Raw genomic sequence first — 72,089 nt, 5'->3', positions numbered from 1 at the left:
TTATGCAAGTCAACAATTCTTAATCGTAGGTCTTCTGAGAGCTCTTTTCTGCGAGGCATCATTCACATCAGGCAATGCTTCTTGTGAAAAGCAAACCCAGAACTGGTGTGTGTTTTTTTTTATAGGGCAGGGTAGCTGTAATCAACACCTCCAATCTCATCTCATTGATTGGACTCCAGTTGGCTGACACCTCACTCCAATTAGCACTTGGAGATGTCATTAGTGTAGGGGTTCACATACTTTTTCCACCTGCACTGTGAATGTTTGCATGGTGTGTTCAATAAAAACATGGTAACATTTAATTCTTTGTGTGTTATTAGTTTAAGCAGACTGTGAGTGTCTATTGTTGGGACTTAGATGAAGATCAGATCACAATTTATGACCAATTTGTGCAGAAATCCATATCATTCCAAAGGGTTCACATACTTTTTCTTGCAACTGTATACTGTGGTGCTATCCCCATCTAGTGGTGAAATGTATGTAGTGCACCTAACAGCCTGTTAACAGGGATTCTACATAAGACTGAAATACAGCATGATACAACATATGACATAACAAGCTTCTGCAGTGCCCACATACACTAGTGAGACGCTGCATCCCTGCACTCAGAACGCTGGAAAATGTCTGAATCTAAGATGGCTGCCGTATTTATAGGGCTCTAACATCACAGGGCTGGCTGGCTGCTGATTGGCTGCATGCATGCCAGTCAATCTGGGTGATCCCGCCTTCCCAGACTTCCTTTCTCCATGTCCTTACATTTGCAGCCGCCATTTTAGGAAAAATGTGATTCGTTACCACGAAGCGCAAGAAAATTTGCATTCGTTGCAAATCGAATTTTTCCTGAAATTCAAATCGAATTCCACTACTCCATCTTCGATTCGCTTATCTCTAATCATATATAAGATCTATATACTCACTGGCGTACATACAGGGGTCGCAGTTGCGACCGGGCCTGGCACTCCAGGGGGCCCGGCCGCCTGTGGACCGCTCCCCCAGTCCGCCCTAAAGCATGTTAAAAACAGGTGCTGGCAGGGGCCCCGCTGTACTCACATGTAATGGAGCGCTCTGATGGGGCCCGGCATGAAGTACAGTGGCAATTTCAGGCCCCATCAGAGCGCTCCATGCCTCCATTACATGTATAATATGGGGGGAAGGCGCGCACTCACACACACTCCCCCTGCTGGCCCCACATCGCGCTGCTGGCTGTGGGAGGAGAGCTGAAAGCCCGGAAATCTGCCTTCAGCACAGCCAGCAGCGCGATGAGTGTGGGAGCCTGTCATTAGGGAAGAAGGTAAGTATGTGGTTTTTTTTTTCTAACGCTGCAGACTGGGGGCAAGGGGGTGAGAGTGAGGGGGGCACAAAAGTGGGCATCTCTACTGAGGGGCACCTAATCTGCCATAACTAATTTGAGGGGACACCTAATTTAGCATAACTACTGTGAGGGGGGCACATATGAAGGCATAACTATGAGTATGAGGGGGCACGTAATCTGGCATAACCACTGTGAGGGGCACATATGTGGGCATATCTAATGTGAGGGGCACATAATCTGGCATAACCACTCTGAGGGGGCACATATCTGGGCATATCTACTTTGAGGGGGCACATAACCAGGCATAAATACTGTGAAGGGGTACATAATCTGGCATTACTACTGTGAGGGGACACATAATCTGGCATAACTACTTTGAGGGGGCACATAACTGGGCAGAAATACTGTGAAGGGGCACATAATCTGGCATTACTACTGTGAGGGGACACATAATCTGGCATTACTACTGTGAGGGGCACATAGTGGGCATTACTACTGTGAGGAAACACATAATCTGGCATTACTACTGTGAGGGGGCACATAATCTGGCATTACTACTGTGAGGGGGCACATATCTGGGCATTGCTGCTGTGAGGGGGCACATAATCTGGCATTACTTCTGTGAGGCAGGCACATATCTGGGCATAACTACTGTGACAGGAACAAAGGTGGGCATAACTACTGTGAGGGGCCACAAGGTGGGCATTAGTACTGTGTGGTTGCACTTAGGGGAAATGTCCTAGATTACCCTGCTATACATTGGCATGGCTCAGTCTTACAGGCCAGCACAGCGCCCCCTGCTGGTGATTTCACAGGGGCAGTCACCATCCCTTTCTTATGTGATTATTATTTTTTTCTCACCACAGGGACCTTGTTCTGGATCCACATCACGCCGACGCCAGTGACACCCTGGATGAGGTAGGACCAGATTTTATTAGCACTGGGTGAGTATAGCCATGCATTGGGCTTACGGCTCTTTAACACAAGCGGGTAATCCGCTCCGTGAAAGAGAGCCAAGCCCCGTTCCGGACAGCAGAGACACTGAGCATTAACATGATTGATAATGCTCCGTGCCTCCCTGTGATCTTTTTACTACAAAATCACAGTGAGATAAAGTTGTCACCAGGATTTTGTTGTAAAAAGATCACAGTCAATCATGTTATTGCTGCGTGTCTCTGCTGTCCAGAATGGGGTTTGGCACTCATTCACGCAGCGGATTAGCCACACGGAAAGAGCCCTTAGTAAGAAAATCTGCTGCTTCTTTGTAAAAATGGGGGGGGGGCCAATCCAAAGTTTGCACTGCGGCCCATAATACTATAGTTACGCCACTGGCCGCTGGGCAGTGTTCCCTCTAAGCTGCGCGGGTGAGTGGTCGCGCAGCAATTATTGTGCCTCCACTCACAAGTTTACTATGTCCGCTCAGCGCGCCCGCTCACCCGCCTTGCAAAATGCCCACACTATTGATGAGTTCTTCCAAACTTCCTCCTGTGTGTGAGGTAAGTGGGGCGCCGCCTACCACATATTCCCCGCACCGCTGCTGCCGTCTTCTCCTTCTTTTTCTGACTGAAGAGGAGGAGCGGCATTGCACAGAGAGAGGTAATGTGGAGGCGGCGTTGTCTCCAACGTAGAAGCTAGACTCCCTCCTGAGACTGAGAGCTGCCTGCTGCACCTGCTACATACTGTAAGTATGCTGGGAGTGGGGACAGACCTGGAGGGCATGCTGCTGCAGAACACAAGGGGTGAAGCCACTGTCAGGGACACACCATCCTATCCCAGTGATAGTCTATCACTGGGATGGTGTGTTCCTGCCAGTGGTTTCACCCCTTGTGTTCTGCAGCAGCATGCCCTGCACTTATATACAGCCTTTACCTATGTACAGCCTATACCTATGTACAGCCTATACCTATGTACAGCCTATACCTATATACAGCCTATATCTATATACAGTCTACACCTATGTACTGCAATATATAGTTGTAGGCCGTATATAGGTATAGGCTGTACATAAGTGCAGGGCATGCTGCTGCAGAACACAAGGGGTGAAGCCACTGTCAGGGACACACCATCCTATCCCAGTGATAGTCTATATAGGCATATCTATCTAGCTACCTATCTCATATCTATCTATCCCACAGGGGTTATATTGTTCGGCATGGTGTAACCTCCAAACATTTGCTGTACAGTATACATTATAATCCCTGTAACATGTTGTACAGTATACATTATAATCCCTGCACAATGCTATACAATATACATTATAATCCATACACCATGCCGTTCAATATACAGTATAACACTGCCTTCCCTGCGATAATCACTCATGAAGCAGCCGCCGGAAGTTGAAGCACTGTGTGCAGTGAGCGCTTACTTCCAGCAGCTGCTTCATGAGTGATTATCGCAGGGAAGGCAGGTTAGTAAGTGCACCGGAGCATTAGATTTAATAGAAATGGTGAATATACATATTATTTTAACTCCTAAGACGCCTGTGGCCAACGGGGGAGCACGGGAGGCAAAAGCACAGCACCCGCACAGCCCGTCTCCCCTTTTCAAATAGAAGACGGATGGCCCATAGCAACGCTCATTTCTGAGAGTGCTGCTAAGGGCCATTTCAGCCCCAGTTTACTACTAAAATTAAACGTTTTGGCTAAATAAAGTATATTACAAAAATGTTACCTATCACTTGCCCTACACTTTAGCAAAAAAAAAAAAATTTAAAATGGCAGTTACACTTTAAGCTTTGCATAAATATGGTATACTTTACAGCTGTGTGCGGTTATGTACATGTACATACCTCCCAACTCTTGCCCCTGGCAAATTATGCAGAGGTAGAGCTTGGCAGGACAGCAGGATTGTGTATATCTACAGTGAATATGCTTTCCTCCACAAGTCTGGCGGGGAGGGCCTGCCCAAAAGTGTTTGAAAACTGGACAAGCCCTTTAAGTTGCATGTACCTATCTTTGATGTTGATAAACGTGATGGTTGATGAACAAAAATTATTTTGGTTAGTAGGAAAAGCATCCGTAGAATCTAATAGGAAAACGTATACCAAAAGTGTGTCTGGATCCCATAGCTCCAACTGCATTCGAAAATGCAGAATATGTTTTTTTGTAGAGGGGCTATTTTGTAGCATACGGAGAACTTACAGGTCAATCGTTAGGCCTCGTTCACATTTCGGTTTTTCACTGACATGTGCTGTCCGCATTTTCTACGGACAGCACATGTACCCATTGATGTAAATGTGTCTGTTCACATTTTAGTATTTTTTTTATTGACCATGGGTCAGTAAAAAAAATCACGGGGTCATGCACTACTTTGATCCGTGATGCGGACCAAGCACGCCCATTGAAGTCTATGGGTCCTTGAAAATCACTGACACATATCCGTGTTGTGTCCGTTTTTCACTGAAGACTAATAGGAGATTCTTTAGAAATTAATTTTTAGCTGAGCAACGTCAGAAAATTTCGGATGACACACGGATGGTAAAAACGGACACATGGACCAACCATGGATCCTTCACTGACATCTTCACGGATGAAACACTTATGCTTTTTTTTTCACGGACGTGACACTGAGACGGAAATGGGATTGAGGCCTTACTATGAACCATAGGGATACTGATGTACAGGCTTCATGCACATGACAATTGCTGAACATGTATCTCATGAGCTGTGCTAACAGAGAAGAGAAATGCATACCATAGGGTGAGTATGCTCATTGAACGTGAATAACGGCAAGGGAAACCGGAAGCTCCCCTTGTGAGTTATGCTAGTATGCATCAAGTCTATTCTTCTGGTCCAGGAGTTGCCTGTGTCTGTATGTGCAGCGGGCCGCCCCCTGGGGCCCTATTAGAGTTTGGGGGAGTACCCAGGTATAGGAATTGCCCAGTGGTATCCTTTTATGTGTGTGAGTGCCATGGTGCTCCTACCTGGATACGTCTGGACCCCAGGTGTTGGCTCTGAAGCAGACAAATAGGGGTGAATAATTGAGGGATAAAAGAATAACTTGAGTCCCGAACTTAAGATGCAGTTGAAAAGCAGCTGGAGGGTACTTTCCCACTTGCGTTGCTGGATTCCGGCAGGCAGTTCCGGCAATCTGTATGCAAACGGATCCCATTTGTAGACAAATCCGTCTCACAAATGCATTGCAATACCAGATCCGTCTCTCCGGTGTCATCCGGAAAAACGGATCCGGTATTTATTATTTTCACATTTTTAAAGGTCTGCGCATGTGCAGACTGGAAGAACAGATCCGTCAGTGCGGCAATTTTAATGCCGGATCAGGCACTAATACATTTCAATGGAAATGGATGCCGGAACGGCAAGTGTTCCGGAATTTTGGACGAAGAGAAAAATGCAGCATGCTCCAGTTTTTTCTTCGTCCAAATACTGTGAAAGGACTGAACTGAAGACATCCTGATGCATACTGAATGGAATGCTTTCCATTCAGAATGCATTAGGATAAAACTAGGACGGAACTCAATACCGCCCCTAGGACGGAACTCAATACCGGAAAACTTTGACGCAAGTGTGGTAAACTTTCATCAGGCACAATGTTTCAACTTTGTCTTGGACCCAGCAGGCTTTAGCATTAAACTTGGCAGGCAAACTCGTCTCTGCTACATCTGTTGCTCTCTGACTATGCTGTACTGACATGCTGGCTGTATAACTTTGCTTCTTCTTTATGCTGCACAACACTTGGTAGTCCTACTCTAAGTGTGGCCAGGGAACACTCCTTCTAGCTGCTGAGGCTTTAAGCTTTGGTCTCCATGTCCAGTAGAGCTGAGGGTGCTCTGGCTGGCTTGGCTTAGCTTGGGCACATCCAGCGGAGATGTACCCAGCACACCCTCCCTTGGCAGGGGGTAAGCTGGAACTAACTAGAACCTGGGACCCGCCCTTCCTACAGGAAGTGGGACTAGCCCACCTCTCCACAGAGAGGGGGTTAGAATGGAATGGAAGGTTCCATTCTAAGTACAGTTCTGCCAAGTTTGCTGCCACCTGCTGGTGAACCAGGCACATTACATTTGAACAATTACACAACAAAATAGAAATGCACAGTGTTGAGGACCTGGAATAAATACACAAGATTACATATTGTTAGACCAATAAAGACAGTAGCCGGGTGCAGTAGTGGTAACACCACTCTGGGTTCGTTACATATGCCCTAGCAGACAAGTGCTCGTTTCACGGGAGATAATAGTAGCACCTGCCTCCATGAGCAGATGTGGCTGCAATTCACCAGCGAAGTTGTTCTTTGGGTCCACCGAAGGAAAAGATTCTGAGGACACCACCTTCAATTTCACTGGTGCAAGTCCACATGATCTTTGCTTCCATCACTGCACAATGATCTAAGGGTATGTTAACATTAGCGTTAGAAATCCGGCATAGCTAGATACTGCTGTTCACCGCCGTATCCCCATTGACTATAATAGGATCTGGTGGTGATCCAGACGTCTTCCAAAATAAAACACTGTATGCAGCAGTTTTTGCCCGGCAACTAGCCAGCATCTATGCTGGAAAAGGTCACTGGCTCTCCTTATGCTAGTGTCAACCTATCGTGAGTTTAAAGGGGTTGTGCAGCGTCATAATATTGATGAAATATCCTCAGGATAGGTCATCAATATTAGATGAAATATCCTCAATATTAGATCATCAACATCAATATTAGATCAGTGGTGGTCCGACTCCCGAGATCCCCACTGATCAGCTGTTTGAAGGTGGCCACTGCACTCGTGTGAGAGCTGCTTCCTCTGTGTATCTGCATGTCATCTCCTTTGTAGCAGCAGCAGTGTATAATTTCAGATAATGCAGATTTCCTGTTTGACAGTCAGTGATGGCCAGTTCGCAGTGTTCGCCGACAAACACATGCGATCTGCCATCTTTATTCCCAAGCCCGGCGATGCAGAGGTAAGTCCTTACCTGTGCCTGCGCCGCAAGCCGCTCTGAAACACATGCGGTCACCGGGAGCAGGCAGTTCCGAGAACAGCCTTCATCGGGCTGTTCTCGGAACTGCCTGCTCCCGGTGACCGCATGTGTTTCAGAGCGGCTCGCGGCGCAGGCACAGGTAAGGACTTACCTCTGCATCGCCGGGCTTGGGAATAAAGATGGCACATCGCATGTGTTCGTCGGCGAACACTGCGAACTGGCCATCACTGACTGTCATACAGGAAATCTGCATTATCTGCAATTATACACCGCTGCTGCTACAAAGGAGATGACATGCAGATGTCTACGTGGATTTTGTTGTGGATTTTTCTGTAGTGTTTTGTCCTGCTGAATTAGATTGCCATTGAATAACATAATGTCACGGATGGTGTTGCAGAAAGCTGGAACTTATAAATAAACATCAGACTGGCTTGATCACAAACTAAGGAGCATATGGGTGAGCCCTATAAAACCCCTAGAGCTCTCCCTGACTGCTATGCCCATGCAAAGGTCTTTATGGTAGACGATTGCCTGCCCACGTACCTTATACTGTGTGACACCTGAAAACCCTATAATAGTGAGGGGACACGACCACCGGCTCCCTGCACTTAATACGGACGGAGTCAGGGTCACCTAGAATCAAGAAAGCAAGGAAACACAAATAAAGGAAAAGGACTTATCTGAGGAATCAGCAGTAGCAGCCTCCAGCAGTGAACAACTCATCCAGGAAGAAGTATAAACCGCAAAGTGAGGCAGTATGGGAGGGGATATAAAGGGAGACAATTAGTGTAAATAGGTGACAGCTGGGAGAAGGAAAGGAGATGACAAAATGAAACCAAAACAAAGAACCTCATGCAAGAGGTAGAGAAGAACGTCTAACAGACCTTCTCACAGAACTGGCGGTGACACATAAAGAAAGTCTTGATGTTGCAGATTTTCTGGCACAATTTTGTGTGAAGTGACCTTAAGGCCCCTTTCACACGGGCGAGTTTTCCGCGCGGGTAAAATTGCGTGAGATGAACGCATTGCACCCGCACTGAATCTGGACCCATTAATTTCTATGGGGCTGTGCACATTAGCAGTGATTTTCACTCATCACTTGTGCGTTGCGTGAAAATCGCAGCAAGCTCTATTTTGTCATTTTTCACGCAACGCAGGCCCCATAGAAGTGAATGGGGCTGCGTGAAAATTGCAAGCATCCGCAAGCAAGTGCGAATGCGGTGCGATTTTCACGCACGGTTTCTAGGAGATGATCGGGATGGGGACCCGATTATTATTATTTTCCCTTATAACATGGTTATAAGGGAAAATAATAGCATTCTTAAAGGGAACCTGTCACCAGTTTTATGGTATCCTAACTAAGGGCAACATAAATAAGTGACTGATTCTCTTAGCAAAATGCTGGGTCACTTTCTTTAATTAACCCAGTCAATCTGCCAACATCTTGTATTGAAAAGCTCCAGCTGATAATGATGAGTCCTGACTATTCATGAGCTCCTGACTCTCCCCGCCCACCTGCTGCTGATTGACAGTTTTTTTCCATATGAATCAGCAGCAGGTGGGCAGGGGAGTGGCTATAGCTCTGAATTAAAAAAAAAACGCTGGACTCACTGACATCACGCTGGACTCAAATCAGCTCATTAGCATGCGGCATGTGGCATCTTTGTGTGTATATTATGAGGTAACCATCTGTCACACCAGTAAGTGAATACATCTAAGGCACTTTTTAGTAGTTAATGATTGTATATAATTAGTTAGATTATAATCAAATATCCACATGACAGGTTCCCTTTAATACAGAATGTTTAGTAAATTAGGGCTGGAGGGGTTAAACAAATATAAAAAATAATTTAACTCCTCTTAATCCACTTGTTCGCGCAGCCCGGCATCTCTTCTGTCTTTATCTTTGATGTGCAGTAGGAAAAGGACCTGTAATGCTATGTACCTCTGCTTGACCTTACTTCTACAGGATCATAGTTGCATAAACCTGTATAAGGCTAGGTCTACACAATTTTTATAATGATAGTCTATGGTGTCGCACTGCAACATGCGACATGCTGCAACTGCGACAGTCGCAAAAAATCCATTCAAGATGGATTTTTCTATGACTGTCGCTTCGCAATTGCAGCATGTCGCATGTTGCAGTGCGACACCATAGACTACCATTATAAAAAAAATTGCGCAACAAATGTTGCAGCGTAGTTGTGCCCTATCTGTCACGCGAAAAAAAATGTTTGTAGCCTAAGACTACATGCACACGACCGTATGTGTTTTGCGGTCCGCAAATTGCGGATCCGCAAAAAAAAAAGATGATTGTTTTTTTGCGGATCCATTGAAATAATGACTGTAATAAGGACATGCACAATTTTTTTTGTGGAGCTACAGAATGGACATACTGATGCGGACAGCACAACGTGTGCTGTCCGCATTTTTTGCGGACCCATTGAAATGAATGGGTCTGCATCCTATCCGCAAAAAAAAAACGGAACGGACACGGAAACAAATACGGCAACGGGGCGCACACGTTCATGTGCAGGAGGCCTTAGTCTTTTGGCTGGAGGCAGGGGCGTACATAGAAATCATTGGGCCCTATAGCAAGAGTCTGAATCGGGCCCCCCTAGCTTCGGCCACTACCCACTTTTGGCCCATCCCACTAACTGCCTTGGCTCCTCCCCTGCCACCCCCCTCCTTTTTCTGTGGATAGGGGATAACTTTAAACAACCAGAATACCCCTTTAAAGTGGGAATATGCAGCTATTGCAACTACAAGACAGCTCATGCGAAGAAGTTTAGTTTTGCACCAGCCTGAGGTTGGGCATCCCTGACAAAGTGCATCTAAACTTTTAAATAAAGTTTATTAAAACCTATTGTAAGTACCTTAAACTACATTTCTCTATGAGAAATAGACGCTGAATTCAGGTGTGTATAACGCTTTATAATCCGTACTCTCATAAACCACGGATATTACAGTGGTGTATGGGAGTAAGGATCTCACTGGGGCTGCAGTGAGCCATGTACTGCACACATCACTGCTCCTGCCTGTCTGCTTTGGTAGAGCTGGGCATAGATGGGCTATGTCAGGTTTTAGCAGAGTGGGCACAGGGCGCCATATGCATGAGAGCACAGCTGAGCGAGTGCAGGTCAGGGGCCCGCATATACATCACTCCTCCTGCCTGTGCCCACTGTGCTAAAGCCTGACATAGCCCATCCCCCTACATCTGAGGTCTTTTTTCCGCTGATACTTAGTGTACACTAGGCCCCCACCCCCCCACAGTTCATGGTGAGGGGAGACTGCCCTATGGCACACTGTCCTCCATATGTGTATGAAGAGCAAGCAGAGTTCATGGTGGGAGGGGGGAGGGATGCACTGTTCTCTATATGATAAGCCTTATATACAGAACAGTGTGACACCCCATCCCCGCTCAGGAACTCTACTTGCTTCTGCCCCAGAAGACCCCCCTATTCCCCCCACTAACCAGCCATCCATTAACTTTTTTTTAAAACCTACAGATGTAGTATCGCTAGCGCTCCCATCAGAATCACGTGAGCGCAGAGCGATATCCAATTCCTTTGCAAACCCGAAGCGCGTAAATAGACTATTGAGAAAAATCTGGGTACAATTTTGGTTTATGAACACCAGATGGCGCATGGAACACCAGTCAGTATTGGTGATGGAGCCACTTCATCCCATTGCTATACTGAGTGCTATAGTGATTCTTATAGTGATTCTTATAGTGAGTCTTATAGTGATTCTTATAGTGAGTCTTAACATCAGACAAAGATTTATATACTACCGGCACATACTGCACCGCAGTGTCCGGCTCCACGTCTCACTCTGCCGATTTGGCTGTATGCAGAGCAGTAGTTATGATTGCGATATTATGTCCCAGCTGTATATTCAGATTGTTACACCAGGGTGGAGGGGGGGGGAGCTTGGACATAATATCGTTATCATAACTACTGCTCTGCACGCAACTAAAGCTGCGCAGTGAGACGTGGAGCCGGACACTGCGGTACAGTATGTGCCAGTAATTCCTATAGCAACAAGTGGGAGAGCGGCAGAAGTTCCTGTGGTGTTACCTTACAGGGGGAAGTCATAAGGAATATGTGGACACTACTCAGCCTCCCCTCCCTGGCCCTGGTGTCGGGGGAGATGATGGTGGACACTACTGTACATTAGACAAAGACTTGTATAACCACTATTTATCTGGGTCCGGCTCAGGGCTTGTAGACACTGATGACCAAGAACTTGCAGCATGGCTGGCCATGGTCCAGCTTCCTTCTGTAAATATTATTTCTTTTTTAAATAACAGGAGGACAATAATAATTGTTAATTAAAGGCTCTTTACATATATAAATCAATAATGAATACATATAAACTTGATAAAAACATATAAGAAAAAAATATATAAAAATATAAAAAAAATAGCCCAAAGGAATCCGTTTTTATAATGTCCTTATTTACTGTAGTTTTGCCTAAATTGATATTATCACTACTACTGCAAATAATCATTTTTTTCCATGATCATAGGGATATATTCGTCACTCCAGTGATTTGTGAAACATTTTAGTGAAAACAGGGGAAAAAAGAAAGCATGGAAAAAGATAAAAAAAATAAATAAATAAAAATATTTAAAAATGAAATTTTTTTTATTCATGTGGAAATAGTAATGCGTTATACAGAATATATAGTTTATATTCAATTGTAGATATGTCATTAAATATCCTTTACTTTGCTTAGTGCAAAATAATAAAAAATGATAAAAAATAAAATGAGTGATAGTGTCTATATTATCTTTAGTTTTCTTTGCTCTATTATTTGTTTCTATGTTGTTCCTTTGTTCGCTTATAGTACAATATTTATACTGAGCTTAGTATCCACATAAACCTATGTATATTTAGATTGTTATCGCTGCTATGCAGCTTAATTACCACGCGGTTGTTTTCACCAAGAGTAGCAGCGATATCAATCTGAATATACAAATGTTTGTGGATACTCTCAGCTCCCACTCCCAGGGTGGGGGGAAAAGAGAGCTGCCACATAATATTGTAATCATAACTACTGCTCTGCACACAGCCAAAGCAGCAGAGTGAGGTCTGGAGCCGGACACTGCGGTACAGTATGTGCAGGTGATTCCTACAGTAACAAGTGGGAGAGCGGCAGAAGTTCCTGTGGTGTCACCGTGCAGCCTTACACGGGGAAGTCATGAGGAATATGTGGATACTACTCAGCCTCCCCTCGCTGGCCTCCTTGGTGCCGATATATATATATATCGGCAGACATATAAAATAAATGTATATATCATTTGGGCAGAACATGCAATGTTGATCCCGCTCCATTCCCAGTGACTGACCGGCTATCAATGGCAAGAAAATACAGAAGGTTTCCTTTCAGCCTGGAAGGGGTTAAATAAATAAAAATATATTTCATAATATATAGAGCTATAGATTTATTGTACATATATCAAATAAAAATACACATACAAGTAAAATAGAAATGGACATAAAAATAAAAATTAGAAATAAAAAAATATATTGCAAACGCAATGTGTGAGATTCTGCATTGAATAATTCATACTTCCTAGAAATGGAATATATAGTCCAAGTGTCTAGCAGCCTTATATAGCTTATTATAATAGACTTGTATGTATAGTTCCAATATAGTGTCCAATATCCAAATCTGCCAAGTCTGTATGTACAGTAGTTTATTGAGTCCCATACAGAAATACATTCCATGGATGTTCTGTACATGAAGATATAATTGCGCATGGTCTCTAGTTAGTCCGTATAAATAGATCTCACAGCCACAACTCCAGATCTTTCAACAGCAAGTTAGATAATGCTGTAGTAGGTAATAAACACTTACTTGGAGTGAGCCGGCGGTCGAGGTGTATGGGGTTTGTGCACTTACCCCTCCCCCTCTTACTGCAGCGCTGAACCAACCGATCCGAGTAGAGGCTTTGAGTGTAGCTGATGTGTATGGCTACTTTCACACCTGCGTTAGGTGCGGATCCGTCTGGTTAGTATCTGCACAGACGGATCCGCACCTATAATGCAAACGATTGTATCCGTTCAGAACGGATCCGTTTGCATTATGAAGAACAAAGTCAAAACGGATCCTTCCTGACTTACATTGAAAGTCAACGGGGGACGGATCCGTTTACAATTGCACCATATTGTATCAGTGAAAACGGATCTGCTCCCATTGACTTACATTGTAAGTCAGGACGGATCCGTTTGGCTCCGCATCGCCAGGCAGACACCAAAACGCTGCAAGCTGCGTTTTTGGTGTCCGCCTCCAGAGCGGAATGGAGGCGGAACGGAGCCAAACTGATGCATTCTGAACGGATCCTTATCCATTCAGAATGCATTGGGGCTGAACTGATCCGTTTTGAACCGTTTGTGAGATCCCTGAAACGGCAGTGTGAAAGTAGCCTATGCTGCGATAACGCTGCTTCTTTCTCTGATCCAGTAGCAGCCTCTTAGTTTTTCTTCCACACTCAGAAGCCGTGCTGGATCTACATATAAATGGGTCATATATAAGACCCTTTTATGGATCTGTCTCCATACATATTGGAGATTTTATTCCAAGTACTTCTTCACTTACTGTAGTATGATCTCAGATCTTAGATGGCACCATCTTCTTGTCTTAATTAATATTAATAAGGATTAATATTTAGCAATATATTTTTTATTGCTAATTTTTATTTTTATATTCCCTCCTATTTTACTTGTACCGTATGTGTATTTTTATCTGTATTTTTATATTATATGGTATATGTCCAATAAATCTATCGCTCTATATGCAAAACCAGAAGGAGGAGTGCATACCTATTTTTATTAATTTTTTTCTTTCAAAGTAAGGTGTTGAACCCTCAATATTCATTGAGCTTTTAATTCTGACGCAATCTAAAAATAAATATTTACTTAGGAAAGAGCCCTACGGGTAGAACATGGCTCAAACTGGTCTTCTCTGCATCTTATTTGTATATAGTAGAAGAGGATGAATTACCTAGTTTAGGTTAACACTGCCATCTACTGGCTTTGTTGTGTATTGCAGTTACAGTGGTTGTTTCGTCCACAGCGAAGGATGAGCACTCGAGCTTCAGTTGTAACGTTATGTGAAAAAAAGGAGCGCTAGCGATGACACCTCTGTAGAGGCACTCACTTCTGTCACTTTGTCTGTGGCACGCAGTGGCAAGTCTCAGAAGCATGCCGGTGATGCTGGGGGCTGGAGTCCAGTGGCTTCACTGAGCAAGGCAGTGCAGTATCACACTGAAGAGTGCCGCGTCCCGCCTGCTCAGTTCTGTCTGCTCCTGTCATACACTAGCCAATCAGCAGCAGGAGCTTAGCACTGCTAAATGCTGATTGGCCAGTGCATCGCCCAGCAGACAAAGGAGAGCGAGAGCTTCCCTGGCTGCAGTGCTGGCTGTCAGGGTCAGGGACATCGCCACCTGTGCACACAATGTATGAAAGGGAGGAGGGGGGCCCCAGCAGAGTGGAAGCATGGACGTCCGAGCCCCAGATAGGACTGTGGCAATGGCAATAGAATAATACACAAATGGAGACATTGTAGGGGGGAGGCCTTCTATCCACTCTGGGGTCCCCCCCTGCCACGGGCCCCATAGCAGCTGCGTGGTCTGCCTATATTGGCAGTATGCCACTGGCTGGAGGGAAGGGGTTAGGTCAAGAATTTGGCATATGGGAGGGGGGGAGGGTTGCTGTTAAAATTTTTGCCTCAGGCAGCAGAAAAACTATGTGCTGCCCTGACCCTGGCCACAGTAGTTTTTCCTCCAGGCACACGGGGCACATTTAGGCTAGGGCCACACGACGACATGTGTTGCATCCATGTCGCGCTACAATTTTTCTAATGATAGTCTATGGTGTCGCACTGCGACATGCGACATGCTGCGACTGTGACCCGACAGTAGCAAAAAGATGGATTTTTCTGCGACATGTCGTCGTGTAGCCCTAGCCTTACTGTTGTGTTTGCGCCTGTTTTTAGATGTAAAAAAGGCTGTTTAAGACAGTCGAATTTTTTTTTATTCACATTAACTACTAAAATTGTGCCTGTTTTGAGGCTTTTGCACCTCATTGGACTAATTCAAAAGTTTTCTAACTTTGACGACTTTTTTCCAATCTATTTATGCACCTTTTTTTTTAACCTGAATGTGTTGAAAATATAGTCGAAATTCTACTCCACTCCAGGGCTGGCATACTTTTCTTCATCAGTTTTAGAGGTGAAGTGCAACTTTTTTCATTAAAAGTCACACTTTTAGGGAGACTTTTCACGACTCATTTGCGCCTTTTTTCATGTGCATACTAATTAGACCAGTCTAAGTGAATATGAAACTAACTGGAAAACAACCACCATTGGTCAGACTAATAACAATATGCCTAGTATAATTCATGACGTGCTGTGCGACTTTTAGTAAATACTAGACAAAAGACTGACAGACAAATGACATAAGCCTGTCTAATTTTACACCTAAAAACAAGCGAACTTTATAAATGTGCCCCAATTTAGGCTGTGCACCTAAATTTATTTGCGTCATAAATTAGGCGCATCTATAGCAGTCCTTGCGCCTAGCGATAAAACTATGCCAGCCCGATACGCCACTAAACGAAATATTGTCGCATGGCCAGTTAAAAGGGAACTATTTTGCGACAAAAATAGTCGCAAGTCCCATAATAAATGTGCCCCATAAAGTGTGCCTGCTCCGATGAGGTGTGAGCCCAATGGGAATTAAATTAGGGGTCTGATCTGGATTTTGTCCAGTCTGGAATCTGAATGTATTTTTTATGTGGTCTGGTCTGAGATCTGATGCCTCTCTTGCTGCATTTTTTATGTATAGTATATTATTGTTATTGCAGCATGCTTTGATCATTTGTTGTACTTGTGGGTAGTTCTGTCTGGTTCTGGTAAATACTCATTTGGGGGGGGGGGGGGGGAGCTGGCCATTCAAAAGTTTTTGTTTTTTTTCCCCCAGTTCCTCTAACCTCACTCCCACCTGTCCCTGTGTTATGTAGATAGGTGTAACATTTCAGAAGCAGAAGGGATGGGTGCACCCCTACTGTTCTGTGTTTTGAACCCATTTCAGTTTTTTGTTATCAAATACTAATGCAAACTACTGGCCAAAATATGCAAGTGAAAGTGACCTAAGGGTGGATTCACACATGGGGGTAAAATGCCGGACTTTGTAAATGACCCCGTGTGTCTGTTTTATGCATTCTACAGTATGTACTCTGTTTGCTTGACTTTGTCACGGATTGTATGTGCTCTGATAGAGTCTGTATGGATAGTATGAGGCTCTTGTGCTTCGTTCCTCCGACTCTTGACCACTGCCGTCCAGTGTCCACCATCTTAGTGTGGGTTCCTAAAGTTCATGTTTCCAAGTTCCTGGAGTCTATGCCTGGCTCTTGATTAAAATAATGTTCTTGGCGAGACTTTTGATTGCTAGGGTTTGGTTTTCTCAAAATACTCCAAGTATTACTTCATGGGTTAATCTGGTTAATAAGATTAAGGCCTCATGCACACGACCGTTGTTGTGTTCCGTTCCGCAAAATGGGGTTCCGTTGTTCCGTGATCCGTTTCCATTTTTGTTTCTGTGTGTCTGCCTTTATTTTTGGAGGATCACCAGACATGAAGGAAAGTAAAAAAAAGTCTAAGTCAAGTTTGCCATGCAATTGATAGGAAAAAAACGGACACGGACGCGCGGACGCTGATGACAATCTTGTGTGCCTCCGCGTTTTTTCACGGTCCCATTGACTTGAATGGGTCCGCGAACCGTTCAAGTCAATGGGACCGGTTATATTTTTTGGACGGACTGGAACCACAGATCACGGACGCGGATGACAAACGGTGCATTAGCCGAGTTTTCAACGGACCCATTGAAAGTCAATGGGTCCTCAGAAAATCACGAAAAACGGAACAACGGACACGGAATAAAACAACGGTCGTGTGCATGAGGCCTAAGAGATAAGAAAACATTCTATATAAGCAGAGAAAGGCCTCATGCACACGACCGTATTTTTTTGCGGTCCGCAAAAACGGGTTCCGTTTTGCGGTGATCCGTGACCGTTTTTTCGTCCGTGGGTCTTCCTTGATTTTTGGAGGATCCACGGACATGAAAAAAAAGTCGTTTTGGTGTCCGCCTGGCCGTGCGGAGCCAAACGGATCCGTCCTGAATTACAATGCAAGTCAATGGGGACGGATCCGTTTGACGTTGACACAATATGGTGCAATTTCAAACGGATCCGTCCCCCATTGACTTTCAATGTAAAGTCAGGAGTTAATATACCATCGGATCGGAGTTTTCTCCAATCCGATGGTATATTTTAACTTGAAGCGTCCCCATCACCATGGGAACGCCTCTATGTTAGAATATACCGTCGGATTTGAGTTACATCGTGAAACTCAAATCCGACAATATATTCTAACACAGAGGCGTTCCCATGGTGATGGGGACGCTTCAGGTTAGAATATACTAAAAGAACTGTGTACATGACTGCCCCCTGCTGCCTGGCAGGTGCTGCCAGGCAGCAGGGGGCAGCCCCCTTCCCCCTGTAGTTAACACGTTGGTGGCCAGTGTGGCCAGCCCCCCCCTCCCTCCCCTGTAGTTAACTCATTGGTGGCCAGTGCGGCCGCCCCCCCCCCCTCCCCTGTAGTTAACTCATTGGTGGCCAGTGGGCCCCCCCTCCCCTGTAGTTAACTCATTGGTGGCCAGTGCGGCCGCCCCCCCCCTCCCCTGTAGTTAACTCATTGGTGGCCAGTGCGGCCGCCCCCCCCTCCCCTGTAGTTAACTCATTGGTGGCCAGTGCGGCCGCCCCCCCCCTCCCCTGTAGTTAACTCATTGGTGGCCAATGGGCCCCCCTCCCCTGTAGTTAACTCGTTGGTGGCCAGTGGGCCTTCTCCCCTCCCTCCCCCTCCTAATTAAAATCTCCCCCCTATCATTGGTGGCAGCGGAGTGTACCGATCGGAGTCCCAGTTTAATCGCTGGGGCTCCGATCGGTAACCATGGCAACCAGGACGCTACTGCAGTCCCGGTTGCCATGGTTATTTAGCAATTTGTAGAACCATTATACTTACCTGCGAGCTGCGATGTTTGCGTCCGGCCGGGAGCTCCTCCTACTGGTAAGTGACAGGTCCGGCCGGGAGCTCCTCCTACTGGTAAGTGACATGACCTGTCACTTACCAGTAGGAGGAGCTCCTGGCCGGTCCTGTCACTTACCAGTAGGAGGAGCTCCCGGCCGGACGCAAACATCGCAGCTCGCAGGTAAGTATAATGGTTCTACAAATTGCTAAGTAACCATGGCAACCGAGGCTGCAGTAGCGTCCTGGTTGCCATGGTTACCGATCGGAGCCCCAGCGATTAAACTGGGACTCCGATCGGTACACTCCGCTGCCACCAATGATAGGGGGGAGATTTTAATTAGGAGGGGGAGGGAGGGGAGAAGGCCCACTGGCCACCAACGAGTTAACTACAGGGGAGGGGGGGGCCCACTGGCCACCAATGAGTTAACTACAGGGGAGGGGGGGGCCGGCCGCACTGGCCACCAATGAGTTAACTACAGGGGAGGGGGGGCCCACTGGCCACCAATGAGTTAACTACAGGGGAGGGGGGGGCCGGCCGCACTGGCCACCAATGAGTTAACTACAGGGGAGGGAGGGGGGGGGGGGCCGGCCAGTGTACACAGTTCTTTTAGTATATTCTAACCTGAAGTGTCCCCATCACCATGGGAACGCCTCTGTGTTAGAATATACTGTCGGTTCTGAGTTTTCACGAAGTGAAAACTCAGCTATGAAAAAGCTTTTATGCAGACGGATCTTCGGATCCGTCTGTATAAAAACTAACCTACGACCACGGATCACGGACACGGATGCCAATCTTGTGTGCATCCGTGTTCTTTCACGGACCCATTGACTTGAATGGGTCCGTGAACCGTTGGCCGTGAAAAAAATAGGACAGGTCATATTTTTTTCACGGCCAGGAAACACGGATCACGGATGCGGCTGCAAAACGGTGCATTTTCCGATTTTTCCACGGACCTATTGAAAGTCAATGGGTCCGCGAAAAAGAACGGAAAACGGCACAACGGCCACGGGTGCACACAACGGTCGTGTGCAGCAGGCCAAATACTGAGGAAAAATCAACAAAAATTTGGAAGTTTTAAGGTTTTCCTGCCTACACTCCCTCATCATCCCCCCCCCTTTTTTCCTTTTTCGGTTATTGGGGGGGCACATCTCAAAGGAGAGGGTGGGGTAGGGTTTATTAGGGGAAAAAGAATATAATAATATTTTGTTTTTGGTGCATTGTATTGATGGAATTTCTAATGAAAAAAAATGAAAAAAAGATGAGTAGCATATCACACGCTGAGAGTGAAAGGAGCAGGATTCCTCAGCAGTGCAGAGTATTTCAGGAGAGGAGTGTGCTGATCTTGTTGAAGATTGTGGACTAAGAGTTACAAGGTAAAATTAGCAGGGTCCCCAGCAGCACAGAGTATTTCAGGAGTGTGTTGGTTGTGTTGGAAAGGACAGACAGGATTACTGGTTCTCAAAAAGCTTAGAATCAACGTTGAAAAATATATGGCATCAGAGGTGTGTGAGGACGCCATCACTATAAGATGGGTACGCCATCCAGGGCAGATTGTATATGTGGGCGACATACAGAATATAAACAGATTGAAGAATGGGGATAATTCGATCTGATAATTAGCGGCAGTCCTTGTAATGACTTATCTGTGGCTTATCTGTTGGTAACCCGCACCGGAAAGGCCTTTATGGGGGCAACTCTTTTTTTACTTTCCACAATTACTCAATAAAGTGTTGCCTAAGACAGGAGAGAATCGGACAGTCTTCTGGTTATTCGAGAATGTGGTTACGATGGAGAAAGCATTCCAAAAAACTATTTATCGACACCTGGAGACGAATCCTGTCAAGATTGATGCAAGTGCGGTATTGGCTGCTCAGCGAGACAGATACTTCTGGTGGAACCTGCCTGGCATGAACAGGCCTCTAGTAGCTGCAAACAATGGGATGACAAAGCTGCAAGATTCGCGAAGTTCATCAAGATTCAAACTATAATTACCAGCCCCTGGTCTCTTCATCAGGGAAAACATGACGAGTTCACAGTCATCATGGATGGGAAGGAGGACATCCTGTGGTGCACGGAGATGGAGAGGGTGTTCGTATTCCCTCCGCACTATACGGACGTCTCAGAAATGAACCGCTGCTCCCGACAGAAGCTCCTGGGAAGGTCATGGAGCGTCCCGGTCACCCGGCATATATTCACCCTGCTGAAGGATTATTTTGAAAGTGTGTAGAAGCCACACGGGGCCCCTACACTGCAGATTTATAATGTAGACACCAGATTTTATAATATTACATTATTATATAAAGGAAAAAAATAAATTAAGCCCCTTTGTCACCCGGCTCCCAAGTGCGATCAGCTACATCATCATCATCGAGTACTGTCTGCACGTCACTGATGTCTTCCTCAACTATCTGGCCGCTTGCAACACCAGCTCCCACGCCACTCCCCTCATTATTACTTGCCCGCCTAGTGGAGGAAGCGGCGGATGTCTCCTCCACATCTTGTCTTGCCAGTAGCTGCTGACTGTCTTCTAGTAGCTCGTTCTCACTGTAAAGTGGAGCTTAGCCCACAGCATACAATACTTCTCTGGCAGAGGGAACAGAAAAGGACAGAGGCAGGTTGAGAAAAGGCGAGGGCACAGGGCCTGCTCCCAGGCCATGCCAACTAAGGGTTGTGTCTGACGAACCCACCGACTCTTGGCTGGGGGTGTCTGATGTCACTTGTGACGCTGGGTTGCTGATCAAGACATGACCGCTAGCTGACCCTGGGAGCTCAGGCCTCTCGAAGTGAACCCTGCTGCCACGACCCCTTACTCTGCTGTGACCTGTGCCTGTGTAATGTCCCGGAGTACCATTACCACTCCTTTTTGGCACCTTGCTACTGTTTCCTACGTGCTAAGGTATATCATCTAATGTACCTCATGTCATCTCCTAATAATGTGCATATTTATGTGTATTACATATAATGTGCCTGGTCTACCAGCAGCTGGCAGCAAGCATTGGCAGAGATAGTTTCCTGGAGAGGAACCATCTAGTTCCTTCCAGACCTCTCTAGAGAGGGAGGAGTTTAGTCAGTAGGTCAGTCTAGCTAGCCTACCCTCCTTAGTGAGAGGTTGTGTGCTGGCTAGCAGAGCATTGCCTGCTCTGCTAGGCCCAGAGGCCTAGCCTCTAAAGTCTATATGGTTGCTTGACCCCTCCTGGGTTAGTATTGCCTCCATCCAAGCTGAAGTAAAGCTTGAGGTACTCCAAAGCAGGACAAGAAGTTCTTAGGATAAAGTAAGAGACAGACTACAGCTAACCTAAGTTCCAGCAGAAGAGGAACGTTCCTATCTAAACCAGCCTAGCATAGCAGAGCCGAGAGAGTTGCCGCATATAAGAGCTGAGATTGTTGCAGAAGTGTTTGCCTGCCAAAGTAAAGCTAATACCTGCTGATGACCAAGAAACCTCTTGGAAACTGTTTGGATTACGATTTATGCCAAGTAAAAACATTTGTTCAACGTTACTACAAGTCTGGACTTCATTTATTCCACCTTCTACACTATCCAAGTTCAACTACCCTTTTTGCACTGCTTCGGACTACACCACGTCTGGGATCCACCGATTTCCAGGTAGGAGCACTGTGACACATGCATACAACATCTACATAGACACTGTAGGCCACTCTAAACCACTCTGGCAATCCTACCCTGGGTACCGCTAATACCATCTACAAAGTGGACTCTATGTTCCCGTTGCTTAACTGCAACTCGCGTCACGTTTACTTGCTCTATATGAGTGGCATATTTCATAGAAACCTCCTAAGGGGCAAGGGATCCCCCAGACGCTGGTATTGGGTCCGTTGCACCTGCACCAGAAACATTTAGGCCTCTGCCACTCCCCTGTGCAGGGCCTGCCACTTCTCTGTCTGTCATACTGTTAGATCAAATAAATAAATAAAAAGGAAATTAAAACACCCCCAAAAAGTCTGTAATTTTCTCACTTCACCACACAACTGCTAATAAGCCCTTTTTCCCCCCACTAATACAAGCCAAAAAATGCTTTAGAACATGTAACTGCACCGCACAAGGGCAAATAAAACGTAGAAATATTTCCTTGTAATAAACCCTGTTAATGGCTGTATCAAACAGCACTTGCACCCCAATAACAAGAACGGTTTGCTGGAATTACAGAGCTGTATAATGGCAATTTCGAAATTCTGCTTCGATGCAAATCAAATTTTTCATGAAATTCGGATCGAATTCCACTTTGTCAACTTCGATTCGCTCATCTCTACTTATACCTTATGTCTGTGGAGGCTCCACTCCTGGTTTTGGCTCACAATCACTGATGGAAATCACTGACCAAACACTGACGTGTCAATGAGGCTTAAGTTAATATGAACCTGTCTAAACTAAAAACAACCACCAGAGGTCAGTCTAATAAAAATACACCAAGTCTAATTCTTGAACTGCTGTGCCACTTTTCATAAATGCTCGGCAAAAGAAAGACAGCAGAATGAAATACAACTGTTTAATTTTATGGCCAAAAATAGGCGAGCTTGATAAATGTGCCCCAAGCAGTTTTTGTTTTGAATCCGTTATGCACATTTTGCATCCATTTTAGCCATTTCCCTCTGAGATACATGCAGGACTCTTTTTCCCGAAAAAAAAAAAGAGTAAGGCCTCTTTCACATGGGCGTTGCGGGAAAATGTGCGGGTGCGTTGCGGGAACACGCGCGATTTTTCCGCGCGAGTGCAAAACATTGTAATGTGTTTTGCACTCGCTTGAGAAAAATCGCGCATGTTTGGTACCCAAACCCGAACTTCTTCACAGAAGTTTGGGCTTGGGATCGGTGTTCTGTAGATTGTATTATTTTCCCTTATAACATGGTTATAAGGGAAAATAATAGCATTCTGAATACAGAATGCATAGTAAAATAGCGCTGGAGGGGTTAAAAATAAATAAAAAAATATTTAACTCACCTTAATCCACTTGATCACGGAGTCGGCATCTCCTTCTGTCTTCATCTTAGCTGTGTGAAGCAATAGGACCTGTGGTGACGTCACTCCGGTCATCACATGATCCATCACATGATCCTTTACCATGGTGATGGATCATGTGATGACCGGAGTGACGTCACCACAGGTCCTGTTGCTCCATACAGCTAAGATGAAGACAGAAGGAGATGCCGGCTCCGCGATCAAGTGGATTAAGGTGAGTTAAATTATTATTATTATTTTTTTAACCCCTCCAGCGCTATTTTACTATGCATTCTGTATTCAGAATGCTATTATTTTCCCTTATAACCATGTTATAAGGGAAAATAATAATGATCGGGTCTCCATCCCGATCGTCTCCTAGCAACCGTGCGTGAAAATCGCACCGCATCCGCACTTGCTTGCGGATGCTTGCGATTTTCACGCAACCCCATTCACTTCTATGGGGCCTGCGTTGCGTGAAAAACGCAGAATATATAGCATGCTGCAATTTTCACGCAACGCACGAGTGATGCGTGAAAATCACCGCTCATGTGAACAGCCCCATAGAAATGAATGGGTCGGGATTCAGTGCGGGTGCAATGCGTTCAACTCACGCATCGCATCCGCGCGGAATACTCGCCCGTGTGAAAGGGGCCTAAAGCTACCTGCTCACAGGTACAGGCTGTCATGCAGAAATTCCTGCAGAAATTAGGCGCTTCTTTCGGCAACGCAGGGGCTATCAAAACATAAAAGACCCCTCTGTGTAAACCTGCCCTTACACAAGAAAATGTAATGCTATTTTTAACTCTCTTCTCTTATGCAAACTCAATTGCTAATTCCCAGTTAACACCTGACTAACCTGTTTGATTGCCTGCCTCCAAGTAGTTAGTGTTACAAAACCATATGAAAGAAGGCTTTGGGTCACTCTAGTTCCTACTTTGCTTGATCCTCCATGAGAATGTTAAGTCCCTGCAGAGGATGACGAATAATGTGGAGCCCTGGACGTTAACTGAGTATCTTTGCTTCTTATGTGTGTGATTTACCAGTATGTATCTGCACAGAAAGCTGTAGGATTAGTATACTGTGGTGGTACAAGGGGAAAGGAGGACAGGTAGGTAAGTGTTTCATTTCTGACTGCATGTCTCTTCTTATTCCACAGCAGAGCCCATGGGTATGAAGGACTGGTTGTGTGCCTTTTGTTGCCTTAGACTCGGATGTATTGATTACCCTAAACATGAGAAGCAGCCACTAGTAAAGTAAGTACAACGTATTTCTTTTATTTTTTAGTAGATACTTTATTATACGCACTTGCACTAGTAGCATACACCCTTTACTTGATTTATTGTATTCAGTGAGTTGTCTCCTGCAGAGACCTGCATGCTAGGAAGGCCTGAGGATAGTTTGAAATGTATTTTCTAATTTATTATAACTGCCAATGATCCCATGACAACTAATACAGACCCAACAGCAAAATTTTTTTTTTTTTTTACTAAATGTTAGGTTTATATGGGCAAGACCTGCTCAGTTCAAGACTTCAGACATTAGGCTCTGGTGACCTCACAGCCAGAAACCAACCACATTCAGCATATCCCCTTAATGACTGTTCCGATTTTCATTTTTTTTGTTTACTTTTCTTCCTTTCCGTCTTCCAAGAGCCATACATCTTGATAGTGTAGATGGTATAAATTTAGACTAGCCCCTTAGCTATGCACCAAATTAATCGCATTGGGGAGATTTTATCAAAACTGATGTAAAGTATAACTGGCTTGGTTGCCCATAGGTGCTCTGGAAAATGAAAGGTTGAATCTGATTGGTTGCTACGGGCAACTAAGCCAGTTTGCCTTTACACCAGTTTTGATAAATCTCCCCCATTGCCTCAGACTAGATGATAAATTAGGTGCATGACTAGACACTTTTGTTTAACTTTACACCATCTATTGGTTGGCTCAACTTTCCGACAGAATTTTGCAATATTGATGCAAAATGTTGAGTCTTAAGCCGTGTCCCCTTTCCCACTAAGCCAAGCGCCCTTGGCAAGTTATGCATGGTGGAGTTTTCCACAGCTAGATGTACCATCAGGTCTATGTCCCTCCTTCCCCTCCCAGCTCAAACATCACAGAGGAGGCAGCCTCATTAGTATTCACTTCAATGTAGTGAATACTAATGAAGTCATGTTGGGGAGAGGCCCTCTTCCAGCACATAGGGGCGGATTTATAATGCAAGTACAATTTGACACCATTTTTTGCACCAGTTTTTCATTGGTTCTTATGTATCTGTTTCTTCTATTCATTATGTGTTTCTATTTGTGTTGATAAATCAGTTAGTTACCATTCTTTTGCGATTGTTTTAACCTCTTGGATGCAGAATTTTTTTTTTTTCATTTTTGCTTTTTCATTTTTCTTCCTGGAGTCATATTTTTCATTCACTTATCCATATGAGGGCATGTTTTTTGTGGGACAAGTTGTAGTTTCTAATGCCACCATTTAATATGGCATACAATGTAATTGGAAGCGGGAAAAAAATTCCAAATGGGGTAGAATTAGAAAAAACGCAATTCCTTCACCATTTAATGGGTTTTGTCCCTACAGAGTTCCTTATGCAGAAAAACTGACTTGTGCCCTTCATTCTCTCAGTCAGTATGATTACATCACATGTATAATGTTTTTGTGCCCAAATAGTATAAAAATTAATTAAAATTTGAAAAAAAAATGTCACATCACCATATTACTATATTCTATAGAGAAGCATGGTAATATTGTAAAATATCGTAAAATATTGGTAAATGGTATGAAAAAAAAAATGGGAGGTACACACAGTTTGCCTGCATGGAGTGAAGTATCTGGCTGAAGCCCTGCCGGAAAAACCATAAGACACAGCATGATTGCTGACATAAAATCTACAGGGCAGGGTCCAGAAGAAAGAGCAGACCACCACCATGAGAGGAAAGGTCACTGATGTTCTGTCTACAAGGTGGAGCCTAACAATCCTTGCCACAATTCAGATGTAGACGTGATGTCATTCAGATAGTGAACCAACACAGTGGAGAATGATGGAGTGCAGGAAAATGGGGCATTGCAGATAAACAATCCCTATTAGATAGTGATAGTATAGGATGTTTCTTGTTAACTGATGCTGAAAATTGCAAAACTGGGACACCCCTTTAATGTGTCAGATGGTTATACCTAGTTTTGAGTGAAACAAAGCATCCAAAGTGGAATTTGATCCAAAGTTTAGGATAAATTAGATTTGCAACAGATACGAATTTCCTCGTGCTCGTGCAAATTTTTTCCATTCCATCCACCATGATGGCCACAATGAGAGATGACCTCTGTAGGGGCAGGAATATACAGAGAGCGTTTAAATTGCCCCACCCCTCTTCCCTCAGTGTTTTTCCTGCCCCTACGGGGTTAGCATGCAGAGAGAGTCCTCCCTGTGGGGAGGTGAAGATTAGCAGAAATTTACCTACATCATCCCCCGCTGCCCTCCCGCGGCAGGGGCTAAAGCTGGTCAGCGGGGGCAATGTGGATGCTTACTCCTGCTCATGCTGGGGCCTGCGCTTCTTCTATAGTGGTCTTCCTTCCACGCATGTAGGAAGCAGACAGCTGATGCCGGACCCACGTGGGACACGCGCGCGAGCTGTGTAATGCAACGCCTCTTTGACTCTATGGGCCGGCAGGTGGGGGGAGGTGGAGCCACGTGGCATCAGGAAGGTGCTCCTGTATGACATCAGACGCCAGGAGCAACTTGGAAATTGGCGCTCATGCGCCTCTTGGCATAGCATCTCCGCCACTATGTCAATATCTGAGGCTCCAGCATCCCGTCAGAAGGGCTCTGATTCTTCTACGGCTGCACCTCCCATGAGTTCCCCTATGGGGAGTATGTTTCTCCTTTTTTAATTTTAATGTTCTTCAAAAATCTGATATCTCTAAAGTGCGCAACTTGCGCCAGAGACTTCCTGATAACTATAAAAAGAAACTGTGCAAAGTCTGCATTTCTGATGACTTAAAGGAGGAGCAACCGTCTATCTTCTCTGAAATGAAGTCTTTTATCCAAGAGATTAAGTCTTCCCTAGCCTCCCTGACAACTACTAGTCAATCTATGCCGCCTACTAAGAAACCTAGACTATCCATTCAATCCTCCTCAGAGCCAGAGGACATTAATGAGGATAACTACCTCTAGATGGGTGTTTGAGGAAGACCTTCTCTCAGAAAGAGAAATTGTAGAGGATGATAAAAAATACTTTTTTTCTTCGGACGAAATGGAAGAGTTACTTAAAGCAGTAAGATCATCCATGGGTATAGAGGATAACCCTAAGCCTCGTAAGGTACAGGATGAGATGTTTGGGGGATTATGTACTAAAAGAACCAAAGTATTCCTCATTAATGAGAATATCAGGGATATGATCTGGACAAGTGGATAGAACCTGAGAAAAGGCTAGGGGTTCAGAAACCGATTACGATTTGATCAAGCTGAATGTAAAAAAGTTATGACATCCCCAAAATCAATATTCAAGTGGCAAAAGTAGTAAAAAAAAAGATGGCCTTACCATTTGAGGATTCTTCATAGTTAATTGATCTGATGGAACGCAAAGCAGACTCCCTTTTAAGGAAAACCAGGGAAGCGGCTATGTTTTGTGTCAAAACCAACATTGCAGCCACATCTGTTGCCACAGCAATGTATTTCTGGTTATCAGAATTAGATGATCATTTTAAGAACAAAACCCCCAGGGAAAACATCATAAATCCTATACCGCTATTAAAATCCGCAACAGCCTTCTTGGCGGATGCATCTGCTGAGTCTGTACGCTTTGCCGCTAAAGATGCGGCCTTTTCTAATGTGGCCAGGAGAGCTTTATGGATGAAAGCTTGGTCAGGGGACAAGGCTTCCAAGACCAAGCTGTTTTCTATTGCCTTCTCGGGCGAGTTAATTTTTGGTCCAGTTTTAGATAAGATACTGGAGAAAGCGGCCGACAAAAAGAAGGGAAGAGGAAGAGACAAAAAAGAGACCCTTTCAACAGTTCCCTTCACAATCTAAACCCTACAGAGGGAAGAGTAAGGCGGGCCGTTGGAGCTACCCAAACGGCGGAAGAGGTGGAGGATTCATCCTTAATCCCCAGAGTAAGCAAGGCAACAAATAATGACGCCATATCTGGACAACTTCGTAATAATTGGCAGCTCAAGAGAAAAAACCTGCTGGGCCACAGAAGAATTTTTAAGTACCCTTTCAAGTCTGGAATGGGTAATAAATTTAAAAAAATACACACTCACCCCATCTACAAAAATTCCTAGGCGTAGAGTTGGATTCTGTATCCCAGAGGACCTATCTACCCCAGGACAAAGTAAAGGCACTCAGAGCAGAGACAAGATAGGATGCTTTCAGAACACTCACAGGTGTTCCAGTCGGAAGTTAATGAGTCTGTTAGGGAACTTAACCTCCTGCATAAATTCAGTTCCATGGAGTCAGACCCACACAAGAGTCATGCAGGCATAGATCTTAAAAAAATGGAACAGTAAACAGTCATCCCTAGACAGGATAATACAGGTTCCCCTTGCAGTCAGAATAGACCTAGACTGGTGGAGAGAAGGAAAAAATCTGCTTCAGGGTATAGAATGGCTCAGGATCCCAGAGGTTCAGATATTAACCGACGCCAGCACTTCAGGTTGGGGTGCAAAGATAGGCAGCCAGTTTTTCCAGGGAGACTGGTCAGACAGCATGAAGGAAAGATCTTCAAATTACAGAGAACTATATGCAGTCCTTATGACTCTCACAAACGTTCAGGACCTATTAAAAAACAAACATCTGAAATTCCTTTCAGACAATATCACAACGGTGGCATACCTGAAACATCAGGGCGGCACAAGATCCAACCCACTGGCGGAAGTAGCAAGAAGATTTTTTTCCTGGGCAGAAGAGAACGTTCTCTCCTAAACGACGGTCCACCTAAAGGGGTCAGAAAACCTAGATGCTGACTTCTTAAGCAGAAGGACATTATATTGAGGAGAATGGATATTAAACCGAGAAATATTTCAGGAAATCGTCTCCAGGTGGGGACTACCAGAAATAGACCTGTTTGCCTCCAGGAAAAATGCTAAGGTCCGTCAAATTTGTTTGCTAGACCCGAAGGACAGACCATGGGCCGTGGATGCTCTGTCAATAAGATGGAACTGGGGCCTGGTCTACACATTTCCACTTTTTCTGCTAATTCCTCGCGTAATACAGAAAATACAGAAGGAAACAGCAACAGTAATTTTAGTAGCTCCTCACTGGCCGAAGAGAAGCTGGTTCTCAGTCTTGAGACAGTTGGCATTGGAAGAACCTTGGAGAATATCCTTCCGGGAAGACATCCTTTCTCAGGGCACAATAAGTCATCCAAATCCTCACATCTACAACCTAGCTGTCTGGATCCTGAGAGCGAATCACTCAGAAGACAAGGTCTTTCAGACACAGTAATTCTTACTCTTAAAGCAAGTAGGAAAAGAGTCACATCAGCCATTTATCTTAAAGTCTGGAAGAGATTCGGCAGCTGGCTAGGAGAAGAACATCCGGACACCTCTTTTCCTCCCACTAATAGAATACTATATTTTTTGCAAAATGGGTTAGAACTGGGCCTGAGGCCTAGCACCCTTAAGGTCCAAATATCGGCTTTGAGCACCTTTTACAATACAAGTCTTGCAGAAAAAGATGGATAGGGAGATTCATTAGAGCTGCCTCTAGACCAGGGATGCCCAACCTGCGGCCCTCCAGCTGTTGCAAAACTACAGCTCCCAGCATTCTCAGACAGTCTACAGCTTTCAGCCTACAGCAGGGAATGATGGAAGTTGTAGTTTTACAACAGCTGGAGGGCCGCAGGTTGAGCCTCCCTGCTCTAGACTAAGACCGACCTTGAGGTCTAGGATTCCTCAGTGGGATCTTAACACAGTATTAGAAGAGTTAACTAAACCCCCCTTTTTCCCTTTATCCAAAATCTCTATCAAACACCTATCCTTAACCCCTTAAGGACTCGGCCCTATTTCACCTTACGGACTTGGCCATTTTTTGGAAATCTGACCAGTGTCACTTTAAGTGCTGATAACTTTAAAAAGCTTTGACTTATCCAGGCCATTCTGAGACTGTTTTTTCGTCACATATCGTACTTCATGACACTGGTAAAATGAAGTAAAAATTATTTTTTTTATTTATAAAAAAAAAAACAAATTTACCAAAAATTTGTAAAAAATTTCAAATTTCCAAGTTTCAATTTCTCTAATTCTATAATACATAGTATTACCTCCAAAAATAGTTATTACTTTACATTCCGCATATGTCTACTTCATGTTTGGATCATTTTGGGAATGATATTTTATTTTTTGGGGATGTTACAAGGCTTAGTAGTTTAGAAGCAAATCTTGAAATTTTTCATAAATTTTCAAAAATCCAATTTTTAGGGACCAGTTCAGGTCTGAAGTCACTTTGCGAGGCTTACATAATAGGAACCACCCAAAAATGACCCCATTACATAAACTACCCCCCTCAAGGTATTCAAAACTGATTTTATAAACTTTGTTAACCCTTTAGGTGTTCCACAAGAATTAATTGAAAATAGAGATACAATTTCAAAATTTCACTTTTTTGGCAGATTTTCTATTTTAATAATTTTTTTTCCAGTTACAAAACAAGGGTTAACAGCCAAACCAAACTCAAACTTTATGGCCCTGATTCTGTAGTTTACAGAAACACCCCATATGTAGTCGTAAACTACTGTACGGGCACACGGCAGGGCGCAGAAGGAAAGGAATGCCATACGGTTTTTGGAAGGCAGATTTTACTGGACTGTTTTTTTTGACACCATGTCCTATTTGAAGCCCCATTGAGGCACCCCTAGAGTAGAAACTCCAAAAAGTGGCCCCATTTTAGAAACTACGGGATAGGGTGGCAGAATTGTTGGTACTAGTTTAGGGTACATATGATTTTTGGTTGCTCTATATTACACTTTTTGTGAGGCAAGATAACAAGAAATAGCTGTTTTGGCACCGTTTTTATTTTTTGTTATTTACAACATTCATCTGACAGGTTAGATCATGTGATATTTTTATAGACCAGGTTGTCACGGATGCGGCGATACCTAATATGTATACTTTTTTTTATTTATGTAAGTTTTACACAATGATTTCTTTTTTGAAGCAAAACATAAATCATGTTTTTGTGTTTCCATAGTCTGAGAGCCATAATTTTTTCAGTTTTTGGGCGATTACCTTGGGTAGGATATGATTTTTGCGGGATGAGATGAGGTTTTTTTTGGCACTATTTTGGGGTGCATGTGGCTTTTTGATCACTTGCTATTACATTTTTTGTGATGTAAGGTGACAAAAAATTGTTTATTTAGCACTGTTTTTATTTTTAATTTTTCATCTGAGGGGTTAGGTCATGTGATATTTTTATATAGCCGGTCGATACGGACGCGGCGATAGCTAATATGTATACTTTTTTCCCCCCCTATTTTTTACCAATTTTTTGGGGGGAAAACTTTTTTTTGTGGGACCCGATGGCACCGCCCGCCGCCGCCGCAACCGCAGGTAAAAGCCGCAAACCACAGGTCTGAATTGACCTGCGGTTTGCGGCGATCGCCAATACGGGGGGGTCACATGACCCCCCCCCCCCGCGCGGCGTTGTGACAGGATGCTCGCTGAATGATTTCAGTGGGCATCCTGTTCCTATTTACCCCCGCCGCGCCGCAATCTACTTTTAAACTTAGGACGTACCGGTACGTCCTGAGTCCTTAAGGACTCGGCAAACATGGCGTACCGGTACGTCCTAAGTCCTTTAAGGGGTTAAAAACTGCCTTTATGATAACATCTGGCCGAAGTGATGGCTAAGTGAAATTTAGGCCCTTTCCTGTAGAGAGCCATATCTTAGAAATTTTGAGGACCGAATAGTGTTAAGACTAGATCCAGGATTCCTCCCCAAGGTGGTATCAAATTTTCACAGTGACCAGGAGATTGTGTTACCATCAGTTACCAGCTCCCCAGACACGAGATCAAAGGGAAGATACAGCTCCTTGGTGTAAGGAACACTATCTTACAATATTTAGAAGCATCTAAGGATTTCAGGAAAGACGACAACCTTTTAGTTAAATTTGGAAGCAAAAACAAAGGAAGGATGCTTTACAAGACATCAATAGCTTGATGGATCAGATCCACCATTCAGTGCTGCTACTCTCTTCAGAACATACCCTGTCCAGGGGGTATAAAAGCTCATTCTACCAGGGCTACGGCCTCTTCTTGGGCAGAAAGAGCTGGTGTTTCATTGGACCAAATTTGAAAAGCTGCTACCTGGTCTTTTTGTAAAACACTATCACCTTAATCTTTCCGCCTCTGCAGATTTAGCTTTTGGCCAAAAAGTACTGCAGGCGGTTTCCCACCCTATTTGAATATCCGTTAGTTCTCATTGTGGCTGTCATGATGGATGGAATGGAAAACCGTAATAAGACTTACCGGTAATTCCGTTTCCTTGAATTCACCATGACGGCCCAGATATATTCCCTTCCTTGGTAATTTGTATAAGCACTAAAAGGGAGGAGGGGTGGGGGCAATTTAAACTCTCTCTGTATATTCCTGCGTCAAGGGTCATCTCTCATTGTGGCCGTCATGGTGGATTCAAGGAAACGGAATTACTGGTAAGTCTAATTAAGTTTTTTCCTAAAATGGCAGCTACATATTTTACAAATTGAAAGTAAGAAGCCTGGGAACGCAAGATCACCCATAATGGTGTAAAGAAAGCCAATCAGCAGATAGCCAGGCCCTGTGATGACACAGCTCTTTAAAATCCTGATCCTGGCCTCCACCATTTCATTGTGAACTGAGGAGAGATGTGACAAGCGCTAAGGACGATGTTGCTAAAAACCTTTAACTGTTGAATATTGGATAGGGAGAGTGTAGGGAGAGTTTTCACACACTTTAGGGAGACTGCAGGGACTGTAATCTGAAGCTGATGGAATCCATAGGAGACAGCAGAGTTTGCATCAATCCCTGTGTAGGGCACAGAGCTATCTAATTAAACAGTGTTCTTGGCTATATTTTGGCCTTTGTTAATGATTTATCCCTGTATTAGGTCTTTTTTTTTTTTTTTTAAGATATTTTGGCATACTTTTTATTTTATTTGGGAATTATTGGAGTCAAGTGCTATACATTTGTTGCTTAGGTGATTGCCATAAAATATTATGAAATTTTTTGAGAGCTGGTAAATTTGATTACTTGTGGATCAGAACTATATCAGTTGACTCATTGGCACTTTGGATGGGTCTAGCTCTCCAACTTGCTAAAATGACTATGTCTTGGGAGGCTAAAATGGATCCATTGGTCACAGGTCTGATAAAGGCTCATGCACACGGCCATTGCTGTTTTTGCCGTCTGAAAAATGTGGATCTGCAAAGCACGGAACCCGGCCATGTGTGTTCCGCACTTTGTGGAACGAAAGACCCTGCCCTCTATAAAACTGTCCTATCCTTGGACATGTTCTATTTTTTTTTTACTGTGAATGGGTCCACATCTGATCTGCAAAAAATGCGGATCAGATGCGGACAAAAACCACAGTCGTGTGCATGAGCCCTAACAGAGAGTTTGAGATCTTAATTATTTTGTATATACCTGGGTTATCTAAACCAAAGGTTGTTAGATGATTTTCACCTAGCCTGTGTTGGTTTTGGTGAGTACACCAATATCTGAGATTCTGACCTTATCCAGATTCACCTATGTGCAGAATTCATAGATTATATAGAAATAGTCTTCTTTGAAAAGGATAATGTTACCATTACTAATATGACATCCAAAGACACTAACAGTCTATACCTCTTTATTTTCTTAGCAATAACAACCATATCCAGAATTACTCTGTAACCAATGATGATGAGAGAAACCTGTGGAGCTCGCCTCATGACCTGTCTCACACAGAAGCAGTTGATGATAGGGTGCTGCATTCCTGGATTCAGACGAGACGCCAACTAGAAAAAGACTCAGAGGTAGGTAGAGAGCGTTGAAGAAGTATAAAGGCTGATGTATATTGGTTCATACCCTAGTCTTCTGCAAAAGCTGTAATATGGCTATATACTTTAGGGCACATTCACATGACCGTATGTGTTTTTTGGTCCACAAATTGCAGATCCACAAAACGCAGATACCGGCCAGAACGCACACGGCCAGCCCTATGATAGAAATGCCTATTCTACTCCATGTACAAGAATAGGACGTGCTCTGTCTTTTTTGTGGGGCCGTAGAACGGAAGGACAGATGTGGACAGCACACTGTGTGCTGTCTGCATCTTTTGCGGCCCCATTGAAATGAATGGGTCTGCATCCATTCCACAAAATTGCGGAACGGATGCAGACCCATAAATACAGTCTTGTGAATGTACCCTAAGGCTATGGTAACATTACGCATTGTGGTGCAGTACCAAACTGCAGAACCACGATAGGCAATATATGCAACTTTTACCTTGGTTATCAAGGTTTTTATTAGAGAGGTTGTCTCCTAAAAGACATGTATTAATTATTGAGAGGATTAGTGCTGAGCGAATCAGGTTAGGATTGCTGTATCCGAACCTGATTCATTTATAAACTTCACTAATATAGCCTCCGTCCTACCTTAAAATGTATGGGCTCCTGCGTCATGAACAAAGCCAAGTTTAGCTTTGGATTTTGACACTGTAATGTGAATAAACGAAGTTTCATGTCATAGAGGCAAGACAAAGCAAGTCTCTCGATAGTTGCTGCAAGTTCGCAAAACCTCCATGGAGCCCATACATTTTACAGTAAGCCTGGGGCTATATTGTTAACAAAGTTTTCTAATGAATCTGGTTCGGATACAGCAATCCAAACCTGTTTCACTCAACACTAGAGAGGATCACTGGAGGCCCCCCTACTGGGACTGCCTCTGCCTCTGCCTCTGATCACTAGAACAGGGTTCCCAAGCCTCCCATTTGAATGGAGCAGTGGTTACACGTGCTTTCCCACTCCCCTCTATATCATTGGGATGGACAGAGACACCCAAGTGCTGTACTTGGCAATTTCTGACAGCCCCATAGACATCACTACTGCTCCATTCAAACTCCCCCTTACAGAATTCATGCAGCAAGGGAGAATGCTAGGCTCAAGTGATTGATGGGGGTCCCATAGGCATCTCACATTTGTCACCTATCCTGTAGTTGGGTGGTAAATGTCATTCGTGGAACAAACCTTTTAAAGAGAATTGCATTTTGCCCCATTTACAGCAAAACAGACTGCAGTTTTTATCGATGTTTCCAAAATTCAAATTTGAAAGAAAAAACACTGAATATATTCACTGTTCTGAATCGCAACGGACAATGCATGACAAACCATGTCTAAACATTTCCATATAGCAGTGATGTCACTTTTGACAACAGTGATCACTGCAGCCAATCACTGGCCTCTTCAGTGCACTGCTGAAGCCAGTGATTTGCTGAAGCAGTCACATGTTCTCAATGTGACATCACTGCTGAAGCCAGAAAAGCTGAGTCTGGCAGGTAGAACCGGAGTGGAAACAGCGATGTCGCGAACAAGGAAAACGACTCTGACGTCCGCTCTTGTAGAGCAGACTTCCTTTTACTGTTACGGGATATCAAACACACTCCCAAATGCAGTGAACATAAAATCTGATTACATACACTCAGCCCGGCGGCTGAGCCCCCTGTGTCACAAAGCACGGGGCCCTGCGATGGTAGCCGGAAAACACTTGCGCAACTTGCCTACTGCCAGTAGAGTTAACTCTGCCTCGCCATACCTGTTATTACCCTGAAGATGAGGAACAATCGTGTGTGAGATACAGGCTAGCCTGCGGTGCAACACAGCAGCTTACAATCTTACCTGCCTATACAGTGATTTCCCCCTCCCTTTTCCCCAAAGCTGGTAATGTGGCACTTGCCTAATATATATCACTCCTGATAAACACGCTGGGGTAACTAGAGATTATGGTGAAGTCCTCTCTGTTCTCCGGAGCAAACAAAACTTTAACTGATAAATCTTTGTGATAAACAAACAGCAATACTTGGTAGCCTGCCACTCAGCAACACTAACTAACTAACTAACTACCGGCAGGTTTGGATCTCAGTCTCTAGTATTTAGGCGCCTATCTTATATTGAGGTGCGTGCACGCTCTGTCTTACCGACCCGGGTCTGCTCTGTCTCTGCTGATGATTCCGAACCGAACAAGCAGTCTTTCAAATGAACATGCCGTACCACAGAACGGGTAATCTGTTCCACAGCACTCCTGGCAGACGTCATCTGTTTCCTGGGCAGCAGTACTCCTCTTTCTGGATGAGATCCGGGTCCTGGACACAATCAGCTCCCCTGGGCTGTAGTTTTGGATGCCAAAGAACACTTCCAAACACTTGGATGGGGACAGATCCACACTGTCTGAGTTCCTCTCCTTACAAGATGGCAATTTCCTGTCTCTGCAACTTGAAAGCCCCTCCTCTCATGCATATTGTAATCTGTGAGTCTATTAGCTGTGTGGGGAAACAGCGGCCTCTTGTGGCCAAACATCAAAATAACAGTGTTCATGCAATAAGAGCTGTTTCACAATCTCAAACTACAAAAAGCAACATTTAACACAGTCTCCTGTGACTTTAGCAGGGTCTGCTTGTGCCGTGTCATGTATGGAAGGCTATCGGCCCAATACATTGAAGGGATACTAAGGTGCACAAATCAATGTGGTGCACATACAAAGCGCAACATTTCTAAAAACAGCAGCAACTCTCTTAGGGTAGGTTTACACAGAATTTTTTGTAGGAGGTTTTGAGGCAGATTTTCCTGCAAGTATTTCAATCAGAAGTGGATCCAGCAAATGGGAGAAGTGGAAGTCCTTTCTTTTATTTCTCCTTTCTAAATCTAATTCTGCCTTTGACCGAAAAAATCTGCAGGATAATCTGTCTCAAAAACTCCTCCAAAAACTCAGTGTGAACCTATCCTTAACCCATTAAAATCATGGTCTAGTGTGGAACTTAAAGGGGTTTTCAGGTTTTGTGATATTGATGACCTATCCTCCAGGATAGGTCATCAATATAAGATAAGCAGGGGTACCGAAAATTGGACCACCTCCAATTAACGATTTGATAAGGCCCCAACTCCTCTTTAATGCTTTATCTGTATGTCGTCAACGCTGTAGTGGCAGTGCGGTGTAATTACAGTTTTTTTTTGTCCCTTTTAAACTGCTAATCCATGGAGGTGACGGGAGTTGGAACCAGCTGACGTGATTATTGATCATCCTGAGGATAGGATGATCCACAAATACAGAAGAAAAACGGATGGAGACAGCACATCCTTGTGTTGGAATTTATTCCAGATGCTGCATCTGGAACAAATTCCAACACAAGGACGTGCTGTCTCCATCCATTTTTATTTCTGTATTTGTGAATCATCCGATTAATATAGGGAAGCTTACCACTTTACCTGGAGACTTGCGCCCATTACCCATCAACATAGGTGTGCTGTCCTCCTTTCTTTTTTATCCTGAGGCTAAGTCATCAATATCAGAAAACCAGACAACTCTTTTAAGGATGGGACAATTGTTTTAGTTTTTCTCTCTACACATTTCAAGTCATAATTTTTGTTTTGTTTTCAATCAACACAGTTGTATAAGGGCTTGTTACTTGTGGGAAGAGTTGTTCCTCAAAATATTTTATGATCAACATGTAGTATATGTGACAATACACCTTTATTCAGTGGATCAGTACGATCATAGCAATATAAAAAAAAAAAATCTGATTTTTCATGCAATTTTTCTGCATTCAAAGACCCATTCATGTAGCTGCATAAGAGCTTGGTATATGTGGAATGTGTGGCAGGCGCAGCACTATAAAGTGCCTTTTGCGCTCTGGCATTAGAAGAATTTGATATCTCTGACTTTTAGTCTAACCAGACTGTCTATTACTCTGTAATTCCTCTAGCTCTGTTCTATGGAAACAGTAGGTTTAAAGAGCACACTGAATGCTTCAAATAACAACTTCTTTATTAACTTCAACTTTTCTTCATATATGACACTGCCGCCTCCGCAGCAGATAGTCCATGTACATAACACGTGTTGAAAAGCTATCACAAAATGGCGGTATGCATAAGATGGTGGTTCAACTGTTCAATCTTGTCATTCAGCATAAAATGGTGGATATATTTCTCTCTTGAGTATCTGTACTTTAAGTTATTTAAGCACTTTATGATCTCTCTGAGAGGTATATCTGAGGTCTAACTAATAGTTCACTTGCAGTATGCAGTTAGCAGTGACTATTTACAGATTGGTTAAGAATGATCTGGTATGGTTGTATGCAATTTAGATTGCAATATGGAATCTGAATGCATGCAATTTGTAGCTTTAAATTTGTATTTGCAATTGAATTTGGTGGAACTGTAAGTAAACACACATAACTTGTTCAGTATACAGTTCTAATCACAATACTAACAATATGAACATTATATAACTGTTCTAAATACCTATTTTGGCCTCTTGTTCCCATAAAACACAGCTCTCAGTGGAGTGAATGTCTCTTCAGCTCCTGTCTCTGGTGAATAATGAGTCTAGCAGCTCCTGCTAGGGAAATTCCCAGACAGGCTGTGTGTGAGGCTGGCTGTGATTGGTGAAAACTCTTGCTATTTGAGAAGCTGGCTGTGATTGGTCTAGACTTCTGCCCAGCAACAACAGATTAGCACTATGCTTTCTGTTGTTTCTGCTGTGTCACTGAGCTTACCCTACATTACAAAATGAATCTTAAAGGTATATTATCTTTTTCCTGCTTCTGTGAACACAAAATATAACAGTTATATGACATCCAAAACATGATGTCACAGTAAATAACTCTGCTTTTGTCTTTAACACATAAACATAGGAACTGTGTTAAGACTATTGGCAGGTTTAGCTGTATACACATATAAGCTATACTAGCAACCTAGGACAGGTCTTGCTGGCCAGCTACAGAATGAGTGGTAGTTTTTATTGGTGCCATTTTAGGGTTCATATGACTTTTTTTTTTTTATTGTGTTTTTTCTGGAGATGGAATGAACAAAAAAGAGCAATTTTTGCATTCGGTTTTAATTTTCACATTGTTTTCACCACAGATGATTAAAAAAAAGTGATCATTTTATTGTATGGGTAATTACAAACGTGGGAATGCCAATTCTTTGCAGTTTTGTTTTTGTTATATTTTCATGTAAATAAATGTATTTGCAGGCACTTTTTTTTTTTTTTTGTAATAGGTAGGGAGATTCACTCACCTTCGCCTTCTCAGGGTAGGTGCTCTAATCCAAATTTGATACACCCCTAAAATGCTTGGTCTGATCTATATTAAAATATAGGATTGGCACTCATATATGGAAAAAACACTTTTTATTAATTGGTCAACTATTTAGTGGTCCAATATGTTGCTTCTGTCAAAAGAGTAGATTATAACATGGATAGAAAGAAAAAATATGTATAGGATGAATACTGACCACTGACAAATACAATATGAAAAAAATATACAGATAGGTAATAAAATGTATCAAAACACAATATGAATATTATCAATATAAAAGATAATGCAATAAAATGAGTCACTAGGTTTCAACGGTACTTGCGCTGCTGGTTTCCCGAAATGAAGTGGGTAATTCACAAATGCAAAGTGTTAATATAGTGGGACCACGCTGCTCCTTGTTCACACAAGGCGTTTTTCCAGGAATGCAGGTAATCACTTTCTCGGGCTCAAGACAGATAATGAATATTAAAAATAAAATAGGCAGGGACTGGTGATACTAGATCGTCTCTCCTGCATCTTCTGGTATGGACCAATGTTAGTCCTAGATGCTAGATATGGACTAGTATGCTGGAGAGACAATAGCACAATCAGTCTCCGCTTTCTTGGATGGTACTCCTCCCAATATATTGAACCTCATAAAATATTCCCATAAAATGTTCCTAGATATATTTTTTACTTTAGACAGGTCCTAATAGGCGTCTGTACATGGCAGACCTGGGGGCCTCTGCTAGCCCATCCCCTGACTGCCATAGCAACTCCTCAGTAGGGATAAGCGAATCGACCTCGGATGAAACATCCAAAGTTGACTCGCATAAAACTTTGTTCTAATACTATACGGAGCAGGAGCGTGACACTTCGCATAATAACTTCAGAAATTGATTTCTACTGTAAAAAAAAAAACATTTCCCGAACTCGGGTTCAGCTCCAAGTGGTACCTTGGAACCGAACCAGAGTTCGGGAATTGGGTTTTTATAGTACATATTCATTTTTGAAGTTATTGCGCGAAGTCTCGCGAGAGCATGGAGCATTATTAATCATGTTAAAGCTATGAGTCTCTGCTGTCCGGAACGGGGCTTGCCTCTCTTTCACGCAGCAGATTACCTACACGGCATCCGCTTGTGGGAAAGAGCCCTTAAGAGATTAAGAATTGTCACCCAAAAGTGGTGGCTCCGCTGCTCAGCCACAAAGCCTGAGCCTGCGCCATCAAACATTTACGGCATTGTGCGCTAAATACATACACAACATTTTCTTATGCTATATCTCCCCCCACATTCTTTTGTTGAGGATTTTGGTGGCTGGTTGTGGTGGGGTTGACGTTATGAACCATGTTATGCATTTTATTACCTTATTCATCAAAGATGATTAAAAAACATTCAACCAGGACTGTATGGATGGTCTCCTTCAACTGAAGGCTATATTTAACAATGCCATATACTGTAGTTCTAGGAAGTAGTCCCCACCTGCTCCAGTGACTCCTTTGTTTGCATCGTTGGGTTTTCTAACATTCTAATCCAATCTCTGCTGTTTTTCCCATATAAAATAATCACCTTCACATTACTGGTTTAAACTATGAACTATTTGGCTGTTCTCAGTCTATGTACGGCTTTCTGAGCTTCTGGAATTTGCTTAGTCCATAATCTTGACTGCACACACATCGCCTGTGGCACATATTATTGAAGCGCTGTTACATGTGGAAAAAAAGGAGAGTGCCCTTTTTTTTGTGCACAAATAAACAGACCGCTCTACAGGTGACATCATGACAACCCGTTCTCAAAATAAACCCCTGGTGAGGGAGTTCGCAGCCATCCACGGGTGAAATATAGCCTTACATGGCTGTCATTCAAATGAATCGCTATCCATGGGATACACGCACAGAGCAGGTCTGCCAAAAAGCTAAACCTCATTGGCTCTCTGCCAAGGCTCATGGATCTTCTAATAGGGCATACGGACAGGGGCTGTACTGAAAGTAGAGTCCCTTTTTTAAAGGGTTACTAATATGGTGCCCTAATTAGAGGTTGTCCATGTTTGGAAGAACATTATGGCTTTCTTCAAGAAAATAGTGCTGCACCTCAATAGAACAGCAGTAGTAGACATAACCTATTGACAGGTGTGGCATGGGTTTTGGAAGAAATAAGCCATGGGTTTTTAATAGGGATTAGCGAACCCAAACTGTAAAGTTTGTGTTCTTAGCAAAATTTTCGAGTTCGGGTACCCGAACCCAGACTTTTTCCCTGAAGTCCGGATTCAGGTTTGGTGTTCGCATGATTTTATTATTTTCCATTATAACATGGTTATATCAGAAAATAATAGCATTCTTAAGACAGAATGCAAAAGAATATGGCCATTTACGGGTTAAAAAGAAAAAAAAACAACTTCATCATCCACTTGATCGCGCTGCAGCAGTCTCTTCTATCTTCATTCAGCAGGACCTGCCGAAGGACCTGCGATGTGCTCGATGACGTCACCCCACTCATCACCATGGGCATATTCTTTTGCATTCTGTCTTAACCACTTCCCATCTGGGCCCTTTGCCCCCTTCCTGACCAGGCCAAATTTTGCAAAACTGACATATCTCACTTTATGTGGTAATAACTTTGGAACGCCTTTATTTATCCAAGTCATTCAGAGATTGTTTTCTCGTGACACATTGTACTTCATGATAGTCATAAATTTGAGTCAAAATATTTCACCTTTATTTATGAAAAATTCCCAAATTTACCCCAAAATTTGAAAAATTCGCAATTTTCTAAATTTCAATTTCTCTGCTTTTAAAACAGAAAGTGATACCTCATAAAATATTTATTATTTAACATTCCCCATATGTCTACTTTATGTTGGCATCATTTTGGAAATGTCATTTTATTTTTTTAGGACGTTAGAAGGCTTAGAAGTTTAGAAGGAATTCTTCAAATTTTTAAGAAAATTGCCAAAATCCACTTTATAAGGACCAGTTCAGGTCTGAAGTCACTTTGTGGGGCCTACATAGTGGATAACCCCATAAATGACCCCATTGTAGAAACTACACCCCTCAAGGTATTCAAAACCGATTTTACAAACTTTGTTAACCCTTTAGGTGTTCCACAAGAATTAAAGGAAAATGGAGATCAAATTTTTAAATTTCACTTTTTTGGCAGATTTTCCATTTTAATCAATTTTTTTCTTTAACACATCGATGGTTAACAGCCAAACAAAACTCAATATTTATTACCCAGATTCTGCGGTTTACAGAAACACCCCACATGTGGTCATAAACTGCTGTATGGGCACACGGCAGGGCGCAGAAGAAAAGGAACTCCACATGGTTTTTAGATGCCATGTCCCATTTGAAGCCCCCTGATGCACCCTTACAGTAGAAACTCCCAAGAAGTGACCCCATTTTGGAAACTAGGGGATAAGGTGCCAGTTTTATTAGTACTATTTTTGGGTACATATGATTTTTTGATCATTCATTATAACACTTTATGGGGCAAGGTGACCAAAAAATTGGTTGTTTTAGCACAGTTTCTATTTATTTATTTTTACAGCGTTCACCTGAGGGGTTCAGTCAAGTGACATTTTTATAGAGCAGATCGTTACGGACGTGGCGATACCTAATATGTATACTTTTTCTCATTTATTAAAGTTTTACACAATAATAGCATTTTTGAAACAAAAAAATTATGTTTTAATGTGTCCATGTTCTGAGAGCTATAGTTTTTTTATTTTTTGAGAGATTTTCTTATGTAGGGGCTCATTTTTTGCGGGATGAGGTGACGGTTTTATTGGTACTATTTTGTGGGACATACGCATTTTTGATCACTTGGTGTTGCACCTTTTGTGATGCAAGGTGACAAAAATTGCTTGTTTTGACACAGTTTTTTTTTTTGTTTTTTTTTTTACGATGTTCACCCGAGGGGTTAGGTCATCTGATATTTTTATAGAGCTGGTTTTTACGGACGCGGCAATACCTAATATGTATACTTTTTTTTTATTTGTTTCACTTTAACACAATAATAGCATTTTTGAAACCAAAAAAATGATGTTTTAGTGTCTCCATGTTCTAAGAGCTATAGTTTTTTTTATTTTTTAAGAGATTTTCTTATGTAGGGGCTCATTTTTTGCGGGATGAGGTGACGGTTTTATTGGTACTATTTTGTGGGACATACGCGTTTTTGATCACTTGGTGTTGCACCTTTTGTGATGCAAGGTGACAAAAATTGCTTGTTTTGACAGTTTTTTTTTTTTTGTTTTTTTTTTACGGTGTTCACCCGAGGGGTTAGGTCATGTGATACTTTTATAGAGCTGGTTTTTACGGATGCGGCGATACCTAATATGTCTATTTTATTTTTTCTATTTTGAATTTTTTTTTTTTATTCCTTACTTGGGAACTTTTTTTTTTTACATGTGAAACTTTATTTTATTTTATTTTTTCAACCCTTTATTTTTTTTATTTTTTTTTACACTTTTCGTCCCCCATAAGGTCATACAAGACCTCTGGGGGACATTTGCTTCACTTTTTCTTTTTTTTTTCACAGTTGATTTCTCCTGTAACTGGGGCTGACATAGTAGCCCCAGTTACAGAAGAAATGCACCCCTATAGAGGCTGTACAGCAGCAATCCTGCGCTGTACAGCCTCACAGCAGGGCTGATCGAGGTCTCTGAGAGACCTCACACAGCTCCTGCACTCTCCGGTCACGGCGGTCACATGACCGCCGGGCCGGAACAGGAAGCGCACAGCGCTTCCTTCTCGGCAGACACAGCGCTCGGTGAGCGCTGTGTCTGCAGCGATCGTGAAGGCAGGGACCCCTGGGAACTGTCCCTGCCTTGTCTTAGGGTTGCCCTGCTGTCACTGACAGCGGGCAACCCGATCAGCAGCTGCACGATTAGCGTGCAGCTGTTATTTCTGACAGGACGTTCTAAAACGTGCTGTCAGAAATAGACGTCCACCCATAGGACGTTTATATCCTATGGGCGGACGTGAGGCGGTTAAGAATGATATTATTTTCCGATATAACCATGTTATAATGGAAAATAATAAAGTGAAGTTCGTGTCCCCATCGACTTCAATGGGGTTCAGATTCGGGGTCAAGTTCGGGTCGTGCTCATCCCTAGTTTCTAATTCTGGGCAATGCCTTTTTTATATAGTGCTACTATGGGTCTGAACCAAATGGCAGAAAAAAATATGAAACGTGAAAGGATACAGAAAATATATCTACTTGCATTCCCATGTAATAACAATTCTGGAGCATCTATTCCTATAGTTCTATGTTGCACCATTACTTTATCATTCCTAGAAGTTTATGAATGAACTACTACCAGTTTGCAATGAAGGTCCAGATAAGTGTTTCCAGTTGGGGGGGTGTCCCTGCACAGTGTGACACTATCTGATCAGTGCTGCCAGTGTCGGACTTTGCCAGGACACCCCCTTAACTGGTCACAGCCATCTGGACCTGCAGTCTGCCGGCAATTCATTCATAACTTCCAGCAGCAATAGTAGAGAAATGGCACAACATAGAATCATAAGAATAGATACTTCACAATTCTCATTTCATTTTAATTCCCTTCTGGTTATGACTCCAAAAACTGTGTGTGAAACAAATATACTAAGGCTACTTTCACACTAGCGTTTTTTGCGGATCCGTCATGGATCTGCAAATACGCTTCCATTAATAATACATCTGCCTGCATCCGTCGTGAATGGATCCGGTTGTATTATGTCTTCTATAGCCATGACGAATCAGTCTTGAACGCCATTGAAAGTCAATGGGGGACGGATCCGTTTTCTATTGTGCCAGATTGTGTCCGAGAAAACTGATCCGTCCCCATTGACTTGCACTGTGTGCCGGGACAGATCTGTTTGGCTCCGCTTCCTCAGGATGACAGCAAAATGCTGCAGGCAGCGTTTTGGTGTCCACCTTCAGAGCGAAATGGAAACTGATCGGAGGCAAACTGATGCATTCAGAGCGGATCCTTTTCCATTCAGAATGCATTAGGGCCAAACGGTTCCTTTTTGGACCGCTTGTGAGAACCCTGAACGGATCTCACAAACGGAAAGCCAAAATGCTAGTGTGAAAGTAGCCTAACCCTGTTACCTCCAGAACAATGTTGAATTTGTGTTCTGATACAAATGTGTCAGTTTGTTAGGTGAAGACTTTCAACATGTCACAAGGTGGTAGAACAAATACAAGGACAAATGTTGGGTGTGTGCTTAAACTTTTGACAGCTTTACAACAAATCATTTTATATATCTTTTGGTCTCCACCTAGGAATGGCAAAAACTCAACTATGAAATTTACACCCTAAGGCAAGCAAGAAGAGAAGTGAGATCCAGGTGGAGAAGGATACTGGAGGACTTGGGTAAGTTAGAAACCATTTATTTTTTTTTATTCTTGAAAGGCCAACTATATGGTGCATTGGGAAAGTCTTCAGAACCTTTCAATTTATTATGTTGTGGCCTTGTGCTAAAATGAAAAAAAAAAAAAAATCTATCTGCACTCCAATACACCATAATGAGAGTAAAAACAGAATTTTATAATTTTTTTGAAATGTATTAAAAAGGAAAAACTATAATTTTGCATGGACATAAGTATTCAGACCCACTGCTATGACACTTGACAATTTTCTCTTTATCATTTTTGAGATGTTTCTACACCTTGATTGGAGACAACCTGTGGTAAATTCAGTTGATTAAACATGTTTTGGAAGACAGCCCTCTCTATATAAGTTCTCATGGCTGACAATGCATATCAAAGCATAAACCAAGCCGTGAGGGGAAAAGAACTGCCTGTAGAGCTCAGAGACAGGAATGTGTGGAGAAGGGTACAAAAAAATCTGCTGACATAGTTCTCAGGAGCACAGTGGCCTCCATAATTTTTTAATGGAACAAGTCTGGAATAACCAGGACTCTTCCTAGAGCTGGCCACCCCATCAAACTAAGTAATTGGGTGGGAAGGGCCTTGGTAAGATGGGTAACCGAGAACCCACTTGTCACTGTGACTATGCTCCAAAGATCCTGTGTGCAGATGGGAGAAATTTCCAGAAGGTCAACAACCACTGCAGCACTCCACCAATCTGGGGTTTATGGCAAAGCGCCCAGTAAAGAAGCTTTGCCTTACTAAAAGTGTGTAAAGTGTGAATGTACTTGAGTGGCCCAGCCAGAGCCCTGCCTTGAACCCAATCAAACATCTTTAGAGAGACCTGAAAATGGCAGCCACCTTTCAACCTGACAAAGCTGGAGAGAATGACAGAAAATCCCAAAATCCAGATGTGCAAACCTTGTGGCATCATACCCAAGAAGGCTTTAGGCTATAATCTCTGCCAGGTGCTTCAGCTAAGCAATGAGTAAAGGGTCTGAATACTTAAGTACTGTACTTATGTCAATGCAAGATTTTAGTCTTTGTTTTTAAATACATTAGCAAATATTTAGAACATTCTGTCCCTCCTGAACTCGTTTAGTGAGTTCACCATCACCACCTCTTCAGGCAGAGTTCCATACTCTCAGTTTCATTAAAAAAATCATTCCTAAGTCACCTTTTTTCTAAACTAAATAGCCCAAATTTTGATAATCTTTCTGGGTACTGAAGTCCACCCATCCACCCTCTCTGCAGCGATCAGTTGACCAGTATGTCCTTCTGCTATGACCCCAGTGATCAGCTATAATCTAAAAGACTTTTTGTAGTCAACCAATCTGGATAGTCTTTCTCTCTATATTAACACTTGCATTTCTTTAAATATATTTGAAAATTTGTTTTCTAATCTATTTAACCTCTTTGCATGTTTGATTTAAGAGCAAAATACATAAGACATAACATAAAGTTGCCATACTTAGCCCCACTGATGTCTTCTTTCCTGCTTCATCTACATACATTTTATGTTTTCCTACTCCATCCTCCTACTGGAGTGAGATTTCGACTTCTATTGCGACTTTCAAAAAAATTCTCAGTGATAAATCTGGAGTGAAACTCATTATCATAGCTAACCACACTCGCTTCCCCACCTATATTGCAAAACTGGAGTGAGGGGTGTAAAAATTCAAAAAGTCCCAACATTTTTACGCAAGTAAAAGAATTCTCGCGTAAAGGCATTATAAATCAGGGACCTGATGTATTGCTTGCATGCAAACTAGCACTAACACACAACTTCCAACCTAAAGAGTAAATAAACTTTTAATTAAGTTTTTTGTAAAATGTCCTAAATGCCCTAATAATACTTTTTCTTATACTTTAGTTATGGATTTTGAATTTTTAAAAGACTTACCTCCCTAAAGCGCACCTTTCCCTGCATGCTTTAAATGAGCTTTTCTGTACACCGCTGACTTTTCAGCGGTTTACGGAGTCTACACTGTGGATAGATCATCAGTATCTGATCAGCTGTTTGAGAAGGCATCAGAACTCACAGTAGTGCCACAGGCTTCTCCAGATTTGACCAATGGGCACAGGGCCTAGGCGCATCTCGGCCTCATTGAAGTGAATGGGGCTGAGCTGTGATGCCGAGCAAAGCCGCTATACAATGTACGGCACTGTGCTTGATGAACTCCGTGAAGGTCACAGCGCTACTGCGAGTGCCAGTCCCTTCTCAAATGGCTTTTTGATGGGGGTCAGGGGTCACTGATCAGTAAAAAATACTTGTAAAACCCCTTTAATGCTAAGCCCTACCTCCAGCCAACATGTAATCTTGCCTGCTTGCTGAAAATCACTTCCAAGCCAACATCAGATTGGCATGAATAGCTAATTACAATTCCTATAACTAGTGTTGAGCAAACTTGTGTTTTAAAGAGGACCTTTCACTAGAATAGAAAATCTAAACTAAGTATACAGACATGTAGAGCGGCGCCCGGTGATCTCCCTGCACTTACTATTATCCCCGGGCGCCGCTCCGTTCTCCCGCTATGCCCTCCGGTATCTTCGCTCACTAAGTTATAGTAGGCGGAGATTTCAGTCATTAAGTTATGGTAGGCGGAGTCTGCCCTTGTTCTGCTGTAGCGCTGGCCAATCACAGCGCAGAGCTCACAGCATGGGAGGTTCTTTTCTCCCAGGCTGTGAGCTCTGCGCTGCGATTGGCCAGCGCTACAGCAGCACAAGGGCAGACTCCACCTACCATAACTTAGTGACCGAAGATACCGGAGGGCATAGCAGGAGAACGGAGCGGCACCCAGGGATAACAGTAAGTGCAGGGAGATCCCCAGGCGCCGCTCTCCATGTCTGTATACTTAGTTTAGATTTTCTATTCTAGTGAAAGGTCCTCTTTAAGTTCGGCGTCTAAAGTTCGAGTTCAGTTTATCGAAGTATCCCGTTATGGATTCTAAATTCCGTTATGGTCCATGGTAGCGGAATCCATAATGGGATACTTCGATAACACGAACTTTAGACGCCAAACTTAAAACACAAGTTCGCTCAACACTACTTATAACCTTTCCTCCATCCCCTTGCACTGAATAATTCTCCTGTGACTTTCATTTTCTCTCACTACACCTGTTATATGATACTGAAGCAAAATGCCCTAAGGCTTTGCTCAAACATAGAGGATTTCATGCAGATTTTAAAGTCGATCTCAACATGACAAATTTAGGAAAAATAAGTGACAGATGGCCAGCTGTGGTTTGGAACATCTTCTGCATTACTGCGGTTTTAAGCAGACATGTCTGTGAGCAGACATGACATTAGGGTACATGTGCAGCATTATTTGTCACAGGTTTGCATATGTTTGCTGGTTCTCCAACAGAGACAAACCTGCCTAAGGCCTCCCACCTAACTTGTCAGCTGCCTCATGCATGCTGAAAAAGAGCACTACCTCCACCTGGTGGCAGAAATGGAACTAAAGTCACACATTTTTGTATTTGCAAATAAAGTGCATGTTATCTGTACATGGTATCCGAGTATTGGCAATTACTACCCAGGATTTCATATCCCCAACAACCATTCTGCTGTTTTATTCAGGTTTCCAAAAAGAAGCTGAATCTCTCTTGTCTGTTACGAAGCAAAGTACCATCAGTTGCCCTAAAAATATGAAGAAGGCAATGGAGCTCCTTCTGCGACTTGCAGATGATACAACAATCTTCCCAGCAGGGTGGGATCTGCCCGAAAGATACCTCTATATAATGGTAAACAAAAAAAGTTATAGGTCTACCAATGGCGATCTGAGAGGCGAGAAATAACACAGAAATAACAGTTTAACTCTCTCTTTCCTCATGTAGGACCGACTGATATGTCTTGATGCAGTGGAGGACTTCTTTAACATCGCTCACAGGAGGTATCCTAAAACGCATGAGGAAAAAGGATCTAAGATGATAAAGTGAGGCTCCTTTTGCATGACCTTCTAGCAGACCTCAGAGGAGCAAGAGGGGGGCTTTTTTGTTTCCAGGCTGAGGGATGCTCTTTTAATGGGTTTTGGCTGCAAGTGCTGATCTGAATCTAAGAAAACTTTCATTCTGCATCTTGCAAAGAAATGGGTCTCTATGTACCAAGGATGCCAAGTCCCCTTTCCTCTACTCAGTTCAGCAGATCTGATCCAACTATTTACCAACCAGAACTTCTCGCTGCTCCCACTGCTGGCAGACTTGTCGCTAAAACTCAAAGCTTCCATAGACTTGACGCTTCTTAGTCTTAACAACTTGCTGTTTTTGGAAAATATGTATTTTAAATATGTTTAAAAATGGTATTAATCAATCTGCTACATTGTAACAAGGTATACAATTAACTCTTGATCCCCTGATTGTACTTCCTGGCATCAGAACATTGCACAGGTAGAAATAGTTTGAACATGAACTATAAAACGCTAATAATATGTACTCCTTGTCTCTATATTATTTTAGAGGCACTAATATAGGCCATGTTTTATCCCACCTTCATTTTGTGGTTGGCTTCAAGAGCCATTTTGTGGGATGCTCCAGTATTAAAAGGCATGTGGCTTTCAGCAAGTGGCCCATAAAAAAAATGTCAATGAACCAAGAAACCCTGTAATGTTGACTATATGGTTATAGTCTTGGCCCATAAAGACACATTTAGCCACTGCCAGCAAACCTGACGTACATGGCTTATGAATAAGAGCGTGTTTGTCACTCCATCACACATCTCCAGGTTCTGGATGGTTGTCAGTGATCAGCCATTTTCAGCCCAAGATCCTATGGAAATCCATAAAAATAAATAAATAATAATTTGCTCTGATAATGGTAACACTGCGGAGATCACTGGCTACGTTTTAGGTTTACGCCCCACTTCAGACCAGACAGTCTTGAGGTGTGGTCATATGCTACAAATGGTCCTAGAAAATGCTATAGCCGTGAACAAGAACACATTTTTATTAAAGGGGTTGGCCACTTTCTGGTTACTGTTGACCAATGTGTTTGTGAGAGGATTATACGTCATTTACTAAAATGGCCTTTGTTGAAATTGTGCTCTTTTTCATAAGATATGCCCCCTAGTTTACAGGGTCTTTTGTGCTGTCCACACAGAGGTCCTGTCCATAAGATGGCCGCTGATGGAGGGTCATGTGACCAGGCACATCACCTCCATGTGATGTCTCCTCCATTCAAATACACTGCACCTGCACTGAACTCCCTACAGAACAAGTGCAGATGGCAGGTGTAGTGTGTTTGAATGGAGGAGACATCACGTGGAGGTGATTTGCCTGGTCACATGACCCTCCATCTTATGGACAGGACAGGACCTCTGTGTGGACAGCACAAAAGACTTTATAAACAAGGGGGCCTATCTTATCAAATATAACAAAGGCCATATTAGTAAGCGACATATAATCCTCTCACAAACACATTGGTGAACAATAACCAGAAAGTGGCCAACCCCTTTAATTCTTATTCTTGTAGATATCCGCTAAATTGCCCCGAGTATAATACTATTTATTGCATAATATTGTAACAGTTCAAATTATTGCAAATTGCAGAAAATATTTTATATTTCTTATACAATTGTGTATTAATGAAAAATACATTAACTGAAGTGTAACTGTTACCATGCTGATGTTTCTTTGTTTCTCTAGGTCAGCAAAAAAAAAAAAAAGTGCCAAATCTGTAATAAAGATCTTGTGTTTACAGGAGAGAACAGTGTGAAATGTTTCTGAGTGCAGCACAAAGTTATGCAATTGATGTATGAAAAAAATGCACGCCAATGCACAAATTAATTGCAGTGACCTAATCAGAAAAAGTGTACTTTCTTGTGTTCACCACTAGAGTGCGCTGCAAGAGAAAATACATAGCATTACAAGCTACATAGCCATAAATGGAATAAACTAGAAAGAAGGTAACACAACTGTCTGCAGGTTGAGTGTGATACTGCAGCTCAGCCCTATTAACTGTAATACCAGAGAGAACCTATGGACAGATGAGATGCGGTTTCTAAATTCATGTTTTCTAAATGGACAACCTATTAACTCTGGAGGCTGCTGGTAAAATGGAAAGGAGGCCTGCTAGATCTCTAAAATCCTTAGTTCTTTATTATTTTTATTATTATTATTATTTATTATTAAAGCGCCATTCATTCCATAGCGCTGTACATATGAGAAGAAGTATACATACAAAATACAGACAATTGCACTAATCATAAACAAAACGAGTTACAAACTGGTACAGAAGGAGAGAGGGCCCTGCCCGTGAGGGCTTACAATCTACATGGTATGGGAGAAGGACACAGTAGGTGCGGGTGAAGTTGGTCATGGCGGTATAGAGGCAGCAGGGTCACTGGTTGTAGGCTTGTCTGAAGAGGTGGGTTTTCAGGTTTCTTTTGAAGGATTCCACTTTAGGTGAGAGTCTGATATGTTGGGGTAGCGAGTTCCAGAGTATAGGGGATGCACGGGAGAAATCTTGGAGTCGATTGTGGGAAGAGGCGACAGAAGGGGGTCTTGTGAGGATCGGAGAGTGCGTGTGGGGATGTATCGGGAAAGTAGCTCAGAGATGTAGGGAGGGGACAGGTTATGGACGGCCTTGTATGTATTTGTTAGTACTTTGAAGTGAATTCGCTGGGCAATGGGGAGCCAGTGAAGGGATTGGCAGAGGGGAGAGGCAGAGGAGTAATAGGGTGAGAGGTGAATTAGTCGGGCAGCAGAGTTGAGGATAGAATGGAGGGGTGCGAGAGTGCTAGATGGAAGGCCACAGATGAGAGTGCTACAGTAGTCTAGGCAGGAGATGATGAGGGCAAGTACAAGCATTTTTGCAGATTCAAAGTTAAGGAAAGCACGGATGCGGGAGATGTTTTTTAGTTGGAGGCGGCAGGTGGTGGAAAGGGCTTGGATGTGCGGTCTGAAGGAGAGGGCAGAATCCAAGGTCACTCCAAGGCAGCGGACTTGGTTGACCGGGGAGAGTGTGCAGCCATTGATCGTGATAGATAGGTCTGTTGGGGAAGGTTGAGCAAGATGGGTGAAAGATGAATTCTGTTTTATCCATGTTAAGTTTTAGAAAGCGAAAGGCAAAGAAGGATGATATAGAAGATAGACATTGTGGGATTCTTGATAGTAAGGTGGTGATGTCTGAACCACAGAGGTAGATGTGTGTGTCGTCAGCGTAGGAGTGATACTGAAAGCCATGGGACTCTATGAGCTGTCCCAGGCCAAAAGTGTAGATAGAGACGAGCAGGGGTCTTAGGACAGAGCCTTGCGGGACACCAACAGAGAGGGAATGAGACAAGGAGGTGGTGCGAGAGTGGGATACGCTAAACGTCCGGTCTGTGAGGAATGATGTGATCCAGGAGAGGGCCAGGTCAGTGATGCCAAGGGATGAGAGAGTTTGCAACAGAAGGGAGTGGTCGACAGTGTCGAAGGCAGAGGACAGGTCAAGGAGAAGGAGGACAGAGTATTATTTCTTGGTTTTGGCTGTCAGTAGGTCATTGGTGACTTTGGTGAGGGCAGTCTTTATGCCTGTGTGTCATACAGTGTAATGGCTAGTAATCTAGAAGTGTTACAAGACGTCATAAATCTGAATGTCAATTTATCATTTTATGTAAATGAAGCATAAGGGTAAGTTCTACAACTTTCTAATATACTTTGGTAATATGCAAAATAACCGTGGAGTTGTAGGTCTTCAACACAGTGAAAGCCAGAAATCTGTCCAAGAAACGAAAACAAAGCAAAGGGCTGTCTCCGTTATAGAGATACCAAGGTCCACCACATTAAGTGGCCCCTATGTCGAGATCCAGCTCTGTTACAAGCTTTAAAAGGGGTTGTCTCACTTCAGTAAGTAGCATTTATCATGTAAAGAAAGTTAATACAAGCCACTTGCTAATATATTGTTATTATCCATATTGCTTCCTTTGCTGGCTGGATTCATTTTTACATTACATTATACACTGCTCGTTTCCATGGTTACAACAACCCTGCAATCCATCAGTGGTGGTCGTGCTTGCACAATATGGGAAAAAGCACTAGCCTATGTCCGCTCCCATGGTCCCAGCCACCAGAGAGGCTGATGCTTTTTCGTATAGTGTGCAAGCACGACCACCACTGATGGATTGCAGGCTGGTCTGTAACCATGGAAACGAGCAGTGTATAATGTGATGGAAAAATGAATCCAGCCAGCAAAGGAAACAATACGGATTATAACAATACATCAGTAAGTAAGTGCCTTGTATTAACTTTCTCTACATGAGAAATGCAACTTACTGAAGTGAGGCAACCCCTTTAAGGATGTGACAGGGGAAGATCTAAGACAGTTATCCATCCACAAACAGCTGTTTAGGGGTGTTGCCCTTCATCAGTGTGGAGTAGGATTCTGGGTAACCGGGAGCAATGCCTTGGAGACTACGCAATCAAAACAATAGCTAATCTTGGAAAGACCAGTGACAAAAAATACTGCAGAGCCTCAACACCTCAATCCAAAATGCAAAGCTCCTTGGGAAACAGTAATATGCTAAATAACCGTGCAGCCCCAATTATGGGTCTTCAACACAGTGAAAGCCAGATATCCCTCCAGGAAAGGAAAACCAAGCAAACGGGTGTCCCTGTTTTAGGGCTTGTTCACACGATCGTTGCCCCTCCGTGCCCGTGCTGTAAACCGCAAATTACGGTCCGCAATGCACAGGCACCGGCCGTGGCGCTGCTTCATGCAGATCGCGACCCCATTCACTTGAATGGGGTCCGTGATTCGTCTGTTCCGCAAAAAGATAGAGCAAGTTCTATCTTTTTGCGGTGCGGAGGCACGGAACGGAACCCCAGGAAGCACTCCGTAGTGCTTCCGTGGGGTTCCATTCCGTGCTTTCGTTTAGTTCCGCACCGTATCTCCGGATTTGCAGACCCATTCAATCTGCTGGCCGCAATACAGCAACGGAGGGGCAACAGTCATGTGAACAAGCCCGTAGAGATCACCAGATATACTTTGGGGCAGACTTACAAACCTAAGACCGAATTTCATACACTGGTCCAAGTACAAAGTCTGCTTACGTAAGAGGCAACAAATTTAAAGGGAACTTGTCACCTTGAAAATGCAGTAGAATATGCCAGCAGCAGATTATAGAGCAGGAGGAGCTGAACAGAATGATATATAGTTTGAAGGAAAAAATTCTGTAAAAAAAAAAAGGATTTCAATAATGTAAATTCCTGTTGACGTCAAAGAGGCGGTCCTATCAGTGATTGACAGCCTGCCCTCCATGACTGTGTATACACAGATAGCTGTCAATCACTGATAGGACCGTCTCCTGGACTTTAAAGCCCAGAATGAGCAGGAATTTAAATGAATAATTACAGGTTTTACTGAATTTCCCACAAAACTATATATCATTCTACTCGGCTCCTCCTGCCTCTTATAACATGATGCCTGCAACTCAAACACAATGTTCAACATGACAGATTTCCAGGGTTGCCAATAGTCCAGAAATATTTGGACAGCCTCTACAAATAAGGGACTTTTTTTTTTCCGGTGTCTGTAAAAAAAAAATTGACGTGTCTTTGAGGCTGGTGGTACTTGAGCAGGTCACTTTGATTTTGATTCTCAGCAGTTTAAAGCTTCACAGTAAACACTGGTAATGTGTTCACTATTAGTATCTCACCTAAAGACATGCATTAATTATTATTTTTATGGTTCATTATAGTTTTCCAAATTGTCCATAAAAGAAAGTTGGCTGTGATTTTTGGATAAATTGTCCAGAAAAAAATAAAAATTTATGTTGGCCACCCTGCAGGTTCCCCTTAATAAAAGGTGAATGCCTCTTAATAATTTTGTTGCATCTTGGGTGGTCAGGGCACCACAATGTTAGAGGTTGGCCACTTTCTGGCTACTTGTGACCAATTATATGGCACTTACTAATATAATGTTTGTTGATATTCTGTGCCATTTGTAGGGATGAGCGAATCGACTTCGGATGAAACATCCAAAGTCGATTCGTATAAAACTTCGTTCCAATACTGTACGGAGCTCTGTTAGAATGTATTGGCTCTGATGAGCCGAAGTTATTGCTTCTCGAAGTCTCGCGAGACTTCAGGTAATACGGTAACTTCATAAATTCATTTGTACTGTAAAAAAACATTTCCCAAACTCTGGTTAGGTTCCAAGTGGGACCTTGGAATTTAACCCAAATTCGGGAAATGTTTTTTTTGGTTTTTTTTTGTACGAGACTTCACGAAGCAATAACTTCAGCTTATCTGAGCCAATACATTCTAATACTGTACGGAGCTCCTGCTCTGTAAAGTATTGGAATGATGTTTCATCTGAAGTCGATTCACTCATCCCTAGCCATTTGGTATATTTAATAAGCCAGGTCACCTTGTTGGAAAAATCTGTGCTGTCCAGACAGAGGTCCTGTCCATAGGATAGCCGCTGATGGAGGGTCATGTGACCAGACACATCACATGGCCTCCTCCATTCTAACACACTGCTCCTGCACTAAACTCATTACAGAGCAAGTACAGATAGCAGGTGCAGTGTATATAAATGGAGGAGACCTCACATAAAGGTGATTTGCCTGGTCAGATGACCCTTCATCAGCAGTCATTTTATGGACAAGACCTTTGTGTAGACAGCACAAATGACTTGTCAAACAAGTGGGCTAAAATTATGAAATGTAGAAAATTTCAATAAAGCTTATATTAGTAAGTCCCATATGAAACACATTGGTCAACAGTAACCTGAAAGTGGCCAACCTCTTTAAATTTGTCAGGCTGCATTGATCTGGTCTAAGCAAGTTGCAAATTTCGCACAAATTTAGCTTTTCTTTTGGAACCACGTTTCTGGGGCAGGGGACTGATAATTTTCCCTCTTTGTGTTTTCAGTTCCTCACATTTCAATTATATTAATTTGCTGTCGGTAAATATGAACACAAGTTTAAATTCAGAGGCTTCAAACCTGTACATAGGTAACCCATATATCCAATAAAACATAGTAGCAAAGAAAACGTGAAACTAGTGAGGAATTGACTAAGGGCTCTTTCACACTTGCGTTCTTTTCTTCCGGCATAGAGTTCCGTCGTCGGGGCTCTATGCCGGAAGAATCCTGATCAGGATTATCCCCATGCATTCTGAATGGAGAGAAATCCGTTCAGGATGCATCAGGATGCCTTCAGTTCCGGAACGGAACGTTTTTTGGCTGGAGAAAATACCGCAGCATGCTGCGCTTTTTGCTCCGGCCAAAAATCCTGAACACTTGCCGCAAGGCCGGATCCGGAATTAATGCCCATTGAAAGGCATTAATCCGGATCCGGCCTTAAGCCAAACGTCGTTTCGGCGCATTGCCGGATCCGACGTTTAGCTTTTTCTGAATGGTTACCATGGCTGCAAGGACGCTAAAGTCCTGGCAGCCATGGTAAAGTGTAGTGGGGAGCAGTATACTTACCGTCCGTGCGGCTCCCAGGGCGCTCCAGAGTGACGTCAGGGCGCCCCACGCTCATGGATGATGTGTCGCATGGATCACGTCATCCACGCGCATGGGGCGCTCTGACGTCATTCTGGAGCGCCCCGGGAGCCGCACGGACTGTAAGTATACTGCTCCCCCGCTCCCCTCTACTACTATGGCAACCAGGACTTTAATAGCGTCCTGGCTGCCATAGTAACACTGAACGCATTTTGAAGACGGATCCGTCTTCAAATGCTTTCAGTTCACTTGCGTTTTTCCGGATCCGGCGTGTAATTCCGGCAAATGGAGTACACGCTGGATCCGGACAACGCAAGTGTGAAAGAGCCCTAATCCTGTCTAATTTGTAGACAGAGCAAACATAGACAATCTGAAAATGTACTATATTTATCACAGTGGCTGATGCTGAATGATAAATCTGGCACATCTTTGGACTGTCTAGTTCAGGGGTGGCCAAGCTGTGGCTCCTCCACCTTCATTTGCGGCTCGCAGAGGAGCGCGCTCTCCTCTACATATGCAGCTCGCAGGGGAGCGGGCCAGCTATTACTGTAGTAGGGATGTCGCAGGTATCGAAATATCAGCAGCACAGGGGAGAAGGAAGCAGTCCTCCCCTCCACCCTGTGCTGCCTCCACTGCCACCAATGAGAACACAGAGGGGAAGAGGAGGGGAGGGGCTGTGGCCACTGCCACCAATGAAGTTAACTCACTCATTTATGCAAATACAGGAGGCGGGTGCTGGCTGCAGAATCATATAGCCCGCACCTGACCTCTATAAGAGGTAGCTGAGATCCGCGGCAGTTAACCCCTTAGGTGCCGCACCTGAGGGGTTAACTGCCGGGGATCGCAGTGCAGTCATAGAGGCCAGGTGTCGGCTATGTGATTCTGCCTGTACCCACCTCCTGTATCTGTATTAAAGGTACATTTTTATTGGTGGTGCAGTGCACCCCCCCCCCCCCCCCCTTAATACATGGAGGCCCTCGCTCTGACCTGACGCTGTGCACGTCAGGTCACTGTGGAGAGGGCGCCACAGTCCTCAGAGCAGTGGCAGCAGAGGTAGGATAAGCCTCCTACACAGTTTCTTTAGTACTGATCATGGGGGTATTATGAGCTCAGATAAGACCCACAAAATAAGCCTCCCCAGTGCTCACATAAGATACCAAAAATCAGACACCCCATGCTCACATCTCCCCTATGTCAAATCACCCCCCCACACAAACACACGCATGATCTTAGAATGGGCGTGGGGGGGTCATCTGAGCATGGGCGGTCATCTGAGCATGGGCAGTCATATTTGTGTAAATGTATAGCTTGTGGCTCCCGGCAGTCATAAATTATTATTTTTTTCTGGCTCTTTGTGTCTGTAAAGTTGGCCACCCCTGGTCTAGTTCATACTACCTATTCTTTGACCTGGCTTAGGACAAAAATGTGTCCACATATCCTGTCTCATCGTGCCAAAATTCTGTTCACCACTTAAGCTGTTGACCAGTCTGAGGCTTCTTTCACACGACCGTATGGCTTTTTCAGTGTTTTACAGTCCGTTTTTCCCGGATCCGTTGTTCCGTTTTTTGTTTCCGTTGTGTTTTAGTTTCTGTTCCGTTTTTCCTTATGGCATATATTCCAGGAACTCTCCATGCCCCTCACGAAATACCTTGGGGTGTCTTCTTTCCAAAATGGCATCACTTGTGGGGTGTTTATACTGCCCTGGCATTTTAGGGGACCTAAAGCGTGAGAAGTAGTTTGGAATCCAAATGCGTAAAAAATGCCCTGTGAAATCGTAAAGATACTCATTGGAATTTGGGCCCCTTTGCGCACCTAGGCTGCAAAAAAGTGTCACACATGTGGTATTGCCGTATTCAGAAGAAGTAGAGCAATGTGTTTTGGGGTGTATTTTTACATATACCCATGCTGGGTGAGAGAAATATCTCTGTAAAAGACAACTTTTCCAATTTTTTTATACAAAGTTGTCATTTTACAGAGATATTTCTCACACACAGTATGGGTATATGTAAAAATACACCCCAAAACACATTGCCCTACTTCTCCTGAGTACGGCGATACCCCATGTGTGACACTTTTTTGCAGCCAAGTTGCGCAAAGGGGCCCAAATTCCAATGAGTACCTTTTAGGAGGGCATTTTTAGGCATTTGGATTCCAGACTCACGCTTTAGGGCCCCTAAAATGCAAGGGCAGTATAAAATACCCCACATGTGACCCCATTTTGGAAAGAAGACACCCCAAGGTATTCTGTGAGGGGCATGGCGAGTTCATATAAGTTGGTTTTTTTTTGGCACAAGTTAGCGGAAATTGATTTTTATTTTTTTTCTCACAAAGTCTCCCTTTCCGCTAACTTGTGACAAAAAGTTCAATCTTTTATGGACTCAATATGCCCCTCAGCGAATACCTTACTTAGGGTGTCTACTTTCCGAAATGGGGTCATTTGTGGGGTGTGTTTACTGTTCTGGCATTTTGGGCGGGGCTAAATTGTGAGCAACCCTGTAAAGCCTAAAGGTACTCGTTGGACTTTTGGCCCCTTTACGCAGCTAGGCTGCAAAAAAGTGTCACACATGTGGTATCGCCGTACTCAGGAGAAGTAGGGCAATGTGTTTTGCGGTGTATTTTTACATATACCCATGCTGGGTAAGAGAAATATCTCTGTAAATTGACAACTTTGTATAAAAGTTTTTAAAAGTTGTCATTTACAGAGATATTTCTCACACACAGTATGGGTATATGTAAAAATACACCCCAAAACACATTGCCCTACTTCTCCTGAGTACGGCGATACCACATGGGTGACACTTTTTTGCAGCCTAGGTGTGCAAAGGGGTCAAAATTCCAATGAGTATTTTTAGGATTTCACAGGGCATTTTTTACGCATTTGGATTCCAAACTACTTCTCACGCTTTAGGGCCCCTAAAATACCAGGGCAGTATAAATACCCCACAAGTGACCCCATTTTGGAAAGAAGACACCCCAAGGTATTCCGTGAGGGGCATGGCGAGTTCGTAGAATATATTTTTTTTTGGCACAAGTTAGCGGAAAATTATGTTTTTTTTTTGTTTTTTTTCCCTCTAAGGCTACTTTCACACTTGCGGCAGGACGGATCCGACAGGCTGTTCACCATGTTGGATTCTTCCTTCCGCTATTTTGCCGTGCCGCCGGACCGCCGCTCCGTCCCCATTGACTATAATGAGGACGGGGGCGGAGCTCCGGCGCAGCACGGCGGTGCACGGCGAAAGCCGCCAGACTAAAAAGTCCTGCATGTCCGATTTTTTAGTCCGGCGGCTTTCGCCGTGCACCGCCGTTCTGCGCCGGAGCTCCACCCCCGTCCCCATTATAGTCAATGGGGACGGAGCGGCGGAGCGGCGGCACGGCAAAATAGCGGAAGGACCGATCCGACATCATGAACAGCCTGTCGGATCCGTCCTGCCGCAAGTGTGAAAGTACCCTTACAAAGTCTCATATTCCACTAACTTGTGACAAAAAATAAAATTTTACATGAACTCGCCATGCCCCTCACGAAATACCTTGGGGTGTCTTCTTTCCAAAATGGGGTCACATGTGGGGTATTTATACTGCCCTGGCATTTTAGGGGCCCTAAAGCGTGAGAAGAAGTCTGGAATATAAATGTCTAAAAAAAATTACGCATTTGGATTCCGTGAGGGGTATAGTGAGTTCATGTGAGATTTTATTTTTTGTCACAAGTTAGTGGAATATGAGACTTTGTAAGAAAAAACAAAAAAACTAAAAAAAATCAATTTCAGCTAACTTGTGGCAAAAAAAAAAAATCTTCTATGAACTCGCCATGCCCCTCAAAAGTGATCTTTATAGCACCGCAGCGATTTTACTGTGTTTTTGCAGTGATCAGAAAATAATTAAATTCTGTCACTGCGGTGGGGCGGATTGAACGCAAGTGTGCGCACAAGATCAGGCCTGATCGGGCGAACACTGCGTTTTTTGTAGAGCCCATAGAACATGTCCTATTCTTGTCCTCAATTGCAGACAAGAGAAGGCATTTTCTATATAGTTCTGGCAATGTGCGGATCCGCAAAATGCGGAAAGCACATTGCCGGTGTCCGTGTTTTGAGGATCTGCGTTGCCCGTGTTTTGCGGATCCGTGGATCCGCGGATCCGCAAAACACATACGGACGTCTGAATGGAGCCTTACAGGGGGGTGATCAATGACAGGGGGGTGATCAGGGAGTCTATATGGGGTGATCAGGGGTTAATAAGGGGTTAATAAGTGACAGGGGGGTGTGTAGTGTAGTGTGGTGCTTGGTGCTACTTACAGAGCTACCTGTGTCCTCTGGTGGTCGATCCAAGCAAAAGGGACCACCAGAGGACCAGGTAGCAGGTATATCAGACGCTGTTAACAAAACAGCGTCTGATATACCTTTCAGGGGTTAAAAAAATCGCATCAACAGCCTGCCAGCGAATGATCGCCGCTGGCAGGCTGTAGATCAGCTCGTTTACCTTCCGATCCTGTGAACGCGCGCTCCTGTGTGCGGGCGTTCACAGGAAATCTCGCGTCTCGCGAGATGACGCGCCGATGCGTCCAGGAGGAATAACCCGGCCGCCCGCAGGACGCATCCCTGCGTTAGGCGGTCGGGAGGTGGTTAATAGTCGTTTTTAACAGCCATTAAAAATGGATGATTTTCAATGTTTTTTTTAAATTTAAATGCCAGCCCTTGAAGCATACATAATGTTCCCCAGACTAGCCCCCAGCAGTAATAATGTGCATCAAGAGAGGAACGACTGTCTTTGTGCGTGCATGAGATTTTTGTTTTGGTTTTTTAACCACTAAAAGACAATTTTTTACTAGTGTACCTGTCTTTAACAGCCATTAGGGTTTGCACTCCTGCCCAAGCGGCAGTTAAAAGTAGTCCCATTGACTTCAATGGGGTCTGTCTGGCCGTGAAAATGGCCAAAAATAGGACATGTCCAATTTTTTGACAGCCAATTTTCACTGGCCATTAAAAAACATCCATGTGAATAGTCCCATTGCCTTCAATTGGTTTTAAAACCAACCATCACGCGGCAGTTTTTCACTGCTGTGTGAATGTGGGCTAATGGCCATCTATCCTGCTATCCTTTCAATTGTGCCCCCTTTCTGTTAGTCATTTTGATACAGGGCATACATAGTGTCTAGGGATGAGCGAATCGACTTCGGATGAAACACGAAGTCTCTAGAGACTTTGCATAATAACTTCATAAATTGATTTCTACAGTAAAAAAAACATTTCCCGAACTTGGGTTCAGTTCCAAGGGGTAACCCTATTCTAATACTGTACGGAGTGCTCGCTCCGTACAGTAGTAAAACAAAGTTTTATGTTAATCGACTTCGGATGTTTCATCCGAAGTCGATTAGTTCATCCCTAATATTGTCCAGTCACCAGGGCAGAACTAGGATGTGTGAGGTGGGCTAGTGGTGGCGTTCTCTATCTATTTAGTTTAAACATTCATTATTTTAAAATTACATTATTTTTTACTTCAGATTTTTCCTGTAACTGAGTCAAACATATTAGACCCAGTTACAGGGAGCATACGGCTTTTGAAATTTCACTGCAGACCTTATCTGGGTCTGCTAAAAGGCAGAAGTTCTTTTAGTTACCCGTCACCCAGCACGTGATCACAAGGACAGGAGAAGAAGCGTAGTGGCCAGTTCCTTATCTGTATACAGGGCCATGTATACAGCAATGGGGAAGGCAAGGAAGATAATAAACCATCTCTGCCTTCTCTGTAGGGATCCTGACTATTACTGACAACTGAATCCCCACTCCTGCAATCTGTATGCAGCTATAAACTCTGCAAAGACATTCAGAAACATCCTTGCAGAGTTAAATGTGGATCCGCTAGACATTTATAGTCGTTCAGCAGTGGAGAAGCGGTTAAAAAGCCAAATCTAGCTAGTTTCACAGTGATTGGCCAGTTTTCCTCCATACCTTCACTGTAAAGATCTGTTTGTATCTGTGTCTGGATTCCATATATGATGGAAGCCACCAGGCTGTGCCAGTTCCGACATATGACAGACAGATCCAAATTGCAACTCATGGACCCCTTTAACTTATAAAGGAGTTTGTTAGGGTCTAATTCAGTTCTTCGACTGGAGTTCCTGACACAGACGTGATGGCTATAGAATTGGATAGTGTGGAGGGGCACAGAAATCAATGGTTCCTGGCCTCACTGTTCACTCTTCTAAGCCACAGGGGGTTGTGAAGTGATGACAACATCGCGACCACCTGAGCCGGGTCTTAGGCGGTCATCATGACATCATCACTCCACGACGCAGGTGGTGCAATGTCTTTATAGCGGTCACCTGCGCTGTGAAGTGGAAACACAGGCTGAAGGCTGGAAGAGGCCTGCTTGGCTGATTGAAGCACGGAGGAGGACTTTTTTTTGTCACTTTTGTGGACACTGTAGCTAATGGGAGGACTATAGAGTGGCCTATTATAACTACTGGGTGCACTATAAAGGGGCCTTATTACTACTGGGAGAGTTTTAGGGGACATTATTACTACTGGTGGTACAGTGGGGGGGCATTATTATTGGTCACAATGTGAAGGGGGAGGATGATGGAAAGGTAAGGAATCTAAGATGTCTGTGTGGCCAACTCTGCAGAGACAACACATGGCTGAAAGATGTTGTCATTAAGTAACATAGTTTATAAGGCCTAAAATACATCTGTCCATCCAGTTCAGGCTGTTATCCAGCAAAGTTGATCCAGAGGAAGGAAAAAAAGAAACCCCTTCTCGACCCCAATCAGGCAATCCGAATAACTCCCTGGATCAACGACCCCTCTCTAGTAGCTATAGCCTGTAATATTATTACACTCCAGAAATACATCCAGGCCCCTCTTGAACTCTTTTAGTGAATTCACCATCACCACCTCCTCAGGCAGAGAGTTCCATAGTCTCACTGCTCTTACCGTAAAGATTCCTCTTCTATGTTTGTGTACAAACCTTCTTTCCTCCAGACACAGAGGATGTCCCCTCGTCACAGTCACAGTCCTGGGAATAAACAGATGATGGGAGAGATCTCTGTACTGACCCCTGATATATTTATACATAGTTATTAGATCTTCCCTCAGTTGTCTTTTTTATAAAGTGAATAACCCTAATGTTGATAATCTTTCAGAGTACTGTAGTCCACCCATTCCAGTTATTACTTTAGTTGCCCTCCACTGAACTCTCTCCAGCTCTGCTATGTCTGCCTTGTTCACAGGAGCCCAGAACTGTACACAGTACTCCATGTGCGTTCTGACTAGTGATTTGTAAAGTGGCAGGACTATGGGGCACATTTATTAAGACCGGCGTTTTAGTGCTGGCGGTGGATCCGCTGAAGTTATATAGAGGCGCCGGTCTCTACGTAACTTCAGTGGATCCACCGCCGCTTCTACATGTAAGACAGCTTCCTTGCTGTCTTACATTTAGACTATTTTCTACGCCTAAAACAGGCGTAGAAGATGGTAAATGAGACAGGCCTGCTGGTTCATCCCTTTTCCCACCCACGCCATGCCCACTTTTTTAAACCTGGCGTGACCGGGGGAAAGTCGTAGATTGCCGCGTAAAGGGCCTTTGCGCAGCAATCTGCACCAGAAATATGCCTAATATAGGAGTATTTCTGTTTAATAAATGAACCCCCTATGTATTTATCATGTGCAACTATGCCCCTTTTGATGCCACCCATTATCTTATTGGTATTTTACTGTGCAAGCCTTCTACAAGACTATGAATAAATATATTGAAGAGAATAGGGCCTAATATTGACCCCTGTGGTACCCCACTAGTGACAGTGACCCAATCTGAGTGTGTACAGTCAATAACCACCTTCTATCTATCACTGAGCCAGTTACCCACATATACAGTCGTGGCCAATAGTTTTGAGAATGACAAAAATATTTGTTTTCACAAAGTTTGCTGCTAAACTGATTTTAGATCTTTGTTTCAGTTGTTTCTGTGATGTAGTGAAATATAATTACACGCACTTCATATGTTTCAAAGGCTTTTATCGACAATTACATGACATTTATGCAAAGAGTCAGTGTTTGCAGTGTTGGCCCTTCTTTTTCAGGACCTCTGCAATTTGACTGGGCAGGCTCTCAATCAACTTCTGGGCCAATTCCTGACTGATAGCAACCCATTCTTTCATAATCACTTCTTGGAGTTTGTCAGAATTAGTAGGTTTTTGTTTGTCCACCCGCCTCTTGAGGATTGACCACAAGTTCTCAATGGGATTAAGATCTGGAGAGTTTCCAGGCCATGGACCCAAAATGTCAACGTTTTGGTCCCCGAGCCACTTAGTTAGCCACTCCATCGTGCTGGAAAATGCATTGTTCTTCACCAAACTGTTGTTGGATTGTTGGAAGAAGTTGCTGTTGGAGGCTGTTTTGGTACCATTCTTTATTCATGGCTGTGTTTTTGGGCAAAATTGTGAGTGAGCCCACTCCCTTGGATGAGAAGCAACCCCACACATGAATGGTCTCAGGATGCTTTACTGTTGGCATGACACAGGACTGATGGTAGCTCTCACCTTTTCATCTCCGGACAAGCCTTTTTCCAGATGCCCCAAACAATCGGAAAGAGGCTTCATCGCAGAATATGACTTTGCCCCAGTCCTCAGCAGTCCATTCACCATACTTTCTGCAGAAGATCAATCTGTCCCTGATGTTTTTTTTGGAGAGAAGTGGCTTCTTTGCTGCCCTTCTTGACACCAGGCCATCTTCCAAAAGTCTTCGCCTCACTGTGCGTGCAGATGCGCTCACACCTGCCTGCTGCCATTCCTGAGCAAGCTCTGCACTGGTGGCACTGCGATCCCGCAGCTGAATCCTCTTTAGGAGATGATCCTGTCGCTTGCTGGACTTTCTTGGACGCCCTGAAGCCTTCTTAACAAGAATTGAACCTCTTTCCTTGAAGTTCTTGATGATCCTATAAATTGTTGATTGAGGTGCAATCTTAGTAGCCACAATATCCTTGCCTTTTTTATGCAACGCAATAAAGTTTCTTTGCAGGTCACCATGGTTAACAATGGAAGAACAATGATTTCAAGCATCACTCTCCTTTTAACATGTCAAGTCTGCCATTTAAACCCAATCAGCCTGACATAATGATCTCCAGCCTTGTGCTTGTCAACATTCTCACCTGAGTTAACAAGACGATTACTGAAATGATCTCAGCAGGTCCTTTAATGACAGCAATGAAATGCAGTGGAAAGTTTTTTTTGGGATTAAGTTAATTTTCATGGCAAAGAAGGACTATGCAATTCATCTGATCACTCTTCATAACATTCTGGAGTATATGCAAATTGCTATTATAAAAACTTAAGCAGCAACTTTTCCAATTTCCAATATTTTTGTCCTTCTCAAAACTTTTGGCCACGACTGTACACTTTATGGTCTTCTCCCAACAGAGAAGATGAGGAACGAGAACATCCATTGTACATCAGTGGAGACATCATTGGAAGAAATAGCTTGTGATCTGCTGCCCAGAAAAAATTAATCTGTATGTGGACGAGCAATTACACTAGCCATCCCCATACAGTGAAGGTTATCATTGCATGTAAATGCAGCTTTCACCTTATGTCATAAGCAAGCAATAATCAGGAAGGAACGGTTCCTTCCCGATCGTTGCCTGCTCAGTCGCCACATGTATAAGGACCATTGCAGTATTTAAAGTGTCCACTGCTAAGATCTTGATACCAGATACCACAGGGCACTGTCAGAAGTCTTGTGGAGTCCAATTATTCACGAGTCATAGTTTTGTAGTGGCACTTTATTAGGCATGTCATTTTGAAGTTAGCTGTATATGTGTTAGGTCACTGTATGTGATTTGGATTTTTTCCTGTGGCTACACTGTATGGAGCTTGGCTGGAATAGCTTTTTAAATCAGTCTGAAACATTTGCCTTTTATATTTGTACCACACAATCAAAGTTTGGGTAATGGATAGCATAAAATCTGACTTTAGCAGAAAATACCTTATTCAGATTTACAGCAGCAAGCAAGCAGCAATTATCTTATGCAGTGGACTCTACTCTCAGCAGAGGGCAGTGGTGTATGGTAAATTGGAATGAAACCAGTGAGTAGGAAGAATGAAGAATTACGTACATTATGAGCTGTAAGGTTTTATTGTTACTTTATTAATGAAATTTCACTTTCAATCTTACCTGAGGTGATGTGAATATTAACTCAGCACTCTGCAAACACGAATAATAAAGTAAATACAATTGTGTCATACTTACTATAGAAAATGTACTAATGCTAATGCTACGTTATAAATGTGAGATTTTTGGCAAATACATTTTGTACAAAATTATTTGTGCCTGTACCTGTCCGCTAACAACAAGGCGATTGTTGGCGGACAGGCAAATTTATTTGCCAAGAATCTCACATTTATAAGGTAGTATTAGCATTAGTAAATTTTCTATAGTGAGTATGGCACTACTGTATTTACTTTATTACTTGTGTTTGCAGAGTGTGGTTGCATTTTGTTTGTTTTTGCTTTTGCACTTTCAGCCATGGCGACGTGCATCTGCACATTGGGATGTGCTGACTAACCCCTATGTTTATTTTTGCAGTCTGCATTGGAGGTGTGGCTGACTCCATTGGTTGTGCACTCCTAACTAACCTGTCTGTCCCATAGACTGATTTTAATTAGTGCAAGTATGAAGCTGTAGCCTGCCCTTACTACATTTATTAGGGTACTTTCACACTTGCAGCAGGACGGATCCGACAGGCTGTTCACCATGTCGGATCCGTCCTTCCGCTATTTCGCCGTGCCTCCAGACCGCAGCTCCGTCCCCATTGACTATAATGGGGACGGGGGCGGAGCTCCGGCGCAGCACGGTGGTGCACGGCGAGAGCCGCCGGACTAAAAAGTCGGACATGCAGGACTTTTAGTCCGGCGGCCTTTCGCCGTGCACTGCCGTGCTGCGCCGGAGCTCCGCCCCATCCCCATTATAGTCAATGAGGACGGAGCGGTGGTCCGGCGGCACGGTGAAATAGCAGCAGGACGGATCCGACATGGTGAACAGCCTGTCGGATCCGTCCTGCCACAAGTGTGAAAGTAGCCTTAGAGGCCATGTGGCGCCTGCATTCCCTGAATTTAGTGGAGGCCAGTATGGCACTAGAGGAGGTAGTATTTAGTGTAGGTTCCTGTCTTAAAGAGATTGCCTTGTCATTGGCGGACAGGCACAAATAGTTTTGTACAAAATGTATTTGCCAAGAATCTTACATTTATAACGTAGCACTAGCATTAGTACATTTTCTATAGTGAGTATGGAATGATTGTATTTACTTTATTATTTGTGAGTGCTATTGCATTGCGTTTGTTTTTGCTTTTGTCCCTTCAGCCATGGCGAGGTGCACCTGCACACTGGAATATGCTGTCTAATCCCCATTCGTGCACCTGCACACTGGAATATGCTGTCTAATCCCCATTTTCCCCGTGAGCAAGGAAACTTGAAAAAACTACTACCAACCCTGCAGTATATCCTTACTTTGTATTTGGCTGGTTTGAATCTGGGACTTAGTACAGTTTTAGCTGAGTAAGCACGAGCAAGTCTATTGATGCTACCCAGTATTGTTCCTTACAACATTTTAAGGTCAGGGTTATTTTGGTTTGTGGGGAGGAGGCAAATTCTGCACTTCTCCCTGCTCCTCCTAGATCTATCTGAAATGACAATGGATATCATTGGAAATTCTCATTAGAAATGAGACTGCAAAAATATGGTTACTGCAACAGATGTCAGACTGGGGTTCCTATCACAGAAAATTATTCTGAGGGCCCAACCTACATCAGTACAGAACATGTCCTCTTTAATTAGATTGAAAACTTTGTTGCACAAAATGGACAAATAGTCGGTAAGATCTAAGGCCCCTTTAAAAGGGCAATGGTCGAGGCAATTATCTGGAAGGAGCATTCCTAGGAATGCTCATTCCTAAAAATTGCACTGTGTGCCTGCCTGATGAACGTGCAAGCGCCTGTTATTCAGCTGAAAGCATCATTAATATGAACACCATCATTTCTGGGCAGCTGATCAACCTGTGTAAACAGAAATCTGCTGCCCAGAAACAATAATTCTTTATGAGGATAAGCAATCGCTCATTTCCATACAGCAGAGGTAATTGCTGCATATAAATGCTGCTCTCACCACCTCTGATGAGCAGGCAATAATCGATAGCAAATGGTTCATTCTCAACAATTGCTTGCTAGGTTGGTCCATGTAAAGGGGCTTTTATAGATTATTTTGAAATCTACCGATAAGAAATAGACCATATTGGAAGTTATTGGCTCTAATGCCAGCTCCAAATGCAGTTGTCTTCTGCTGGGCCTTTGGAGCCCATTATTGTGTCAAAGCCCCAGAGGTTAGACTTTATCACTGCCAACTTGGACCAGAATTCTGCTTGAATGGCAGGCACATCTGGGCTGCACATCACCAGTCGTAGCATCAGAAAAAGCTATCCAGCTAACAGCTATTAAGCTATATTTTCATCTTTTTATCCCCTGATGAATCTGCCAATGTACATTGACAGAGGAAACGCGTCGGGACTCTAATAGATGGATTATCTGGAATACATGAACTGGGAATTATCATTATAGGGCAAGTTTTATCTAGGATCAGCCACCGATAAGTGGGGTCGCCCTCTAGGGGGTGATTCTTCTGCATATAGGCGGGAGACCTCTCCTCTTTTAGGCAGGGCTATATAGAACCAATAGGGATATATTTCCCCCTCCCCCAATCACATTGGGAAAAAGGAAAAAATATTGCTAAAACCTTTTGGATCCTTTCTACAGAGGACAAACCTACAATTAAGGTCCACGGATCGAAAAGGAATCTTCATCAAATATATCCATCCGGCCCAAGACCCAGATCTACCACATCAGCCTGAAGTAACTGTTCATCAAACCGTGAGCGGTTACAAACAATTCAGTGCCATAAAATACATTACTATATGATGAATGTGGTGCTATGTACCTTGAATACATGTCTATTTGCCAGATAACTAATTGCAGTCATCTACAACATTTATCTATTTGTGGGACTTATTTTAGCAAATATCTAATATAAAAGTAAAATTTTAAGTAGGTTTATTCAGTGAAATACAGTTAATATATACCTACACAAAAATGTATTAGTACTACTGTGAATTTCGAATGGCAGGCACATTCCTTCATAACAGTAACCCCCCCCCCCACACACACACACACACACACACACACACACACACCCAACAAAGACGGAGCCCTGTCCACCACATTAAAATTGCCCCCCACAATTAAAGTTAAATCACAGTTCTCCATAATAGTGCCGTTGTCGGATAACAGAATTTCCTATTCTCAATTATAGAAACAGGTCACTGTGAAAATAACAGCCAAAGAGCATCACAACAATGGCTCATGAAAATGACAGACGCAGCTCCCCATAAAAAGACATGCAAGCAGCCCACACACATCATGAATCAGAGAGACAGGAAGAGTCATCATATCGCAGGACAGAGAAAAACATTTGGTAGTGAAGTATTGACTCATCATCAGGCAAAAATGGAAAGTCCAGCTTGTGTCCTAAGCTGTGATGGCCAGTTTGCCGTGTTCGCCCGCGAACACATGCGATCTGCCATCTTAACTGACAAGTCCGGCGAGGCACAGGTAAGTCCTTACCTGTGCCTGTGCACGAGCCGGTCTGAAATGAAATGTGGTCTCTGGGTGCAGGCAGTTCCGAGAACAGCCCGATGAAGGCCCCCGGTGGCTGTTGTCAGAACTGCCCACTCCCGCAGACCGCATTTCATTTCAGACCGGCTCGCGCACAGGCACAGGAAAGGACTTACCTGTGCCTCGCCGGACTTGTTAGTTAAGATGGCAGATTGCATGTGTTCGCGGGCGAACACGGCAAACTGGCCATCACTGGTCCTAAGGTTCACATTAAGGCCTCTGACACAAAAAGGGTTAATAAGGGAGATTACACATTGTTCAAAAAACAACCAAACAGATTGTATATTGTCACCCCATCCTCCCCCCTCCCCCCCAATTAATGTGGAAATACCATTCCTACAGCTGTATCAGATAACCACAGGATGCTCCAAAAGCACACCAGAGAACATTCACTGTACCAATGGGAATGTCATTGTTTTCCATTCCCTGAGGATGGAAAAATACTGCAATCAAAAAAGGGACATGACTGCACAGTATGAATCCAACCCAGGCGTAAACATGGATGTGATGCCGACTAACAATGGCACCTTATGGAGATGAACAATCATAGCGACTATCGTACATCCCCATACCTTAAGCCTCATTCACATGTCAGTGTTCCACAGACAGAGCACGTCACCATTCATTTTAATTTGTGTATTCACACACCAGTCTTTTAGCTCGGTCCGTGGGTTTAGCACAGATGCATGCTCTATTTTGTCTGTGTTCACGGATCCATCATGCCCATTATAGTCTATCGGTCTGTGAAAACCACAGATGCCATCTGTGTTTCATAGATCATTAGGAAGAGATGCTTTGAAAATTATTTTTCAGCTCTGCAGTATCAGTGAAACACGGATGACACACGACAGCAAAAAACAGACACACGGACTTAACACGGAACCATCACGGACATCTTCACAGAGGAATCACTGACCACCTTTTCACGGATTTAGGCCTCGTGCACACAAACGTATTTTTTTGCGTGTCCGTTAGTGGGGAAAAAAAGTATTTGCCGTTGTGTGGTGAAGTGAGAAAATTACAGCCCTTTTTGACGTGTATTAGTGGGGAAAAAAGGGCTTATTAGCCGTTGT

The 72,089-nt window shown here is 43.5% G+C and overlaps 1 protein-coding gene across 1 annotated transcript; it reads left to right on the top strand.

Annotated features, from left to right (window-relative positions):
- The first annotated feature begins 24,191 nt into the window (after positions 1 to 24,191).
- Positions 24,192 to 50,974, top strand: MREG (melanoregulin). The gene is made up of 6 exons (XM_040441333.1): positions 24,192 to 24,327; positions 24,442 to 24,538; positions 34,122 to 34,275; positions 45,797 to 45,887; positions 49,466 to 49,629; positions 49,723 to 50,974. The coding sequence occupies exons 2-6, from the start codon at positions 24,450 to 24,452 to the stop codon at positions 49,822 to 49,824; spliced, it is 600 nt and encodes a 199-aa protein (XP_040297267.1). The 5' UTR covers positions 24,192 to 24,327; positions 24,442 to 24,449; the 3' UTR covers positions 49,825 to 50,974.
- The last annotated feature ends 21,115 nt before the right edge of the window (positions 50,975 to 72,089 follow it).

The sequence above is a fragment of the Bufo bufo genome, chromosome 7 (genome assembly GCF_905171765.1).
Source record: "Bufo bufo chromosome 7, aBufBuf1.1, whole genome shotgun sequence".
Lineage (NCBI taxonomy): Eukaryota > Metazoa > Chordata > Amphibia > Anura > Bufonidae > Bufo > Bufo bufo.
The sequence above is the reverse complement of the archived record's forward strand: the minus strand, read 5'-3'. Positions and strand labels throughout refer to the sequence as shown.

Coding starts and splice junctions, on each gene's coding strand:
- MREG (XM_040441333.1), top strand. CDS start 24,450: ATGGGTATGAAGGACTGGTTGTGTGCCTTTTGTTGCCTTAGACTCGGA. Junction 24,539..34,121: donor GAGAAGCAGCCACTAGTAAA/GTAAGTACAACG, acceptor TTATTTTCTTAG/CAATAACAACCATATCCAGA. Junction 34,276..45,796: donor AACTAGAAAAAGACTCAGAG/GTAGGTAGAGAG, acceptor GTCTCCACCTAG/GAATGGCAAAAACTCAACTA.